Genomic DNA, 72,089 nt, shown 5'->3' with positions numbered 1-72,089 from the left:
AGTGTATCACGTTTCATTTTAATAGTCGTTATCTAGCAATTGATCTAAAACTAATATCGCGCTAACTGTGTTTAAAGTCCACTATCAGGGTGTAAATTTAGTGAAGCAATTATTGCGCGCTCATTTCCATAACTCCGCCTATCAGCTGATCACATCGGAGACCAATCTGACCATCCTCCCCCCGCCCTCTACTCCCCCACCACCTGCTGCGTACTGATTAGTACCACTAACCGTTATGAGAACAACTCATTAATTAATTATCGCTGCTTCGTGTACATTGCTTGTGTACACTAAACAATGCACACTTATTACTCGGTTAATAATAGGTTGTACATGGCATATGCTCGAGGGGAATGTTAGTCTAATGTTATTTTTGATTTTGCGTAAGATCCTGTGAGTTCGAGTTACGTTTGGATTATTCATTATACTCGTTAGGTTAGTAAGTTAGCGTGCCAAGAAAACGTAACAGTCCAGATATTTTTTTTTGTTTCAATAAATACATTTTACTTTTCTACAGAAGTAAGTTCATAAGTCGAAAGCGTCGGAGGCGGGCGTGAGGCGATAAATGTACCAAACTTCAAATGCCCGCTCGTTTCTTCGCGTCGCCGCTCGTTACTCATCTCAATGTGGTCTCCCCCTCCTTTTTACTTCCCCCTTCCCCGAGATAGGAATCTTGACCGTTCACCTGACCTGACCCATACATGTGAAGATACCGGAATGTCAGATTGCCTGAAGATTAAAATCATGCTTTACTAGATTTTATAATCGAGTAAAATAGTTTATATCGATATGACATTCAATTTCAAGAATTTTAAGCGTTAAGTTATACATAAAACTTATTTGTTGGGATGGAGATGATGTTGTCAAGAACATACCTGAAATCATGGTCTTGATGAACACAGGAACATAGGAATTAACATCAATTTCCTTTTTGAATAATTTCTAAGCCATAATGTTTAATACCACTGGTTAAAGCAGTATCGAAATATATTTCAAGTATTTCACGCAGCTGTTGTGCACATTATATAAAGGCCCGACGAATAAAAGATGGAAGAGGTAAGAGGAGGGAACTGAAGTAATGAACGCATTCAGAATACCTCACTTTTGACTAAAAGCATATTCATATGAAAACTTAAATCTACCTGCTCTATGTGATGCGCCTCTCTGCGTTTACATTAGAAGCTACTTTAATAGATGCACTTTATATAATATCAACGTACTTTTTCCACAAATATGTAAAATGATAAATACAAATGCATCAAAACCTTATCTGCTCTTAAACCATACACATACTGAGATATACTCCATTTCTATAAATATATATTCAGCCCGTAAATATAACACCGTGGTGTAATGGCGTTGCGGCATGTCGGTAATATGGGAGGAATTAAAAATCACTACCATCCATTTACATTTGCGTCATCGCAGTTCCTGAGCGCGCCATCATCGGCCCTTGAGCGGCACAAATTGTCGTTGAAAAACGATTTTAGTATCATGCGACTGTAACTCTTATCACCAGCTCATAAGGCTTAAATCTTCTTGGGCCGCACTCGGGTAATAGCCACGCACTGATTGTGTGCATGTTAACTTTGATGACACTTGAAGATAATCGCTCCTGCTAAATGATATATCGTGATATTTTATCAGCTCAAACTGCAAAGTGATTCAGTCGAGGTGCATCATGCGAGGGAAGTCCAATAAATAGCGATAAGGCGTGGTAATGCATTTGTTGTCGTCGTGTCGCAACGTGTTCTTAGAAATGTATAAAATTTAGTTCGCGATCTAAAAATATATCTAGGCTTAAATTTTTTTTCGACGGAGCTGGCAAATCAAGATTTGAGAACAATATGAGGGGCTCATGCTCCTACTGCATGTTATAACAATGAGGTGTGTTCATGTCCGAAATTAAAGTAGAAGGAGTGGTACTGGGAAGCTCCCGCATAGAGGTGAAAACAGTACTTACAGAAAACCAAGTCGGGGCCGCAAACGTTGTCCCGGAGTGAAGTACCGTCTTGCCTTGCAGAGCACACCAAGCGTCTTAGAAGCTTATATAGCCGTACCTTCCAAATGACCGCGACCACCCAATCAAAGGCTTTCAGTATATCCAAACTTACCGCCAGCGCCTCGCCCTTGGACTCAATTGCCTCTGTCCACCTATGTGTTAGGTAAACGAGAAGATGAGAAGATCACCAGCAGAGCGACCTCGGCGAAAGCTGTAGTGACGAAGGGCACATTAAGACCGGAGCCAACTCAGGAGCACAAGTACGCAGCACAATTGGGATGATGCGCGCTCAGATTATGGATGTCCAAGGAAAATAAAGCTTTGCAGATAGCAAATTGCCGGTATATAACTTCAGACATCGTAGTATCACACCACAATAATGTCGGTGGTACCTATCCTTGGTCATCCATAGTGGAGTTCGACGGAAAGAGACAGCCTAGAAGATCGGCCTTCTCTTTAGGTAGTATGTATGTAAGTATGGGCCAGCGAGATATCCTCCCTGTGCAGTGCTGGAATGGAGGTCTGACAGAAATTCCCTTGGACAGCTTTAGCCACTTCTGCCCCGGCTTGAAAGCATTCTCGTTTACTACGCAAGGCCGCCTTGCAAGAACGCCTAAACCAAGGCTGGGACTTGCCACCGACCGGCACCGCAGAGAATGGAACAAAAAGTTCCATACCCTGCAGGACCACCTCGGCGACAGAGTCAGCGACGGCATCTGGAGAACCCGACGAAAATCAATGGTCCAATAGGATGCAAAAAAAGACCGCATCCCATCCCAATATGCTGACTTGTAGTGCCACACGAAGCGAGGTCGTAGGGGCCGCGTAATAGGCACAATGATTCGGACCCTGCTACGATGACTGATTTTGTGAATGCCCGCTCTTAAGTTATCCATATCAACAATTTAGTACATTGTATATTAATTTCCTATTTTATTGGCGTTAAGCGACTAAACTTTGTCCTTCAAAACTAGATGCTCTACGAAAACTCAGATAAACGCAGTCGAGAAATAAAATCTGAATAATTAACTAGAAGTTATCTCAAGAAAAATCGCACAACAAAATCTAAATGAAGAGATAAAACAAAGGCTCGACTCGCGTGAAGTGTGAGGCGCGGGGTGAGGGGGGAGGCCTTACTCTAATTTATTCCTCTGTTGGATAATATGAAAACAAGTTGAGTGGGGAAATTTAAATTACGGTGCGCAATAAATTGTTGCAAAGCAGAAAGTCGGAGGAAAATAAATCGCGACTACTGCGCTCAGCTCACAACATAGTTTTACTCCACGTTTGTTGGTCTCTAAACTCCTTCTAATTAGTCACTACAAAGACTAAGACTTTAGATGGTAGCTAAATGTTCGGATTTGAATGTAACAAAAATCTATCTATCCTGTAAAGGCTGTATTACTTTTGTCCGGTTAACAATTATTACTCTCAGAATAAGCGTAATTTACTAATAACGTAGACCGAATGGCGCGTTCACTGGCATGAAAAATGATGAGAACAAAAAATTACTTCTCTTAACTTTTGGTCACCACAGCCTTTATGCAACGTTCCCGTAACTGTAAATGTTTGATATTCATGATTATGTCTACATTAACCATGTATATGTGATATCGATAGGGTTATGTCTCTTCTTTAAAATCTATTTTTTAATTCCTTCTTTAATGTTTTCATTTCTTTTATATTTTTATTTGAATGTAAACAAAATATTGTAAATCTATTTTAAAAGAGTAAGTGTGTAGTTTCTTGCCCATTCTTCTCCACACGAAACTACCTTAAACTTATGCAATGACACCAGTTATTCGTAATAAGGGTTTCTATTAGATTACCATTAATATTCACGGTCAACTACATGAAAGGAAAAGTGCTTCGGCTAAAAACTAAATCTTATTTGTCTCTGCTCCTGAGACTATTACTACCTTTCTCAATGAAGTTTTTACCTAACAAACGAAAGAACATTGATTTAGGAGGTGAGAATCATGTTCGGGTTCAAAGCGAGTGGAAGGCGCGGGGCGAATCGTATTTATTGCACCGCTTTGACGCAATATCCAAATATTTGTTAGCCGAAGTCACGCTATCATGAGCTAATAAATGTATTATAATACATCACAGCCATGGATGTATCTAAATGTCATTCATCCATGAGAGCCGTTTAACGAAAATAGCGCGAACGAAAATTCACCGGCCTCGATACTCGAACAACCCTTCTCATTTTGATGCGAATCGCTCTTTTTCTAAATTACTTTATTAAAACGAAACGTGTTCTCCAATAATTGGGTCCCACCGCGTTGTGGCGACAATTTACTGTTTTTATTAACCGAATTTTAATTAATTCGGGACGCTGTGATTTAGAGACACGATAGCGGTACTTCGCAGAAATTAAATTTGTAAAATTTGACATTTTGTAATTAATAATAACGATCAGTCAACGCAACATGTGGAAGCGGTTGTTTAAGTACGACGAGGAACCGTCCCGGAATTGCCGAATCGTATAACGAGGATTGTACTCCGAACGATAACGGCGTTACGGTCCGCGGTGTCCCCAATATCATGAGCCCCGTCATAGTTTTATTATTATCTACTTGCTGACCGAAGTCCGCCCTCGATAGCACGAGAGCCGCTTTGTGTTCATATTAAGTTTCATTCGTATTTAGTTTTAAAACTTTGTGCTATAATAATTGCAATGTAATAATAAATTAATAAAATAAAAAAGCCTTTTTATTTCTTGCAAATGAACAAAGTAAACTTAATACTATTTTTACACATATATTTTTAAGAAAGTAAATTACACAATTATTATTAATTTTTTTTTTTCCTAATTTTTGTAGCTATTTCCCAATTATTATTTTGCAAGAACCCTTCCGCAGGTGTAGGCCTCCTCCAGGGATCTCCAGGTATATCGATTCTGGGTGAGCTGCATCCAGCTCGAGCCAGCCGTTTGAGCTATGTCGTCCGCCCGTAAGCTTTAGACCATAGTTTAGGGCATCAGTAGCTTTAGTAATGCTTCTTATTTTTGAGTGTCTTATTTTATTAATTTTTCTAATGTTAAGCATGCTCCGTTCTAGACCCCTTTGACAAGTTTTGAATTGTTCGATAAAGAATTTCTTTATCGACCGATATTGCCTTTTCTATACTGTGTGTCATTAACATTGTCTTTGTGAGGTTCATCTCTAGACCTATCTTCTTGCTAGCCGCATTTAATGATTGAATCATGGCTTGTAATTGTGAGCTTGATTCGGATACAAGCGCTAAGTCATCAGCAAAGCGCAGGTGACTCAGGTATTTACCGTTAATATTAAGGCCGCTTGTGCCCCAGTCTAGATTTCTTATTATCGACTCTAGGATGGCAATAAACAGCATAGGTGATGTCGGGTCGCCTTGTCTCACTCCTCTTTTTAATGTAATAATATATATTATAAAACAAATGAACTTACTCCCATGATATAATTTTAGGCATAACTCTCAGTACATGCAGACGAAGTTCCGGGCACCTAGCAATAATCATAATGGTTCGATATCAGTTTATTTTGGGTCGCAGAGCCATCGCAATGAGTGAGTGTGTTCGATATATCTCGAAATGTTTTCCAATTTTGTTTTCGTGCCGCAGAGTTGGGACTCTCAGTCTCTAACCCTCTATGTGTAGACAAGCACAAGTGTTGTGTCAGCGTTCTGCTGTTTGTTTAGGTCAGACATGAGCACATGAGATAATGTAGACCAGGTGCACTGACCCCTCTCTCAGTTATAGCTCTCGTAAATGTGACTGCAAGTCGAAATCCAGATAAGGAGCAAACCGTAATTGATTATTAATGCCGCTCTGAGTAGTCAACTCACAGGAACCTTATAAAACGACTCCGCTGCACTCATATATCTTCATAAATTAGCACTCTTCATTAAATAATGCACTGCTTTCTGCATTTCTTAGGCTTCCCAGCAGTATATGCACAATATATGTATGTATAACATTATTAAGCTTCGGTAGGTAGTTGTAAAATATCTTAACAATTACTTTTTGTGTAAATTTTATTAGCATTTTGATTAAACGTTGTTTTGATTTTGTTCAACAATGTTACACAAAATAGAAATCGATAAATGTATTATACCCCTTACTTACTTAGACTTGGCAAACGTGAATACAGCATTACCATATCTAAATAACGTGCGCTATCTTCTCAACGGCTTGTGGACATACTTCTGCCATTACGGTAATGTCAAGCCCATCACAGGTCTGACATTTCTCATACAATAGCTGTATAGCATTATTGCAATTGGTAGTCTATTCACGTCTGCGAAACATCGATATATCAGAGGTGATTAAACTTTATAAAATTTATGTATTTAATCAGATCAAGTTACATGTAGCGGGTTATAATATCGTCGGTAAAGCGCTGAGATAGCGGATAGTGTAACCCAGATCTGAAATCGAGTTCGAACCACACGACGGGGAGCTTCCAATCTCTTTGTGAGTTGTACTAAAACTCCGATAAGTTATAACAACTCGCTATGACACAGAGATGATTGCGATGTGCTCCCCAGTACTGCGGAATTATTGTAGTTCACGTTCACTGTTCAACAAAACACATACAGTGCCCCCATTTAATATTTCTTGATTAATTTTAATAACTCGATGTTTTAGTGCTTTAAAGCTGATGTGCTACAAATATAAAGTACCTACTCCGTAGACCTTTCGCTAAAACGAATTAAGAAGTTTCATTTACCATATAATGACTTAATGTGATCAAAAAAATTTCACGACAACAGTTGTATAACGTAAATTGAGCTTACTTAGCCTCCGAAGCCGAGAAAAGAGTGTTCCACGTCTTTAAAGGCCGGCAACGCAATAATATTTTTCACAAGCCATAAAGAGAAAATTTTATTTATTTAATAAATGCTTATGAAAGTTGAACATGGTTTATCTTACGGATGATAGCAGTCAAAGGATAACAGAGCGGAATAAAATAAGTCAACGAAGTCGCTGAAATAAGGATCAGTGTTTTTTGACATCCGACGGCCAAGTTTTCCTAGGTTATTGGTTAAAAAAAACTACTATTACATACACATGCTAACCGGCTAATAAAATTTAATGTAAATAAAATAGAATTAAAAATTGTACGTTGTTCACCTCAACGTCAGTCCGTTCCTTGAATTAGCCTTTAATCTGCTTGTAAGTTCTGCCAAATTTCATCTAACAATTTGAAGTGTCAAAGTAATTCTAAACATTGTTTAAAATTAATTAACGTTTTACAGACCAATTCAGTTTGTTTCGGACGTATGTTAATACAGTTAAATTTTTTAAAAAGCTCCCGTACATTCGAACCTTAATTAAATGGCCGGCGCCGGCGCCTTCATTGAACTTCGCTGCGAAAGCTCAATTAAAATGTTTCGATAATCAACTCAGCCTGGAATTACGTATTAGTATACAGTTTATACTAAATTGATTTACTTACCGAATGAACGCATAATATTAGGTTGGGGAAAAAGTCTTTTCGCATTATAGTATGTATGAACTTGTAATAAAATCTCTTTGGCTATACTATATGTATCTGGCTGGTTTTGTTATCAAGGAAAGTTGAGATTTTAAAGAAGATAATTCCAAAATCAAATTAGGATAATGACTGTTTTTTATTTATTTTTCGTACCGTCAAGATGAGTGAATCGAATGAAGAAATTCGATACATTTTAAAATTTTACTACAAAAAAGGTCAAAATGCAACACAAGCCGCGAATTTTTTTTGCGATGTTTATGGACCTAGTGCAGTGTCTGTGAGAGTAGCACAAATTTGGTTTAAGCGTTTTCAATCCGGAAATTTTGATGTCAAAGATCCAAGTCGCTCTGGTCGCCCTATGACAGATAAAATGGATGCAATTTTTGAAAAAGTGGAGCAAGATCGGCATATCAGTAGTTACGACGTAGCTGAAGAACGGGGAATTGACCACAAAACAGTTTTGGCGCATTTGAAAAAAACTGGGTACACAAAAAAGCTCAATACTTGGGTACCTCACCACCTCACTGTAAGAAACCTAATGAACTGTGTACTCATTTTTGATTCTTTATTACGACTTAATGAAACCGAATCATTTTTGAAGAAGCTGATAACTGATGATGAAAAGTGGATCACGTACGACAAGAACGTGCGAAAAAGGTCGTGGTCAAAGGCCGGTCAGGCTTCACAGACTGTGGCGAAACCCGGGATAACTCGCAACAAGGTGATGCTGTGTGTGTGGTGGGATTGGAAGGGCATTATTCATTATGAGCTGTTACCACCAGGCAGGACCATCGATTCTGAACTCTACTGCTAACAACTGATGAGATTAAAGCAAGAAGTTGAGCAAAGCGGCCGGAATTAATCACCAGAAGGGGTGTGGTTTTTCATCATGATACCGCTAGACCTCACACATCTTTGACCACTCAGCAAAAATTAAGAGAGCTTGGCTGGGAGGTGATAATGCATCCGACGTATAGTCCTGACCTTGCACCTTCAGATTTCCACCTGTTTCAGTCTCTTCAGAATTCTTTAGGCAGTGTCAGGTTATCATCACGAGAGGACTGCCAAAACCAATTATCGCGGTATTTTGATCAGAAGCCCCAAAATATCTATAGCAATGGGATCATGTCCCTACCTAAATAATGGCAAAAAGTTATCGAACAAAATGGTACCTACATACTTTAGTTAAATGTAAATAAACTATATTAAAAAATGTTTTGAATTTTCTTAAAAAATGCGAAGAAACTTTTTCCCCAACCTATTATATTTCCCTTGCTCCTTATATTGGTTTCGTATTACACAACTTTTATTTTTGTAAATGTTATAGCGGTGTGTTGTCTAAAGATTGTGACAGCGTCTTGTGTAAATGGAAAATGTTTCTCGCCGTAAGGAGATTTCGTGCGCGGCTTATCGACGATATAAATCAGCCAATGTGCCGATCTATGTCTGAATGACACACATGTATGTACGTTTTATACGCTTACCATAATTTGGATTGTTGATAAGTATGTATTTTATGCACAGTCTCCACTATAAATAACATCTTCTTTTTACCTCCGCCAGCTGATTAATTATAAAAAAAAAGGTTTATTCGCTTGAAAAAAGAACAATTAAAGTAATTAGAGAGAGTGCTAATTGACTACCCAGAACCACTATTTATGTTAACAAGTAACAGTAGGCATGTCTCGCCCCAGCCCCTAACGCCTAGCGCCGCTGCAATGAAACACAGTCTAATATGATAATACTGAAGATTATCTATTAGATTACATAAATATTTTTTATTTATTAATAATAATAAAGCCACTTTAATTACATTCTATAAAAATTACAAATCAGGTGGGTGTCAGTTTTGTTACTATACACTTAGTCTACGTTACTTATTTCCATTAGTTCGTGTCCTGCTGCAAAGGCCTTTTCCTGAAATTTTCATTTGAATCTGTTATAATATGCTTCCCCCATCCATTGGACCCCAGAAACCTAATTATGTCAGCCAATTAAAATTTTGTGGTATTCCTACGTTTCTTTTCCTTGAACGTCCTTTCCAGCGAGTGACTTCAGCGGTCCTTCTTTGGTCTGTAGACCTTTCAATATTTTTCATTTCATTGTAGCTGTTAGGCTATAGTTTCCTTTTGAAACTTATGTATGAATATAATACTACACTTATTTATTTAACTATATTACAAATTAACATATTAGCCTGGCATCAGGGGGCAGCAATATTATTTAATCTGTTTGAGACGTAACGGTTAACACCTAGCCAAGTTAACGTTGCGAGGTAAGGTCTAAGGAATAAGGTCGAGCCTCGCCCGACGTCGGGTAGGCTGATGGTCGAGGGTATCTAAGTAGGATGTCAGTAGAAGTGGTTTAATTAAAGTTACAGTTAAGTTCCAGTTAAAGTTAAGTTCCAATAGCGAACTTTAGAATGATGCAATTCGTTAAATATTTGCACTTGGAAGGTAGGGTATAAAAATCTCTGCAGGCTGCCAGCACGGGTCTACCCTTACGTAGTAACAGCAGCAACTTACTGTGCAATTAATTGTGTAATCCCTATTATGGACGTTGGCCTGCAAGAAAGGATACAAAAGAATGGGATTTGTGCTTCGAAGGGCAACAACGTTCACTAATATTAAGACCATCGCAAGCTTGTACAACGCATTATACGTTAATCATTATTAGTCCATTGAAAAGTTACATTTGGGGTTGCGTTTTTTAGAGGACGCAATTTTATTTATGGAACATGTAGGGGGGGGTCAATACAAGCTTAACTCCAAGTTTGTGGGGTTGGCGTGCTTGTCCCCCGGCCGCCATCTTGGATAAAGGGGTCCAAAAACCACGTTTTTGGCTATATCTCCTAAACTATCCATCGTACATAAAACTTGTAAAGACACATTTTGTAGCAAATCGCTGTGTCTACGATTATGTCTATGTAACTTTTTATCATAAATCCAAAATTCAAAAAGTTATACTTAACGGTTAATGTAATAACGTAATAAGTATGTTATAGTGTAACTCGTCTGTTAGAGCTCCGCATAAAGCTAAATACGTATATTATCTACTACCTTATATTAGAGCGTATAGAGAATACCTTTAAACACGCGACGACAGCTGTAACTTTCCGCCTCCCGTCTTGTCCAAGTGTAGTAAGTGTAGTCCCAATCAAGTTATATCATAGAGGAAAAAAATATCGTCTCAATGAATACTGCATTGTTTCTGAATTTCAGAGCGACAATAGTTGTTATTTAGTGCAAAAAGCGACGCCGAGATAATTTGTTTGTGTCCGATATTTGTGAAACAAACTACACTTTGTTTATTTTACATTCAGTTTAAAAAAACGATTTAGAACTTTGGGACGTATTTTATTTTAATAACCTAATAAATTACCGAAACGCAGTCATAAAGTATTAGAGAATAATTCCAGGGGTGAAAAACAGTGTAACTGGCAAATAGTAGGTACACCGATACGAGGGGTGTTCAATAAGTAGTAACAATGCGATTCATTCTGCTCGGAAAGAAAATGATAGATATGGCATAGGCCGGACAGCAATCAAATCTTTTTTGTCTTTTAAAAATAGATGTCATTTGTCGTGTCTTGTTGGATCATGTTCTTAAAAATGGATAAAATTGAAGTTCGCGAGGTAATACAATATCTCTGCTTGAAATTTTGTATTATAGTTGCTCGTAAATGAATACTTGATACCAACATTACGTGTTCATGCTCCTCCATATTCTACGTTTGCGCTAGGTGTGCTGAGTTCAAGCGAGGAAGTACTTCCGTTAACCAAGACCCCCGCACAGAGGACGCCTAAATCGGTAGTGACTGAACAACGTGTTTGGGTTTGTTACATCAAGCTCTTGAGCTTTTTTTATTCTTCTATTATGTTACCCAGTGTTTCCCAGTGACTATGAAACGAAAAAACAGTCCATGACTTGGAAGAGACCGTCGTCTCTAACTCCGATACGGCAATTCCACCCGCCGGGAAGGTCATGGGTTGTTTTTTCTGTGCCAGCCAATCGACTTTGTACGTAGGATAACAAAGTTGCGTGAGGAAATACGCAAGCAAGGGCGTGGCAAGATCACTAGGGATGTTTTGTTTCGTCCTAGGACCTAGCTTTTAGTGATTTCTAACTATTTCCGCGGTTAAAGGAACATCTAAAAGCTGATAAATTTAAAGATGATAACGCAGTATATCACTTATATTAATACGAACAGGAAGATGTTTTTTAAAAGGTTTAGCTTTAGAAAAAAAAATATATTAAATTAACATTTAATACAAGTTACAATTGTAATCGTCATAATCATTTTCACTTTTTATTGGACAAAGTCCCCCTAGTGTGTGTGATTTATATTAAACATTTATATGAAAATATTATTGTATCTTATATCTAATAGATAATCGAATTATTGAGTTGCCTAAACTTGTTATACTTAAACATTTAATAACATTTGTAACGTTGCAACCCTGGTTGCAGTCAGATTTGCAGTTTATTTCTTATTGCGTTTCAGGTGAAAAAGAGAATCAAAAGTAATAAACATTGTAATACAAATAAATCTGTCTCAGTTTAACTTATTTTTAATGCTATAAATCCTATTCACCACCACGGCACTTCGAATAAGTGCTGCTCCCCCAAAGTATAGTCATGGCGAATCCAAGCCCAAGGGTGCGGACGAGGCGCGGCCCACTGAGTATCCTCGAAGCGGTAGTCTAGGTACTCGTAGGGTAAGCGGCCCATGTAGGCCAGGTAAAGGAAGTCTAACACGAAGTGGCAGTCCAGTACTGTATAATAAAGGTTGATTGTAGGCTCGCGGAGCCGCATGGATACCGTGAGCATGCCCACCAGCCCGTCGTAACGCTTGTCATAGCCGTCGTGAGTGCGAAATAGCGTACTACCAGAATCCATGCCATGCTTTGCCCACTGGTGGCCCTCGATGCAGATGAACCAGCCCCACTCCTTTTTCGCACACGGCCCGTATTCTTCTGTACGGACAAAGTATTTGTGAAAAGGCGTGGGCACGCGGTTGTAGTTCCACATGAACTGGTAACCCACGCAGTATTGAATCTCTTTTCGCTCGTGTCCTCGAATAGGTGACGGTGATGCCTGTTGTGACCAGCTCGACGATGCGCGTGGGCAAATACGCGTAGTGCTCCTCCATAGGTACCACCCGTACACATTATAGGTAGACGCCAGCACGGCAAGGTCAAACGTCACCGGTAGCGGGTGAGAACGGTTTACATTCTCTGGACGTTGAAACTGTATGTGTTGGCAAAAATAAGACTGGTTAACTAATATATTCACATTTTATACGGTATAATCTAATCATTATAATTAAAATGTCTTAAAAAACATCGGTATAGTCACCTCTGGGTGGTAGTGAATCCGCGCGATTGACATGTAGAAGGAGCTGTTATCAACATATATGTTATGGTCGTACCACACGCCTAGTATATTTTCGAGCGAACGCTGGCCCCTGTGCCCACGCAGCACTAGCTCCACGGAAGAAGCCGTCGTCAAGAAATGGCGTGTCGTGATGACGGCGCACGCGGCGAGCGGCGTCAAACGCTTGTATACTGTGCAGCACGTGCAACCCATTTGGTCTGCATAATCCTGAAACCGAAACTTTTAATTATGTACTTAAAAGAGATAATTAAATATTAGTTGACTTCGAGATTACCCAGGATGGAAGAAAGCCGACTTTCTTGCGGTGCGGCGATAAGCGGTAGGGACGATTTCTCTCGCGCATATGCAGCTTATACGCTACCCAGAGAGGCTCTTCGGCGCGATAATCGGGCGTATCTTGCTGTGGATCCGGAATTTGCTGGCCATCATCTAGCAGGGGCGACATCGTGGTTTGGGTCAACCACCAATGTTGATGGATCTTCTCGATGGGTGGCATGGTGGGTTGGGTCGCTACCCACGCCGCCCACGTCGCCCACCAGACTGCCCATCGGGTGCATCTGCAATTTTTGTTATAATTGATGGTTGAGTTAAGAAGAGCATTATTTCATTCATCAGTCTAATGATGACCTATTATTAAAACTTCAAACCCATTAGTGATATTGGAATGGCTATCGCTACGCGGACTCAGTATTATTATTAAATCATTCTAACAACTCTATACATAATAATAATATATTTGACAATAATTGTACAAAATCAGCCAGCATTAAACATGACTTATAAGCCTTACCCAAAAGACATAGTCCGTAAGATTTCGGCTGCTGTATGCTTCAGAATATTCTTAGCATCCTGTCCTGAAACGGAACAAACGCACGCAGGTTCTAGCAATCGTCACGTGTACCCCGGAAACTTCTTTCTACTACTTTAATATTTGCATAAAAGTCACTCTATCTATTAACTGAATAATTAAAATAATTTAAAAAATCTCAATTCACTTTCCACAAACAAGTTCACGACCATGTAGACGAGAACATTGCGGTCAAACTCAATATCTCGAAAGTCAGTTGCAAATACGAGAAACACGAAAAGAATCTTACAATATTATGAAATTGTTCTCGATCTTTGTAGGAATTGTTTTCTTCAACATCCGGGCTTGACTTAGGTATGCTAGGCATATCTCGAAGGATCAAATGAAATTTGTTAAGGTACTGATTGCTTGAATTAGTATCATAACGCGGCAGCTGCTAATTAGGCGCACGTGACGCCTTTCGGTGATACCTCGCCATTAGAGAGCACACTAATCGCTCAAACTATAACAAGATAATGACGGACTCCTATTACCAAATAACATATTAAAATTAAATTCTCTGAGCTGCTGTAGTTATAATTAAGTTAGTCAGTGCTTTGCGAAGGGTAATGTATCAGAAACTATAAAAAATATACCCACAAAACTTATGATGGCATTTCATAGTAGTTTACGTCAAACGCCACGGCCAGCCTTTGTTTTGCCAGTAGAAGAAATTGGGTAAACTTTGAGTTGTATTAAGTGAAAACGGCTCAAGAGGTTAAAAAATTTGGAAGGAAAGAGAATCGACCTTTGGCTACGCGCTTAGTTTGCGGCTTTCGACTCGGGAAATTTCGTTTAGTTTCCGATTTATGAAAAGTGAAAAGTAAATAAATCTATTCTTTGGTATTCTAAATAGAAAATAAGAGAAATAACAAAATCTTGTCAATAATTTTTATTTATGAAACAATTACAAAGCTTGAAAATAAATAGATTTAATTTTATAATAAATAACGTTTTTAATCCATAAGTAGGCATTTAGGTAGACTAAAATCACTAAAAGGATTTAAGGAAAGGAAACACCAAAAACCGAAAATTCATTAACTCAAAATGATGTCTGTTCAATCAATATTGTTTTTGAAGTTATACTTCTTTTGGCGCGTTAGGGGAAAATATTGAGAGTAAATTTTTATGATACGCGCGCACACCGGCCCAAAATACATTATAGTACGACATTTAGTTAGTATCGTTTTTTCTACAAACGTAGAATTTTTTTTAAATTTTAGAATTTTAATCTTGTTACGCCAAAGAAGTATAACTTCTAATGCGTGTACAGTACACATACGGTTTTTTTTTTTTTTTTTGAAAAAAAATTTGGAAATCAAAGTGAGAAGTAATAATTATATCCGTATAATTTATTTTTTTATACTAAAAATGGATTTCAATATTAATGGTAAATAATTCTTAAAATCTTTTAGTCATTATTTTTAAAAAATTTCTTTGCTTCGACTGCGTCGCGTAGTGACTTCCATTCACAGCTTTGACGTCGCTCGGAACACACTCTCGAGGAACATGTCGAGTTGAGCGAAGTTTTTTATGGAATTAATATAATAATTAAGACATTAAGGCTTATTGTGATTGATGAATTATTTAACATAATTTTATATTTTATTTATTTGTATAGAAACCATAAACAAAATTATCGTTGTATCGTTCGGTCTTGCGATTCCAATACGTTTCAGTTTATAGGAGGTCATGGTACGAAAAATACGATTAAATTAAGGAACCTAAACTCATAAGCATCTCAACTGGATCTTTTTAAGAAAGTTCAAGGTAGGCCCCAAGTTGTCGACGAATTACTGTTGCTAATGTATTCATATATAGGTAAGCGCCACCTCTCATTATTGGGTTATACAAGCGAGGCAATAATATACAGATTTGAACCGCTTCGGGTTGTGATTTGCTTTTGTTTTGTGGGAGCGTTACAAGAGCGCGCCACTTACCACATATCAAAATAATTAATTCAATGAATTGGGGGTAGTTTTATGAGATAAAGTGTCTTTTCATTGAAGTGTTACTCCCTGTAGTCTCATATATTCATGGTCTATATCTGATGTACGTCAACACCAAAATAATAATAAATAAAGTTCTCTACAACGATTAAACTTTTTTAGAACTTTTAAACTTATATACTATGTGTTATAAACCAGGTATGTGAACTGCTTTTGGAGAAATTCAAATTATGATGGAGGAAGTGAAACTTTTGACATAAATTGATAAAGATGGTTTCACTACTAGTTTGCGTTCATACGAGGAGTAGGCACTAGGCACGCGTCCGTCCACGAATAGCTCTGCGCCGGTTTTAGCGTGCCTTTACTATTTTGAGCTCGCTATTTCGGGAATAGTATGCGGATTGCTGATAGCTTTTTTATTTTGTTTTCTTTTATGATTGAATTTATTCTTACAGATCGGAATTTATGAACTAGTTAAAGTGATTTTTTTAGAAGCAAGATACTGGTCGCTAGTATTTTCTTAAGTATACTTTTATTGAACATTGCCCAAGCGCAGACATTGCTTACGCGATTCAGGCGTGAACTAAAAAAAACACCACTGAGCTCATAGCTCACTTAACAAATGCTAACAAAGTTAAGATGTGCTTTTAATAAAATAAATTAGTTTTGAACATTGCCTTGTCTTGTTTATTTCCACCCAAGACACGTAAGTAGTCCAGACTCCTTCGAGTTCTTATTATCATGGTGAGCCAAAGATGGTCTGACAGCTTCCAAAAGAATGAAAGATCAAATCCCACCCGTAGTGGAATCTTGGTATAGACATCATTTTGACTATTAATGGTTACGGTTAAAACTTACAACCCCAAGGATAGGGTTTTTAGCTTCACCCACATAATAATTTTAATAAAATTTGTCAGTTTTAACACTACATTGATCAAATGTAGACGTCTCTCACACATAAACAGAACTTTCAGACCACTGGCTGGCAAGGCTTTAGAGTCCATTTACAATAACCTTAAGAGTTTAGGGACACGTAATCGAATTTAATTGTATTTTTTGTAGTTTATGTTAATCAAGATATTTAATCCTAAAAAGAATACATTGACCGCTTATGATATGAGATTACATTTAAGCTTAAAAACAACAAGAGATTATTAAGATTTATGTGGTTCTAAAAATGGTTGATATCGCAATTTAAAGAAAATATGTTTCATTCATACATGTATTATTTACATCGTAGATATGTACAATATTTACAAACAACTTTATCACAAATGTTCGTCACGAACCGATAGCAATAAGCGTGCCTATCGTAACGATTTTGAGAAGCGCGACGAGCGACGGAGCGGAACTGAGGCGTGGCTCGGGCTCATCTCGCTGCATCTCCATCTCACCGTCTGTAACATTTAGCCAAATATTTGAAATGTTTGCATTCGTCCTACTATAATAATGCAGAACGATAATTAATGAACATACCTATAATATCATCGTCTCGATCGTCCCCCTCCCGACGATAGAGGCGCAGCGAGATCGTCGCGCAGTCGGCGGGTGCAGCGCACACGTACCGACCCGCATCCTTCGCCACTAACGCCGCCAGAGTCAGCCGCGACTCTAGGCGAGTCTCCCACCGTTCTGTCTCTAAAGAGATGCCGCCTCTTGCACTCTGCACTCAATCGAAAATGATTATAAAAAAATATATTAACTGACCATACTAATGAACACTTAGATATGGTATACCTGTGGATTGAGAGCTTCGCCATTATGCTCCCAATGCAACGTGAGCGGGGGTAGGGCAGCGAGAGCGGCGGCAGGAATCGCCGCCAGGGCGGCAGAAGGCTCGTAGCGTGCCTCACACGATAGTATCGCCGAGCCGCCCAACACCGCCCGCTGCACTGAGCCGCTCAGCACCGACACGGATACCACTGGCAGGTCCCATTCTGCAACAAAGAGACGTCTCACTTTCACCTTTCAGATGATTCCTATAATGATAAACAAATTAACGCAAGTGACACAAACCGATAACAGTGAGGTTGAAGAAGAGACTCATTTTAGGCTCAGTGTTAATTTGACACTCGTAACGGCCAGAATCGCTGGCTCGGAGCACTTCTATCCGCAGTGAGTGGACGGTGCCCCGTGGATCTTCTTGAGAGGCTGCAGCGCAGGAAACGCGAGTATCGGCCGTAAAGACAGCGCCGGCGTGTGTAAGGATCTGTAGATCGCTCGATCGCACCCACGAAACCTATGATTATTGAATGTTCCGTTTTTTTACTTTTCACTATACTTTAGCACTCCAGACTATCTAGTCGAAGGAAATATACGATAGGAAATTTAAAACTGTAAGGGTAAAGAATTTGATCGAGTAAATCAATTGTACTGAAGTCAATTACATAAATCCTTCAGAGCCACTTACAGTCAATAATTTAGATAATCTATATAATCTATTAATTTATTGCTGCGGGAAAGGATTAAGTATATAATGGAATACAAGGCTATGGTTAGTAGAAATATTAAAAATCGCAATTTCTTTACAGACTGACACAAATCGTTATTGTTTCTAAATTATAGAAATTCGACTTTAGCGGGAGAATGAAGGAAGAAGGTCCAGATTTTTTGCAAACAAAAAAACTAGCAACCAACCAATAGTAAACCACGTACTTTGTGAATAACATAGGTATATAATATATTACCCAAACAAGTTCTTACTTTGCAAGTCTGACTACCAGGAAATAGAAGACTATTTCCTGGTAGTCAGAGAAGTAAGTAAGTCAGAGAAGAAACGGTCGAATGCAAACATTTTTTTACGAATGCTGCCTTATATTACTAACGATGAGAGAGATATGATTAAGCTTAATAATACCTATAGATGTCCTTAGGTTGTAATTACTTTTAGATCAGGTTATAACACACTACTGTACTCACAGCGCGATCGGCAAGCCGCAGAACGCGACAGTGAAGTTCCACGCTACCTCCGGCGCTCGCCACTACCGTCGTCTGCTGCGAGCTGTCGAAAGCCGGCCCCGATCTGCCGCCGCCATCTGTAATTTAAGCACACTCAAACACTTTTTTTGAGTCCTAAGTTTGCCTTGCCATTACCAAATATAGCGTGCGCAACAAGTACGGTACGCACTGGTACGCATGCGTCGAACTAACAGAGGTCGTCGATTCTTGTAACACAATAGCAGCACTTTCAAGTCACCACCCGCAGCTTCGGATGTAACAAGAGCTGTGATGCGGGTCTTAGGTTGCTAAAACTTTTAAATTTTTGGTGAAATATAAACCCTAAATATCCAAACTAGTAGAGTCAGGCGTGGAATTTCGCTTTTTTGTGTTCGTCGTATTATTCATATATTGTTATGCAAATTTCATTAAACGCTGCTTTCGTTTAAATAATGTCAACTAACAAAACGAATAAGGGTGTGTAATAAGATTTTAACGCATGGGCTCGGTAATTTATAAAGGGGACACAGTGAATGTAGTAATAAAATCAAATCAATATCTGAAATGAAACATTAAACTTCTAAGAAAAACCTAGGAAAGGGGTGAAGGTCACGTCACCGTGTGCGTAGACCTACGAAAGGCCCGGCCTGTGGCGATGTAAACAACTTTGCTTCCAGCAGCTCTAAAAAGATTAAAGGAATCCATTAAAACTGTTTACCCTCTACCGTGGCGCCGCACGCGCGCCTGATTATTTACTGTGAGAAATAAGTTATGGCCCATGATTAATATTTCATGAATATCTTCTTTCGTGACGAGTTTAATATACACACTACACTCCACGCAAGAGAGTAAGAAAAAACTACGGCAAGATGTTATCTTAGGATTGGACGAATAATAAAATAAACGCAACAGCTTGTTGGATACTCGTTGATTATTGTAATATCCACATTCCATACACCGAAAAGTGATGATGACATCGGGTGGAGAGACAAGACGCGAACAAAGCGTACATCAATCAAAGCGTCAGCCGTCAATTGTCATTCGCCGCGCGGTGTTTGTTTACTCTTTGTATTGACGTCGTGCATTAAGGCCGCGACGAGTCGACGAGGTACTAAACGGTGTTTTAGCTTTAAGAGATGGACTGGTGACAAATCGTTTAAAACGGCGAGCTCTTGTAAGAGGCGGCGGTATTTATCGGTCGGGTCGCCGGATGAAGCGACCATCTGGTGCTGACTCACGCGCTCAGGAACTACACTTCGCGATCCGCAATAAAAATATTTCTTCTCTTATAATGACATTCCCCACTCGCGTGCCAAATGATTTCATTTGGGCGGATATATCTATTTTTGCGAAGAAATCGAACGGAAGCTCGCCGTGAATGCCGTTCCCCCTCGCCCCCGACCCCTACTCTCGTTCGTAGCGGCACGTGTCTCGACCAGAATAGAAATTAACCTTCTCGATACGTACTATATTGACTCTCTCACTAAAATGTCACACCCGCCCTTTCAAAATAACTGATTTATTTAGAGATATAAATATACCACATTGAGAAACCACAAATTGAACGGCTAGTTACAGCATCTATATCGCAATTTTGCGAAAATATATTAAACTATTTTAAACATAATATACACTATTGTCGGTAGCCACAATGTAGGACCAAAAGTTTATTATGAGTATAAGTAAAAGAAGTTTAGTAAATGGTGAGATTATATAATTTTGTCATTGCAATATTTTTATTATGATGTTTCGTATACGATATTATAGCTAGGGGCTAATAATAGAACTAATAATAATACAATACATTTTTTTTTCTCTTCGATAGCACAACCAATTGGTTTTCGTTAATCAAAATTATTACGAAAAACATATTACGGATTTATCTCCACAACGTGCTTATAAAAATAATATAGCTATAAGAAAGTGCATGTATCACTACCTCAGACTCTGAGCTCGATCGTCGTTTAGAGCCTGGGCCTCGTTCGATACAATATTATGATGAAATCATTAGCAGTATTTCTCTGGCGCCAGCAAATGTTTGCGAGCTCTGAACGCAGAGAGATTTCGAGATAATATTATTCGTAATATGGACCGCGAGGTTGACGCTCGCCACTCGCCATGCGCACATAAATAGCGGCAACACGTGACATCCGCGGGGCTCACGTCCATCATTGTAGCATTTCTATGAGTTGAATAGTAGACATACCCTTAGATGATACTCTTCTTTAATAAAATCCCAGAGGCTCTTTTATCTCTGCCTTTTAATAAATTTAAGAAATGTATGTTTTTTAAGCCGGCTCTTTCTCTCGGCCTCCACCCTTTGCCGATGAGTAGGGATGTCTACCTATTCAATTTTAATGACGAGGAATAAGTGATACCTGTATCTTATGTTCCATAATAAACATATTTTATTTTATATTTTTTTATTGATCTCATCTTAGAGGCTCCGACCCACAGAAAGGTGAGAAGGACAACAACACCACATAATATTATAATCATTTTAAATTATACAAAACCCTTTTCAACTACAAAATCTGTTTCGTGTAAGACAATAGTAATAATATGTAAGATAGTTCGTTACTCGTTCGATACCCATAGTTAGCATGAAAGTAAGCAATAATATAAAAGTTAAATGATGAAGCACTAACCGGCAGGCTGCGACAAGGCGGCCATTAACAGCGCTATCCACAGCAACATCGCAGTCCGGTGAGCTGATCACCTGCAACAAAAAGGCCTATTACTCTCGCATACGTATTGCTACAAATTAAAATACTCCAATAGATATAGTTATTGAGATATTGGTTAGGTATTAAGGCTATGCGCTCTCAGAAACTCAGCGCCAGTCCGATCATAAAGATAACTGTATATTTATGTTTAAACATTATTTAATACTCTCAAGTTGTGGGAAAAATCGTCGACGTTATCAGCAGCGTCGACCCCACATGTTTATTGAGTCACGTGGTGCGAGGTGTTCATAATGTGGCGACCACAACTTATAGAATTGTGACACACACAAAATGTAATTAACTTACTGTAATTTGTAAGTGAGATAAACAAAGTTCATTAATTGCAATTTGCAATTATATTTTCAAAATCCACTACACTACTGACACATTAAAAGACAGTATTTAAATGGAATTAAGCATTTGAATAACAACGATAAACTAAATTTAGCCTAAAGTTAGGACGGAAATCACGATTTCCAAATAGCTTTCATCATTATACGGTTCAGTTTAGTGACTGCTGTATTGGTGTACTGAAGTACATGCTCTCACGCTCGTAACATTGTTTATGCAATAAATCTCTGAAATCTCCTTTGCCAAGTAATAGGTAGGCATTCTGCCTTCAATCGTAATGTTTAACGCGGGATGTACAATATGAATCCACACGAATGTTATAAAGAGAAAAAACTTGATTATTTGCTATTGTATATGCTAAATCTACTGGACCGATTTGAAAGTAATTTAACCATTCCTACATTATATCTGATAAACAAAGGCTATAAGAACATTTAAAAAAACTAAGTAGATGTAATTGTTATAATAAATCACTTCGGCTACAACAGTTCCTGTAAATTTATTTTTGAAATTATTCAATCGTACGATTCATAAGTTTAACAAATATCAAAATTCTTAAATTTTAAGATACCACGACCTTAGTCATTGATGGTTTCATTTACAACACAGAATAAATGCGACAAATCACGCATTTTTCTCTGTTGACTGGGCTTTAAAACCTCAATTTACCAAGGAAGACGACGACTAAGACCTACGACCGAATTACCCGATTTGAACCGCCGAGATTGATCATTCGAGGTTAAAGAGCAGTAGGAGACCAGGCCGCACGTCTTGGTTAAAGAATCTTTGCTAATAGTTTGGTTACATCGCCAAGTCATTGTTCAGACGCGCATCCTAAATTAAAGTCTGAAAAATTGTTTACCCTCTTTGTATAATTTGCCTGCCTGTAAACAAAAAAGTACGCTATGGCATACAGTAAAACAACTATAAGTAAGCGATCTAGCTTATAGCTTTTTAAATATAAATAAATATTTATTTACATTATATATAGTATATATATAACCCATGAATTATGATCAAATAAAAACAATCTCCATGCGAAAAAGTTAAATACACTAAGGGACTCGCTTGGTGGGTACCTACTTAAAAACCTAAACTCCCCCTACACCCTAAACCTTTACCTAAAGCTCCTAAAGTGCTCATAAGCATGTTAGTATAGGAAGCAAAAGACCACGACTGAGTTGATGCCTCATGGCAGACTAATCTAGTTCAATGTCAACGCTCGGCTTCAAATTCAAATTCAAAAATCATTTATTCACGTAGGTAACACAATGTACACTTGTGATACATCATTAAAGAAATACATATTAATGCTTCTAATTTTACATTTACTGCCAGTTCTCAAATCAAGGGCGTAGAACGGAAGAGAAGAACTGGCAATAAACTCTCCGCCACTCTTTTTAATCGCCATATTTTTTTTTACACAACGTTTTAATTAATAATAATAACATAAATTAAAAACAAAGACTTGTCCCCTATCAGCAGGAGGCATGGTGAAATAGGAGCACGCACTTACATTCTAGTGGGAACAACACGCAAACACATAGTCGAAATAATTAACATCACCGCATACACGAATTCAAGTACGACCAGTCACCACAAGTAGCACCCGTTCACGAGTATGACGCATGGCCAGCCATCGGCCCCCTCGCCATATTTTAGGGAGAGAGACAACCCGACGCATGGACGCCGCCACAAGCAATGACATTTAACTGACTTCTTGTGTTATTGGACGTTATCTCTATTAGATATCGTATTAGGGTGGCCTGGAAGAGATCGCTTAGTAGCGATAACGCCGCCGATCTTTTTTTGAATTTTTTAAATTAAGCAATGCAGCTAAACAGAATTTACTTGATTGGAATAGTTAAATATATTTCACAGCTTTTTCTAACTTCGGTATATGCTTTAGCTACAAACACTTACCTTACATGTTATGAACAATTGCGTAAGGTTGACACTTAGAGCAATAATAAAACGTCACATGAATTACACGTATATATAAATTTTACACTTTTAAATTCACGCTTAGTGCCGTTAACATGAGCGAAGTATGAATACCAATATGATTCTGTGATCAGCACGCGTCCGAAACAAATCAACTCTCGCGACTGAGTACTGACGCCGCGCCGTATTCCCTAATCCCGGGCCCGAGCGAAACAGGGAATCCGGCGCATTGTTCCCTGGTACGGGACACGTGCACAGAACTCAATGTAAACATCACCACGAGGGTGGTCGGCACGCTACAGGACGTGAACAAAATTAATTTATTCATTTATTTAATTTAAATATTCTCTCAAAGTCAAAGTCAAATCGTTTATTTCAATTAGACCATCTAAAATGGCACTTTTGAACGTCAAAAAAAAAAATATAAAGATGATTCTAGTTGCCCCTTCCAAAAGGTAGTTTCGTGTGGAGAAGAATGGGCAAGAAACTCCACACTTACTCTTTTAAAATAGGTTTACAATATTTTGTTACATTTGTTAAATAATTATATGTGAAGACAATGTACTCTTAGAATAAACTACTATACTAAAAAAGTTAGTATACATGTTCCTCACATATTTACAAATATCGAAACCGTAGAATATTAACATTAAAGAGTAATAAAAATATTAAAAAAACACAACAAAACAGTGTGTGAGATACAAAAAAATAATAATAATAATAATTACATTTGTAGCATTAAAGCAAAAAATCAGCAACCAATTTGATTTTGTCCAGGCTATAGAGCCAATCGTCAATTATTTTTTATTTTTTATTTTAATCATAGGATTGTCCTATGGAGCAGGACCAGCATGTTTCCAAGCATTCTTATCTTGAATATAATCATCTAATTTGTAATATGCTTGTTTACAAAGTGTACTTTTAATAAAACATTTAAATTTTCGTTCATTTAGTTTTAAAATGTCACAAGGTATTTTATAGTAACATTTCACACAGTACCCCATAAATGAATTTTGAACTTTGGCTAATCTGAAAGATGGTTGAGCTATTTTATCTTTATTTCTAGTACTAAAATTATGTCTTTCATTTATTTTACTAAAAAGACTCTCGTTAGTAAGTACACTTCCTAATGAACAAATACGTATAGTTATAGTTATGTGAGTTAGTTAGTTTAGTAGTATATAATATATATTCTCAAACTCGTAATTCTTACAGGTATTACTTTCTCGAAACGGCTTTCTATCGGCCTCTACCCAATTCGGTAGAGCCTTATTTCTCTGTTCTAAGTTTGACAGAAAGAGTTAGATTTAATTTTAGATTGTATTGCATTATTTTATGTAAAACGATTTGTGTGCAATTATATTAATTAATTAATAAGTTCACATTTTCTAAATAGTTCTTAAACTAATGTTATTATTTTATGCAAACAGTAGCTATTTCTATATGATTCTTCCTTACTTTATAATAAAATGTAAAAAAGTTTTGTAGATTTATTTTTAATAATATTTATTATGTAAACTCTTTAAGTAGAAAACTGTTTGGCGAAAATAGAAGAGAAAAATTTACGCCTGATGTAAAAGATGACACAAAATGTTCATAAACATCGCTCTTTCAAACATGTACTAAACAACACAACCTGCACGCGAAAGTCTCCCTAATACTTTTTAAAATTGGGTGATTGAATTGTTCTCGCTTTAGCAGATAATATGTAGGTACCCACTCCACTAATGCAATACCTAATGCCACCATAAAATATATTAAAACAAAAATAATCTGTATGTATATTATTATTCTATATTAAACATTTTTTTTATTAAATACGTATGAAACGTCACGTGTGTGTAAGCTAATGTCATTCCCATACAAATTCGTTAAGCGATAGTGGGTTGTCGAAAGGATTTATTCTCAAGTCAATGGGTAACGTTGCCTCACTTACCTACCCGGCATCGTTCACACTATGACCTCGAAATGTATTATATATACTTATATTTCATATACCTACGTTTTTTTATCTTCCCAACAGCAGGAAGTCTATCTACGTCACACTGTGGCTGACGATCCGTATAGGATGGAGTGTGGGTTGAGGCAGGGTGGGTTGACTTCTCCCATACTTTTTAACTTGTATGTAAATGAGCTGATAGAGGAGTTAACCGGCACCAGAATTGGCTTTAACATAGATGTCATTAACCTTTACAATTTAAGCCATGCTGATGACATGGTCTTGCTTAGCGCTTCTGTCTGCGGGTTAAGAAAATTATTAGCTATTTGTGAAAAATATGCTGCATCCCATGGTCTTATCTATAATGCCAAGAAAAGCCAAGTGATGGTGTTCGAGTCAGGGATGAGGAGACTACAAAATGTGTCGACGGTTACTATTAACAACTGTGTTTTACAGCGAGTTAGTAAGTTTAAATACCTTGGGCACGTCCTACTCCTCGACCTCAAAGATAATGGCGATATAGAGAGAGAACGAAGAGCGTTGTCGGTGAGAGCAAATATGCTGGCTCGTAGGATTGTACGTTGTTGTCATGACGTAAAAGTCACATTATTCAGAGCATATTGCACTAGCTTCTACACGTGCAGCCTATGGGCCAGTTTCACTCGACAAACATACAACTCGCTTCGGGTGCAGTATAATAACGCATTTAGGGTGTTGCTGGGGTTGCCGCGCTTCTGCACCGCATTAGGAATGTTTGCAGAGGCGCGGGTGGATTGCTTTTTCGCCACTATGCGAAAGCGGTGCGCGTCTTTGGTACGCCGGGTGCGGGGCAGCTCCACCATCATCTTACGGATGATAGTCGAGAGAATGGAGTGCCCCTATTTACGACATTGCTCTGACATCTCCGCAGGACTTTGTACCTAATAGTTTTTGTTTAACCACTTTTTTCTTATTTTTACTAATTCTACTAACATAAATCTTAAGAAACTATTGTTACTAACTTACTATAATCAATCAATGGACTGTATTTGTCTGATGAATAAAATTATTATTATTACAAGTTATATGTTTAAATTAAAATTTAATATATATTGCATTTAGGTACACATTTTGCTAGTAATGAGATCGCAGTAACAGGTGAAGAATCCATGGACTTCGTCGTACATTTGTAAAAACCTCTTCAAAAGAAGAAGCTACACCTGGATCCGATTTTATTAATTTTCCTTTAACTTTTAACATATAATCGGTCCGTTGTTTTACCTGATTCTTCGTTTATTATTTTCGAAGTAGCTCTACTTTATCCATGCTATTTTTTATTTTTGAGCTAAAATATTGTGACTGCAATTTTGCAATCTTTTTTGAATTATTTGAATACAACCTAACATAAACCCTAAATATGATATAATATCATGGATAAATTAAAAAAAAGGGTGCGTGTACTTATGTTCGCGCGAAAGAAGTTATACTTCTTTGGCTTTATTTTTTTTAATATTAAATAATTAATAATAAATATTTAACGTTAATAATTTAATAATATTTACTATATTATTCAATTATTAATTAATAATAATAATAATTTATTATTTTATTATATTATTCATTCAATTTAATAACTAGGTGTGTTTCATAACCTTTTAACTAAGTAACAATAGGTCTTTGTGAAAAAGCATTGCTAAATTTCTTTGAAAAAATAATTAAAACTCCTTTATTTGTTTAAAAGGTACTACAGAGGTCATTATGGTCATTCAAAATTCTTGGCATAGCTGCTAACTTCACGCATATTCTATTTCTTTATATTGTTTTTCTATTTCTATACTTGTAGATTGTCTTATTCCCATCTCGCTCGCGCACGCTCGGCGCTCGGCTGGATTAAAAAGAATTCGTTAGTGAGCAATTTCATACTGATAATTTTGTGTCACGGTGCGCGCGCATCGTAAAATTTCACTCTCATCAATTTTTCATAACGCGCCTAAAGAAGTATAACTTCAAAAAATAAGGTAACAAAAGTTAAAGAAACACTGTTTCAATGAAATCGTATAATATATTTTAATAAAAAAAGGCCGCGGTGAGGCATCAGGCGGACAGGTCCCCGTGGTCGAAGAGGTCTTGGTCGTAGAGGGCGGCTCTCACCGTTCGTCCGGCGAAATAGCGGCCCTCCAGGGCGGAGGCCGCCGCGCTCGCCTGCTCCGGCTCCGCGAACTCCACGAAGATCTTGACGTGCGCGTGCGCCGGGTCGTCGTCTTCGCTCTGGCGCTCGTTGTAGATGACGAGCCGTCGCACCTGGCCCCACTTGCCGCACTCGTCACGGATCTCGTGGTGCAGCGCCTCGTCCACGTCTCGAGGCGACACCATGTTGCGCAGAAGCAGCGTGCGGGAGACGCGGCGACGCATCAGGCGCTGCATCACGAGGTGGCGCGCCGACTGCCCCGAGATCGACAGCGACTCCTGCTGCTGCAGCGTGTCCGGCGACGTGTCGAGCAGCTTGCGCTGCAGCGCCGCCTGCGCGCCGCCGTCCTCGCTTTCGGCGGATGCGGTTTCGGCGCGAGGCGGCGCCGGCGGAATCACCACGCCGGGCGGGGGGATCGCGGCGGCCGGCGGCGGGACCGCGGGCAGCGCAGCGGGCAACGCGACGGGAACGGTCACGGGCAGCGCCACCGGCATCGCGGCCGGCAGCGTCACGGGTAGAGAGACGGGCAGCGCCGCGGCGAGCGTCGGCAGCGCGGCGGCCGGGGGCACGCCGAGCGCGTTGAGCTTGGTGAGGCCGAGCGCCACGGCGTTGCTGGCGACGGCGTCCATCGCCTGGATTTTGGCCGTAGCGGCGGCGGCGGCGACGGCGGCGGCCGTGGGCATGGCGGAGGCGGCGGGCGGGCCCAGCAGGGCGTTGGGCGGGGTGATGGCGCGGCCCACGCGAAGGTACTGCCCGCCGAGGTCGAACAGGTTCATAGACGCGATGGCCTCGAGCGCGGCGGGCAGCGACGCGTACTCGATGAAGCCGTAGCCCTTGTGCTTGTGCGCGGAGGCCCCGTAGGCGAGCTTGCAGTACGTGATGGGCCCGAAGGCCTCGAACACGTTTTTGATGTCGTCCTCGCTCAGCTCGGGATGCACGGACGCCACGTAGATGCGGTTGTACTGCTTCGCCTCTTCTTGAATCTCGTCGATCACGGCCTGGGCCTGCGGCATGTTCGAAGGCCGGCCGACCACCTTTATGTTCCTGTGGACGGAGCTCGTGTACGGTCTAACGTAAAGGGCTCTCGAGTCATCGGTCGTGTCGAAGGCCCGTCGCGAGACGCACGGTTCGTTATACGCTACCTGCCACCGAGCATGACGCCGTTCATCTGCTCCAGGCTGAGCTGCGCCGCCTCGGGAATCTCGTACTCGACGAAGGCGAACCCCTTGTGCTTCTGGGTCACGGGGTCCCACGACATGTTGATGGACTTAATCGGGCCGAAAGGCAGGAACGCCTGCCGGATGGTGTCCTCCTTCAGTTCGAACGAAATCGAACCCACGTACACCCTGCGGACGGGTTAACCGTTGAGACTCGTCGGATTCACTGATCTCGTTTTCGCGATCCGAGATCGCTCTCAGATCTTTTCAGCTTTACGACTCACAGACTCTACCCGATCGGGGAATCTCGATATATCGCTCTCATCATCGGGCGAGGTGTGAGAATGATGAAAAGAGGCAAGGAAAGGCACGAACCTGCACATGAGCGCGAGTGCCTGTTGACGCTGCACTTGCGTACGCTGCGATGCCATCTGCTGCTGCTGGTGCGCCAACGTCTGCTTCATGAGTACCATTTTGATACTCTGCTCCATGGCGTACTTCTTGGCGCGCGCGACGGCATCGGCCTGGTCGGCATTGAGACGAGGCAACTGCCCCCCGAGAACCGCGGGCAGGGCCGCGCCCCGCGCCGCCGGCCCCGCCGCCACCTCACCCCGCTGCTGCAGCTCGTACACGGCACCGGGCAGGTACCCGAGCGTGCTCTGTGAGATCACATGAATCTTCAAACTAATTTAATATGTGGACCCTACTAACACTCTTATGCTTCAAGGTTGCCTTACGGGCGGATTAACGGAAATATATCATTGTTAGCATAAAAAAGTACTGAGATGACATTTGATCCAACAGAAGCAAATCACCAGTTTCCAAAAATAAAATTGCACAAAAGAATGCTCATTTTAATTGTAAAGCTGAAGACAATATATATAGTTAATAAGAAAAGAGTTTGGTTCAAGCACTTTGTGGTTCGTCTTTAAGACGGCAGCAGATTGTTCAAGCACTTTGTGGCACTGTATTTAAATCTTTCTTTAAAAGAAGCTGTGTGACTTATTAGCTTACATACATGCCATAGATATGAGCTAGTTCATAGCTCACTTATCTATAGCTTGTTATGGAGAAAACATCAAAAAGTATACACAAAAAAAGATATCTATCACCTTCATACTAAAAATTTAAATCACTGTTCTTTATATAACAGCATAATTATAATTTTACCAAAATAAAAGTGAGAAACATAGAAAAAAAAATTAAAATGTATTCATTGTTTAATGAATAATTATATTGTGCATGGACACACTTGGATAAATAAATAAATAAATAAAATAAATAAATCCTTTATTTGCCATGATAGTGGTACAAAATAAAATAAAAACAACAACAAGAAAAGTCCGCACAATCAGCCATACAACAACAGGCATGCAAATGTCATAATAAGAAGTCATTTATGAGTAATTGTTAAACTTATATTCTAAATACTCGGTTACGCTGTAAAAGCACCTTGACTTTAAAAATCTAATCACCTTCCTCTTGAAAACATTACATGGCAGTGATCTATAATTTTTAGGAAGGTGATTAAATATTCTCACAGCCATGGCGTAACAATTCTTCGAGTATAGCGCGGTGCAACATGCAGGCACCCGCAGCCATGTTGGATCCCTCGGTATATAAAAGCAAGTTTCTTTGTAAGTTTCTTGACAGTCATAACTGCTTCATAGATATACAGACTTGGTACTGTCAGAATACAATAGATAACAAGAAACTCTGACAAATTTTATTACAAGTGATAAGGAGTAGTGCAATACCACAACTACTAGACAATACTCTATCATGTGTTTTTAATTTATTTAGTGAAAGGGATTAAAATAGTAACCCTGGCAGTTGTGTTTATTATAAATTACTACACAAAGAACCTCAACTAAAATAATATTAGATATATTATAGATAAAAGGTTGTCATCACATTTCAGGTAAATTAATCCATTCAATTTCTTCATTTCTACTCCCCCAAAACATACTTTTATATCCTCTCAAATCAGAGCATACATATTCATAACAGCTACCAGTTAATGAATCGCCCAAGCCTTGTAATCTGTTGTCTTAGTAATCAGGATTTAAAAGAATAAATCTCATGAAATATCATGTGGGTGTACCCAACGGTCAATACTTAGCTTTCCCTTTACAATATCGGTTTTAAAGCCAAATCAACATACACTTCCTGTGTCTGTTGATTTTCATTGTTCCTCAATAAAAATTAGAGTTCAATATAAACTAAAAATATAAAGAGGCCTTTAAATTCCTGTAAATAATAAATAACTTCAAAAATAAAACATTTTATAAATTGAATTTGAATTGCCATTTTTCTTGTACATACAGGCTGTCCTCCCATCACATTTGGGACTGTCTTTATTTAGAGAGGGACTGTCCTGATTACAAATATAGTCTTCTAGACTTTTAGAAAACATTTATCGACATATTAACATATTATATTACAAAAGGCCTAGTGCTTCCTGGTAATGAATTGATAACATGTGGCGTAGAGCATAGTAATTTTTAAGTTAGTCAAAGAAAATGATAAAATATACAAATTACAAATAAAACCTTATGAATAGCCCACGTATCTTGTTCTAAGGCACGTTGAACTACATAACCCTTTATTTAATTATAAATTACTTCTACTTACCATGAATTCCATGATTTTAACGGGAGCCCTCAAAATTTTAAAAACTTCATATATCGTGTAAACGCATTACGCCAACAGTTCATATTGTTACATACTACGTTAGTTCAGACATATTACGTTTATGATGTCCTATTTTGTTAGAATTTTGCCTGTGAGATCAACAAAATATGATATAACAATCACATTTAAAACTTTTGCACCTAAGTCTAACATAAACGATAAATCTATTTAAATTAGTAATTATAGTCGTATTTCTAATTAGACGAAGCCAACTGACAGTAGCTAATGTCACTTTGTATAATAATGTTGCCATATTTAAAGTAATAGTGATGCGTTCTGTTCTTGTTCAATCAGATGAATGAACAATGAGTGTGAATAGTTAATCATTTCAAACAATAAAAGAATATTATTTCTATTTCAAAATTGTATAAAAGTGCTCTGACATAAGTAAGGTACTAGTACTATGTAACTACAATCAATTTTTTGACGTCTTATTACATACAAAGCGCGGCGCGGCGACTATTGCCATCACCGATCATTAATTCAGGGGTTTTTACTTTGTCACAACACTATTTTTATTTCATTAAAAACTGACAACACCGTAAACGTCAGTTGACTTCGTCCAATTAAAAATATGACTATAGTATATAATATGTATATATTATAATGTATTTTTTTTTGTACTCTATATCTATGGTATGGTATGTAGCTGACAAAGAAAGCTCACAGGGGGTCTAGCCAAGATGGCTTAATAGTAGTGTATGTAGAAACTCGAAAACTAAATTTGTATGAAAATGACAGCTCGTGTTGACAGTCGGTAGCCTAGGCCCTAAAGGCGTGAGTCGGGATACAATAAGCGACGCCATGACAGTGCTACGAAAAGACACACATAAATGTAAATCGATAATGTAAATCGGCCTTAAAGGCTAGCACGTATTATAAAAAATCTTATACTTGACGCTGGCTAATGCACGAACCATGCCAGAGACATAAAAAAAACGCTTACGCTATTCGGTTAGCTTATTAGGTAGCCAACGGCTAAGATCTAAATGCCAATTAATATTTCGGCTGTGTAGAAAAAGGCGTTTCTCTGCCATGTTTTAGCGTAATCTCAAAAGCTGCTGTTTGCAATAATTCAGTACACAGTATAGGTCGGTTATCGAAAGCTGGCGGGTTCATAGTACTCACTAATGCAATTTCACATACAGTATGTTACAAAATATGCCATGCTATACATTTTAGTCCACTCTGGTTTTAGTAAGGTTGGGTGGGTTGTAAATAAATAAAAATGTGTCAAATACATATAAATATTAGGTGCATACGAGGGTGGATCCAAAAGTTCTAAGCCAGACTAAGAACGTGAAAGAGTAGTTCGTGTAAATAAATTTTCATGTTTCGACATAAGCTCCATCTAGCTCAACACACTTCACTTTTACTTCACTAACTATTCTTTCAGTATTGAGAAACCCCAGTCGCATCTGATGTCAAATTAAATATAACATTTTTTCATTAAACTGTTTTTATTAAGATGCTTAAAATAATTAAAAACATTGTGCACCATTTCACGAGATTGCCCTGGTAATGTTTGAAAAAATATCAACATATATAAAATAATAATAATATAAAACAGTAAAGATCAACATAAACAGTAGCAAAAGAAAAACAATAACTGTCTCTTTTATACTCATAAGCATGAGAGAGACGGACAGTCTTTTCGTGATGTATTTGTGATTGTATTTCAGTTTGACATCACGTCTCGCGCTTATTGATTATTCATAGACACTACACAAGCACAAAGTGTAAATGTGTTGAAGCCGCCAGCTTTACTACTTTACCTATACAACTATTACTATCGCCATCTTTAATGGCTACTGTTTTAAAAACATGTCATATTTTTGATATTTTGGACGTTCTAACGAAAAGGTCTTTTTTAAACGTTTTCGTATAAAAAATTTTTTTAACTTCTTTGTTGTAAACTTTATACCATTTAATATTGCTTATAATCACAAAGTAAAATGATATAACAATTTTATTTGTACATTTCAGATGAGAAAGCAGTTACTAATGAACATAATTAGAAGTTCTAAATATATTTTATTGTAATTATATTAGAAGCTAATGATATAATATTAATTTAAATTTATCAAATAAAGTGGATTTATACTTGATGAACTTTGGAAATATAAAATCTAGGAAACAATACTAAGTAATGGTAAGCAGATATTTACTTAAATTATTTATTACTAAGTTACTATACTAGCGAAGTTAATCATAATATTGTTAATAAATGAGAAGTTTGAATTCAAGTCCCTTGGGAATTACTGACATTGTTTGGTTATTAAAAATTTTAATTGACAATAGGCAGCAAAGTGACAAATTACATATATATATTTAACTTTTGAATGAAGTAAAGAGTTTTAATATTAAAGTTACCTGTTGAATAAACCTAGAAGAGATCTTACAGTTTAGTTAGTCAGTATTCTATTTTATCAAAGTACCTACTAATTAAAATATTTACTTTTCAGAAAAAGAAAACCTAATAAGACAACTAAAAGTATTAACAGAAACCACAAATGGACAAGTTTTATTTAAGTCTTAGCTTTTAATTAATTTAAGTGTTATATTAAGTACCTGAAAATTAATTTGACAATGAGGGATGAAGCATTTTATGAATAATGTAAAAAAGTAAGAGGAGTGGAGTGGAACATTACCTTAATAACAGGAAACAGTAACTGTAACTATGTTCTTCCACATTTAATCGTAATAAGTTCAGCAGTTTGAATGTTAATAAGATATTTATTATAAACAAACTACATTTGTAGATTTTGGGAAGAATTATATCTTTAATAACTATTATTAATTACAATTGTTGTGTTGAGGACGATTTTTTTACTCCCCCAGGGCAGTAAAAAAATCGTGATTGTTTGTATTCATAGTAATTGTATGAATTCATCACATCATGTAACGTTAGGTTTTATGAATTGAACAATTTTTTGTATATAACAGCACACAAACAAGATATTGATATTGTTGCCAATTAACACTTACATTTATTAGTTCATTATCTATATACATGAATACATCTACATTAACGTAATAGTGCATTTAATTTGGTGCACCTGTGTGTGTTCAGTAGTAATATCTGTATTGTATAATAAGTTGTTACAAAGGTTTATTTATATATTTATACTATGCAACATGTTAAGGAAGGTAGTCAACAGAGGTGCCTTATTTTAATAAAAAATAACAAAGACAAACATTTTTATTTTACTACCTGTTTGTTTGATATTCCTAACTATTAGTAGGTACAGGTCATTCATATATGCATTACCTGTAGCAATAATCTGGTAAAATAAACGAATATTGTGAATCACTTAAATGGCTTTTCCTACTAAAGAAGACATAGGTCAATTACCAAAAATAACTCTGTAATAAAAAATACATAACATACTATTTTTATTCAATTCTTACTTAAACATATTTTGCATATTAACTAGTAGCAAATCACTGATCTAAACAAAAGTTAATTGACATAAATATTAACTTAAAATCAGCATCAAACTTAATTTATATCTGTTGGAGCACCAATATCAAATCAATAGTTGATTAAGGGTTATAGTTTCATACCAGACTCCACTCACTCGAACGCTATGCCAGCCTCCGCTCGTGAGGATTCCGCGTGACAAGTTTCACGGAATGACTGGCAGCGCTCGAGATGAGACGGGATATCGGTCCGTCTCTCTCTCGTTATACCTGCGATCGCACTCGTGAGGTTTTGGTGTGACACAAGTTTCTGTGACACAAGTTCCGACTAAAACGATTTTAAAGACGTTATCACGTCAAAAAGTTCTTTAAGATGATTTGTAGCACAGCTGTCCTCTTGTACATCTTGCCTTTGTGGCACAAAGGCCTCCTCCAGCTGTTTCCAGTGCTTTCTATCCCTGGCAAGTATTTGCCACAGAGGACCAGTGGCTTTTTTAAAGTCATCAGCCCACCGCGCCCATGGTCTTCCTCTCTTTCGCTTGGTGTTGTAGCGAGGTGTCTAGTGTGACTTTTGTTGACCATTTTGCTCTCTGGCCTCTGAGCAGGTGGCCTGTCCATCTCCATTTAAGCCTTTTGGCTCTGGTCATTGCATCTTCCCAGTTGGGGATCCTTCGGAGATCTACAGCTCTTTTCCTATCATTCCGTGTGTAACCTAGTATGCTCCTTTGAAGTATGGACTTCTCTGGCAAGTCACAAGCACTTGACTTGTGACTTGCTTAGTGGTCCTAGTTTCGCAGCCGTACGTAAGAATAGGTAAGATGCAGGTGTTGAAGATGCTCCTTTTGATCCTTAGTGAGTACTCTTTATTCTTTAGGATGTGTTTTAATGACCAGAATCATTTCCAGGCATTTGAGGTTCTTCTCTCTATTACCTGCTGGGCTTATTCTGTCATGGAGATGAGTTGTCCCAAGTATATTATGTAGGTTGTCACATTTTTTTTTTTTTTTGGTTTTTTCATATATTATTTTTTAATCAGCATAAATGTTCGGAGAAATGGCGGTTTATTCGTTTTAATTTTTTTTTAAACACAGTCGACAGCCTTATGAAACCTAACATTCTAGAAGCTTTATTGACTATTGCATTATAATGGGGTATGAACGATAAATTACTATCTAGTATTACTCCTAAATCCTTAATTTCATGGACCTGGAGTAGTAGTACTCCGTCGACAGTGTAATTAGAGGGGACTGGTAATTTCTTTTTATAATATATATATATATTTTTTTTATAGAAAGTAATTCTATATAATATCTAAAGAGCTCCAAGAAAATTATTACGCTAATACGAAAAGTGAGTTACAGAATCGCAAGGCTGTATAGGGGGCATACCGTGAGCTTTCTTCAAAGAATCTTTCTTAAAAATTTCTTAAAGGAATTTAGGTTCCTAAATTCAATATCATGTTTTCGTCCTCCTCCTATAAACTGAAACTTATTGGCGTCGAAAGACCGAAGGAAATTACGATAGATTTATTTGTGGTTTCTATTGCTTTGCTTCGACTGAAGTTTGTATAATAATAAATAAAATCTAAAAACTATTTTAATAATTCATCAATCACAATATAATTAACATAATATGTACGTTATAATTATATATTTTAGTTCTATAATTATTTAATTAAAAAATATTATGTTTATTATAGAAGGTTAATTTTGTATCAAGTATACTAGATGGCGCTAGATGTTAAGTAAAACGCGATAACGTTAAACGGCAAACACAACATAAGAAGTCTATGCTTGTATATTATGTCTTCGACAAGGTTAGGTTAGGTTTTTTTTTTTTTTTTTATTTTTTTTTTTTTTTTTTTTTTTTTTTTTGCACCTAATAGGCCTACCTTCCCCGGCTACTTTATCGCCAGGGGTGTTGACTAAGCTAAACTTCCGTCATTTCTATCATCCTTCCTCATAATAATAGACAACAACTTTAATTTTTATTAGGGTTTTACACGTTACAATATCACAGTTACAGTTTTTTATTTTCAGTCTTATTTCTATTTCCTTTTTCTATTTATTTCTTTTCGTTTAAACATTCTAATCACGAGACGTAGCCCGCGACGCGGGCGGCTTTTACTTCTCCGTGAGTATCCTCATAATACCCATTAGCAAGTGGGCGCCGGCCGCCTCGCGGTCCCCGCCCCGGCCTTACTTCCATTGAACTTTGCGGTGCGTTTAGTTATTTTAAGGCAGAAATCCTCCAGATGCGATCTGTTACAGGCTAGCATGTCAGTTAGTCCCTGAAGACTAAGCGACATGCCTGTCAAGTGTTCCAGGTCGCACCTGGAGGAGGCAAAAATGGGGCACTCTATCAAAAGGTGTGGGATGGTTTGTTCCACCCCACTCTCACACTCACAGTCAGATTTGTCTTTGATTTTAAACCGGTACAGGTATTCGGCAAAAGGCCCATGACCTGTAAGGACTTGTGTCATCTCTGGACTAAATCTTTTTTCCCTTACTAGCTTGTGTGCCGCTGTGACGTTTGTAAGGAACAGTTTTGTGGTTCCTCCTGACATTCCTTCTTTGTACCGCCGGTCCCATTCCTCAATTGTCTTCCTTCTAATCTCTTTCCTTATGTATGATAGCGGGTACTCTACGTGAGCTGCTCTGACCTTCGAGGTCTCCGCCGCGGCTCTCGCAAGTTCGTCCGCCCTCTCATTCCCCTCCGTGCCGACGTGCGCTTTCACCCAGTGGAGTCTTATGTTTTGGCCCTTTTTTCGGCTCTCCACCAGGTGTCTGCGGATCTCGACTACTCGGGGGTTTCGAGAGCGTCCGCCCGCAATCGCCTCGAGTGAAGACCGTGAGTCGCTGCAGATATTCACGTCAGTACCCGCTGTCATCGCCTCCCTTACTGCACCAACGAGAGCTGCCAGCTCTGCTTGGTATACGGTGCAGTAAGGGGCCATCTTTATCTTCTTCCATTTCTTTTCACTTCCACTCTCCCATTTGGACCAGGCGGCACCTACTCCTTTCTTCGTCTTGCTCCCGTCCGTGTAGATTGCCGTTTTGTTGTCATTTTCTATTTGGCCAGGGTCATTGGTGATGGCGAAGCTAATATCCGGTTTTTCCGCGGGATGGGGTTGTTCTAACGCAGGTACGGCTTGCTCAATCCGGTCTCCTTCGCGTATGAACGGAGACGACCCCCTTCTGGCCTCAAACATCGCGGCGGCTTCTTCCACCCTGAGGTCGAGGGGCAGTATCCCCGCCAATAGCGTCGCGGAATTTAGCGATGCCGTCCTGTACGTCTTCGCTATTTTTTGTGCGAAAGCCCTCTGCACCGTCTCCAGTTTCTTCCTTGTGCACAGTTTCTTAACTGTCGGTGCCCAGGCTGCCGACGCGTATGTTACTATCGGCTCTATGACGGCTTGGTATACCTGGTGAACCATGTCTCCCGTCATTCCCCATTCCAGCTTCGCCATTCTAGCTACTTTTTTGTGTATGTCAGCCGCCTTTCTCGTGACATTTTGCACATGCTTGTTAAACGTTAGCCCTTCATCTATAGTCAACCCCAGTAATTTAATTTCCTTTTCTAATGCTATTTCCTGTCCATTCATTCTTATTCTTGGGGTATCGAACTTCAACCTTCGCGTCAGGACCATCGCTTTGGTTTTTTGTGGCGCGAAGTTGAGCTTGTTCTCGATACCCCACTTCCTCACATACTCGAGGGCAACGTTTGCTCGGTTTTCGATGGAGTGCGTGTCCATTCCGCTGAACATCAGCACAACATCGTCTGCGAAAGCTTGTGCATATGTCCCATCCTCTTCTAGTTCGACCAGTAGTGGGTCGAGCAAGATGTTCCAGAAGGTGGGGCCGCTAATCGAGCCCTGAATGCATCCCTTTTCAGGTCGCCTCACATGCTCTCTGTTTGCGTAGCGGACCACCACCCTCCTGCCTTTAAAGTAGTCTTCCACTACCAGCCTTAGTTGCTTGGGACAGTCCTTCTTTGCTAGTTGGTACTTGATCGCTGGCCACCATGCGTTGTCGAAAGCCCCCTCGATATCTAGCGACACCATCAGCACTATTTCCTTGTTATTTATGTGGCTCCTCGCTTTTGTCAAGATATCGTAGAGGGCATCCTCCGTGCTTTTCCCTGGCATGAATCCATACTCCTAGTAATCCTCCTTTCCTGGCTTCCTCAGTACCACTATCGTGCAGGTTAGGTTAGGTTAGGTTAGGTTAGGTTAGGTTTTTTTTTTTTTTTTTTTTTTTTTTTTTTTTTTTTTATTGCTAGTGGGCCTACCTCCCCGGCGACTTACGCCCCGGGGCCGAGGAAGCTAAGCTATAATTAAGTTTTTCAGTACAAGTGTTTTATTTAGAAAATACAATTATTTGGTTTGGACATGGGTAGGGTGGTTGAGGGTTGTTTTTGCTATATGATACAATTTCCTTCCCTCAACCACCCGATTAGAGTCCGCGTCTTATAAACTAATTTCTTATAACTAATTATACAAAGTTTTATTAATATTTTAGAAGGGTAATTATGGTAAAAAAAAATATAAAAGTAACTTTAATAAGTCTATTTGTTTACAATTTTGATTAAGTTACGTTAAAGTTACTAAGCTAATTACAAAAATCTTAGATGTTAGGGTATTATGAGCTAATACATTTCTTTGTTGTTACATTTATGTTACATTATATTATGATGGATGAATACAGTGATAAAATGAAATATAAACTAAAATCTGAATATAAGGATCTTATGGTTAACGTATTAATGTAAGGTTGTTTTTAAATTGACAATTATTATATAAGTTTAATTCCATATATTATGAACATTATACTCTGTAATAACAACAATGCTTTAGTGTATGCAAGAGGAGAATATTGTACATTTCAAGTAAATGCTTATAATATTGTAATGGTAAAAAAAATTAAACTATTTCTTTGTTGTTAGATTGATATTAAATATATTATGATGGATGAATACAATGCTAAAGTAAAATATAAAGTAAAATCTAAATATAGAGGTCTTATGATTAACTTAATGTTAGGTTGTTTTAAAAATTAACAATTATTGTATAGATTTAAGTTCACATATTATGAGCATTATACTCTGTAATAACAATACTTTAATGTATGCAAGAAGAGAATATTGTACATGTAAATTAAAGGTTTATGATATGGCAATGGTAAAAATAACAAAATAACGATTGAATTGGGGTGGATTACGAGCCTGTTATTTGTGGGTTGTTGTATTCTTTGATGGCATCTATAATCTTAGTGACCATGCTTAGAAGGGATTCTATGGTTTGGGGTTTGTTGTCGATTAGGGAGTAGGGATTGTGGGAATTTCTGTTTTTCTGTAAGTGACTGTATCTAAGGCGTTCGAAGCGTGGGCATTCCTCTATTAAGTGTTGGAGTGTTTGTGTAGTGTTTGTGTCGCAGGGGCAAGTGTCGTTGTCTGTGATGTGGAAGCGTTTTAGGTGATCTTTAGCGAAGGAATGCCCAGTGAGTAACTGTGTGATTTGAAATGTAGTGGGATATAGTTTAATAAATGTGTTGATATTGTTGATGCTTTGTAAAAGATCTTTCGTGTGTTTTGCTGTGGATTCTTCATTGAACCGCTTGTCCCATAGTCTGGCGGTTTCTTGTTTGGCCCGCTGTTTGATATATGCCATCGGGCATTGTGTGTAGAAGTATTTGAGATGGGAGTTTGCGGCTGATTTGGCCGCCTCGTCGGCCGCCTCGTTGCCAGCTATACCGGCGTGACCTTTTACCCAGTTGAACTTTATGTTTATGTGTGGATTATTTGTTATGTTTTTATGTATGTCAGTGACTATGTTGTGTGTATTGTTTGATTGGCCGATCGCTTGTAGCGCTGCCATCGAATCAGAATTAATTATATATGTGTGTATGTTTTTGTTTTGTTGTTTGAGTGAGTGTGCGATGGCCCAGTCGCTGGCTCCCTTTATAGCAATCAGTTCGGCTTGGAACACCGTGCATGTTGGGTGTAGCTTCCGCTTCCATTTGTGTATTATTTGAGTGTTGTTAGGAGAGTAAGCAACGTAGGCGGCTCCTGTTTGCCCCGCCTCTTGCTTGCTCCCGTCTGTGTATATGTTAATGGTGTTGTCTGCCGTGTGTTGGTCGAGGTTGTTTTTATATGTTCTGTATTTGATAAGTGGTCTGGAAGCGGGGTGTAAGAGCTCGGTGAATAGTGTTGGTCGTTCAACTGGGATGTCATCCGGTATGTGTTTGCTTGCTCCCTTAATACGTGCCACCTCGATCTCGCAGGACTCGAGGACCTTAAGATCTAAGGGAACGAATCCCGCGAGAGCGACGGCCGCATTAGTGGAAACGTTTTTGAACGCTCTGGTGACTCGCAGAGCGAATCCCCTTTGCGTCTTTAGTAGTAATTTCCTATTATATTTTTTATTTGCCGCGTGACCCCAGATCGAGGCACCGTAAGTTATTATTGGCTCAATTACCATTTGGTAAATGAGTCTTATGTTTTCTGGGTGTGGTCCCCATGTAGGTCGTGTAAAGAGGGTGAGTTTATTAAATATGTGTGTGGCTTTAGTGGTAATATATGTGATGTGATGTTTGAAAGTGAGTTTGTTATCTAATATGATTCCTAAATATTTTATTTTATGTGTAAACTGTAGTAAGGTGTTATCAAAGTATATTTTACAGGTTTGCGCTGGATTAGAGAAGGCTATGAGCTGCGTCTTGTCGGGTCCGAAGTGGAGTTTGACCCCTTCGCCCCATTCTTTAACAATGTTCAGTGCATGGTTAGTTTGAAGCTCTAGTTCCTTGATGTCTTTGTGTGTGATCAATAGAATGACATCGTCCGCGAACGCTTGGATGTTGCACCCTGGTGGGAGTGTTGTGTTTAATAAAGTGTTGAGTATGATGTTCCAGAGAATCGGACCACATGCCGACCCCTGGATACATCCCTTTTGTGTATTGCGTGTTGTGCTTGTATTGCCCATATGGAGTGTTACTGATCTGTTGGTGAGATAATTTTGTATTAATTTGTATATATTGAGCGGGCACTTGACTAACCGTAATCCGCTCAATACCGCCGGCCACCAAGCGTTATCGAAGGCGGCTTTGATATCGAGGGATACGGCTATGGTGTGTTGTTTGTGTTGTTTTGCGTTTTGTATAATATCTAAAGTGTTCTGTACGGCGTGTATAGTGCTTGTTTGTTCGGTGAAGCCGAATTGTGCTCGGTTCAGTAGCTTAAGCTTGTGCGCATTATAAGTGAGGCGTTTGGTAAATAGTTTCTCCAGTACTTTTCCGAACACAGGGATTAGCCCTATGGGTCTGAATGAGCTAAGATTGGTATAGTCAGGTTTATTGGGTTTTGGTATAACCTTGACTATCGCCTCTTTCCACATGGTTGGGAAGTGTGAAAGTTGTAGGCAGCGATTCATTATGTTGGTTATTAGTTCGGGGTAATTTTGGGCAAAGACCAGGCAGATGTCACTAGTGAGGTGGTCCTTGCCTGGGGCTTTGGTGTGTCGGATGGATTCGATCGCTGAGATTATTTCAGAAGAGGTGAACGGAGGGTCATCCTCTGTGTCGGGTAGTAGACTGGAGTTGTTGCGCATGTTCGTGTGTCTTACGTCCGTGTCAGGGGCGTCGTCGGGGTAAAAATGTGTGAGTAGTGCCTGTGATGTCTCCTCCTCATTGCGTGTGAATTTGTTGTTTACCTTAAGGGTACGGGGTTGAATGGAGTTGTTGGATTTGAGTAATCTGTTAGTTACAGACCAGACGTCTTCTGCGCCTTGTGCGTTGCAGAATAGCCTGAAATGGTCTGTAGATGTTTTCCTAAGTGTCTGTGTGTATACGAGTTTTGTTTCGTAATACGTGTTTAATAGGTCTGTAGGAGGCGTACGCTTATGTTTTGAGTGTGTGTGTATTTCATGGTGTAGGCTGATACATTGTTTTTTCAGGTGTTCTAGTCTTTCACTCCACCAGGGTGCTTGTGGCTTTCTCAGTCCTGTTTTAACTGCGAAAGATTCCAGGCAAGCGTCGTTTATTGTGTCGGTGAGGGATAGAACAAACTCGTCTAACTGTTGTGCTGATAGTGAAAATATATTTGTTTTGAGCGTGTGTTGTTGAGTTATTAATGTGTGGAGTGTTTCTTTGAAAGTGTGCCAATTTGCCTTGCTGGTGTTGTATTTAAATGTGCTATTGTTTGTGGCGTGTGGTATAGGATCCGTTTGACAATCCAATACGAATCCTATAGGATTGTGTTGTGTAGATGGGAACAAGCGCTGTTTGACTCCCCATTTGTGTATGTGGTGATATGTGTGTATGGATGAGAGTGTGAGGTCGATAATAGAGGACCTCTCCGTTCCATGTGTAATTGTTTGGAAAGTGGGTGTGTTACCTGTGTTGTTTATGTAGAGATCGTTGGAGTTTAATGTGTCTATTAATTGTTGTCCCCGTGGGTTATTACGGGGGCTGCCCCAGAGTTGGTGCCACGCGTTAAAGTCGCCGCCAATTACGATGTTTGAGTTAGTGTATGTTTTTGTGAATGTGTCTAGTATGTCTAGGGTGTTATTGGTGTCGGTTTTCGGTTCAACGTAAACCGACGCAATGTATAGAGTTTTTGTTTTAGTGGGTATAGCAATAACTACTATATTCCCTGTGGTGTATTGAGATATGATGTGTGCGTTGATGTCTGTGCGGGTTATAATGCAGGCTTTCGTTGTGTCCGCCGAATCGGACTGAAACACGCGGAGGCCTGCAATATTTTTAACTGTGTTTTTGTATGTGTAGGGTTCGGATATGATGGCGATGTCGAGTTTATTTGTGATGAAGTGGTGTTTTAGTTCTTGTGTAGCGTTGCGAGACCGGTCAAGGTTCGCCTGTATGAATTTAATATTTTTGTGCATGTTTAGATGTAATTAACTTTGGCCTCAACGCGGGCACGCATAGCTTTAACTTTGGGGCAGTTCTCGGAGTCGGCGCGGTGTTGTGTGTCGGTGTTTGTTTTATATTGGGCATTATGCTCATTGCAATTGGCACACTTGTGTGTTTGCACCTTGCACTCTGCTGTGTGATGGTGCGCAGAGCACTTGGCGCATGTTGGTTTGGTTGCAGGGCAGCGGCTCTTGGTATGGCCGAAGTTTAGGCAGTTTTGACACTGCCTAAACGGTGAAAAATTGCTGCAATGGACGCGCTGCATCCCTATGTTTACCCTGCCTAGGTCGGCAAATGCCTTCCAGGCAGAGGGCGTGGTGTTGAGTACTGCATTATATAGGGTTGCGTTCCTATTTTGGGCTATAAATTTAATGCTAAATGTGTGTTCGGTGAGGGTTGGGTTCTGATCTTTTATGGTTTTTTCTAATTCAATTTCGGGTGTTATTTTCTTTATACCTTTGAGGATGATCATTGGATCAATCCGTTTCTCTTCTTGTGTTTTGATGTTGATGTTTTTTTGTAGCTGTGTAACTGTATGCTTTTTATGCTCGTCTTTTTCAAAGACGAGTTTGATTTTATTTTTGGAGAGCGGAGTTACCTTTAGCGGGGCGTATCCGCCCTGTCGGAAGTTCACTGTTTTAGTTATTTGCGCAATTATCTGCTCCGCTGTATTGAGACCCTCTCCGGACACTACGACAGAAGGGCCTGCAGGGGGTTTGGGGGTGGCGGCGGCATTGGCGTAAGATTGATAGATCCTATGCGGGTCCTCCGCCCCTGGCATTAACCCCGTCGGTGCGGGTTTAGGACATGCCTTTAGGACCCTGGTGTGTTCCTGCAGGGCCTTATTAGATTGCTCGAGTAACCGAGAGTGGGCCTCGAGTTTGTGTAGTAGTTGTTGCTGTGTGTCGTTAGATGGTGCAGTTGTGGTATCAGTGGCCTGTGGTGTTGGTGGTTTAGGAGGGGAAGGGGTGGAAGGGTCGAGCATGGCGATGACTCCAAAGAGGCCGTTTGTTGCCTCAGTGATCGTGGTTTTGAGATCACCCTTTAGGTTGCGGGAGGCTAATACTGCGTCCAAGCCTTTCTTTCTATAGTCTCTCGCCATCTCTATGTATGTGGACTCCGCAGGGGGAGCTGAGCGGGTGAAAGACGGGCTCAGAGTGTCCACTAGGGACCGCCTGGCGGCTGCTGTGGTCATGTGAGGTGACGGAATGTCCGATTTGGATGATTTGGGAGGGGTTCTGGGTAACATGTCTGCAGAGGGGGGTGAGGGGGGGCTAAAATGTGGACGGGTGTATACACCTCTTTGAGCTGAGTTGTTTGATACCCAACTCGAGGGGGTGGGGGTGAGGGGGAAGATTTTGTTGCAATGGGGGGGAAAAACCTGTTTTGTGGGGTGGAGGGGGGTTTGCGAAAGGAACAGTATACGCTATCAAATAGAACTCGCCGAGCCGGTTTAAATGAGCCCAAGCTCGACGGGTTTAGGATGAAAATTTGAGAATATTGAAAATTTCTAAATATGGGGCTGGTAATCCACCCTACCTTATATTTAGGAGCAGGATTGCTCAGCAGCTGTTGCTCGTAGGGCAGAGGTGCTTGTAGTTTTCAGACTGCCCCCGGAGAGGACAAGCCTTTGGTGTTGGTGCTGGAGCTGTTCCAGCTGGTCACCAGACAATCTGGTCTCCAGCTCGGTGAATGGGAAATTCTTGTTGATGAAATGTAAGATGTCTGTTGATGTTTTTTACGGGCTATCCGGTGAATGTAAATTTAGAATTTTAGGTGTTGTGGATCCTGTGGATATCCTCGTTTCCAAGCTGTTTCTGACCGTTACTTCCTGGCTATGATTCCGATTCTTACAAACTTGGTGTCAGTAGCTTTGTAATTATTAGCTTGTCTGTGGTATATATAGTGAGGTGTTGTGCATTTGAGTTTGGGGCTGATTCGCACCCAAAAACCGGTTTTCCCTCAGTTCGAGGGGATATTTCAGATCGGATTTTCTTGTTATAAATATCAAACGATTCCTCTTGGTCTAGCGGATCTAATAGACACGTTAAATGAACTATAACTTATGGGGCACTGGCAGGAGGGGCAAAACCCTTATTTTTGACGTTATTTGGCTCTAAAAAGTTGGTTCTTGGGCCCAAAATTATAAACTGGGTATCGGACGATAGCCCTCAATTAGGACTATCTTTGAAAGCTATAAAAACACTATGTCACTGATTTAGATAAAAAGTTATTGACCTTTTTCCGGTGTTTTGTCCATGGAATCCTTGGTTGTGGACCCTTATCAACCAAAATTAGGTCGAAATGACCGCCTTAATTCACTCTATTACACTACACCACAAAAACAATTTTTGAAGAACTAAAAGTATTTTTAAAAGACAAAAAACCAAAAAATTTACTGTTTTTTATGAAAATAAAATATTAAACTAAAACTTTTAAAACTGATTTTAACACCATTAGATAGATCGCAGAAGCGCGCATCTACTAATATATAACACTTTACAGAAAACGTAAGAAAAACCACTGTTATTATTTTTGCAAACTTTTTTGAGGCGCGGAGCGACGTGAGTTCGACCGTTTCGGGTGGCGTTTGGACGCGGACGGTTAGGTTTTTTTTTTTTTTTTTTTTTTTTTTTTTTTTTTTTTTTTTTTTTAAATTGTTAGTAGGCCTACCATCCCCGGCGACTAACGCCCCGGGGCCGAGGAAGCTAAGCTAAATACTGCTTGAAGTCTTTTTTAAAGTAAAACAAATATATACAGTGGTTGTGGATTAGGTGGTTGAGGGTTGGTTTTGCTATTTGATACAATTCTTTTCCCTCAACCACCTGAACAGAGTCCACGTCTTAAAACTAGTAATTATATAAAAAAAGTGAAAGTGAAATATTAACAGGTTATTTTGTGCTTAAATAAGTAGGTTGATACAATAAAATTTTTAACAACAAAGTAGTAGATAAAAGTGGTTATATAATTATTAAAGTAACAGTTATGTTTATTATTATATAGGTATTAGGAATTAAACGCGGGTAGGTTGTTGAGGGTCGGTTCTGCTATTAGATACAATAACCTTCCCTCAGCCGCCCAATTTAAGTCCGCTTCCTAATACCTACATTAAACATAACACAAACAAAATTTAGAGCTAAAGTAAAATAAAAATGTAAAAATACACACTGGAATGAATAAGACAGTTGTTATAAAATTAAGTTTAAACAGATAGGCTTTAATAATGAGCCTGTAAATGACTGTACTGGTGTTTAGGAGTTGGACACGGGTAGGTTGTTGAGGGTCGGTTCTGCTATTAGATACAATAACCTTCCCTCAGTCGCCCAATTTAAGTCCGCTTCCTAACACCAATATTAAACATATCACCGACAAAATTTAGAATTAAAGTAAAAAATAAAAATGTAAAAATACACAATGGAATGGAATAAAACAGTTGTTATAAGATTAAGTTTAAACAGATAGGCTTTAATAATGTGCCTGTAAATGACCATGATGGTGTTTGGAGTTGGACACGGGTAGGTTGTTGAGGGTCGGTTCTGCTATTAGATACAATAACCTTCCCTCAGCCGCCCAATTTAAGTCCGCTTCCTAACACCAACACTAAACATAACACAAACAAAATTTGGAGTTAAAGTAAAATAAAAATGTAAAAATACACAATGGAATGGAATAAAACAGTTGTTATAAAATTGAGTTTAAACTGATAGGCTTTAATAATGTGCCTGTAAATGACTGTGCTGGTGTTTGGAGTTGGACACGGGTAGGTTGTTGAGGGTCGGTTCTGCTATTAGATACAATAACCTTCCCTCAGCCGCCCAATTTAAGTCCGCTTCCTAACACCAACATTAAAAATAACACAAACAAAATTTGGAGTTAAAGAAAAATAAAAATGTAAAAATATACAGTGGAATGGAATAAAACAGTTGTTATAAAATTAAGTTTAAACAGATAGGCTTTAATAGTGTGCCTGTAAATGACTATGTTGGTGTTTGGAGTTGGACACGGGTAGGTTGTTGAGGGTCGGTTCTGCTATTAGATACAATAACCTTCCCTCAGCCGCCCAATTTAAGTCCGCTTCCTAATACCTACATTAAACATAACACAAACAAAATTTAGAGCTAAAGTAAAATAAAAATGTAAAAATACACACTGGAATGAATAAGACAGTTGTTATAAAATTAAGTTTAAACAGATAGGCTTTAATAATGAGCCTGTAAATGACTGTACTGGTGTTTAGGAGTTGGACACGGGTAGGTTGTTGAGGGTCGGTTCTGCTATTAGATACAATAACCTTCCCTCAGTCGCCCAATTTAAGTCCGCTTCCTAACACCAATATTAAACATATCACCGACAAAATTTAGAATTAAAGTAAAAAATAAAAATGTAAAAATACACAATGGAATGGAATAAAACAGTTGTTATAAGATTAAGTTTAAACAGATAGGCTTTAATAATGTGCCTGTAAATGACCATGATGGTGTTTGGAGTTGGACACGGGTAGGTTGTTGAGGGTCGGTTCTGCTATTAGATACAATAACCTTCCCTCAGCCGCCCAATTTAAGTCCGCTTCCTAACACCAACACTAAACATAACACAAACAAAATTTGGAGTTAAAGTAAAATAAAAATGTAAAAATACACAATGGAATGGAATAAAACAGTTGTTATAAAATTGAGTTTAAACTGATAGGCTTTAATAATGTGCCTGTAAATGACTGTGCTGGTGTTTGGAGTTGGACACGGGTAGGTTGTTGAGGGTCGGTTCTGCTATTAGATACAATAACCTTCCCTCAGCCGCCCAATTTAAGTCCGCTTCCTAACACCAACATTAAAAATAACACAAACAAAATTTGGAGTTAAAGAAAAATAAAAATGTAAAAATATACAGTGGAATGGAATAAAACAGTTGTTATAAAATTAAGTTTAAACAGATAGGCTTTAATAGTGTGCCTGTAAATGACTATGTTGGTGTTTGGAGTTGGACACGGGTAGGTTGTTGAGGGTCGGCTCTGCTATTAGATACAATAACCGACCCTCAGCCGTCCGGTTTAAGCCCGCTTCTTAACACCAACACAATATAATATAATATTACAAAGAAAAATTTTTCAATATTAAACATAGAAAAGTTTAGCATTTACTTATGCAGTTAATATAACGCTAAATTTAAACAAGGGTGAGCCGTGATTAATTGTGCTTATAATTATGCAGGCGTTTAGAGTTGGACACGGGTGGGTTGTTGAGGGTCGGCTCTGCTATTAGATACAATAGCCGACCCTCAGCCGTCCGGTTTAAGCCCGCTTCTTAACACCAACACAATATAATATAATATTACAAAGAAAAATTTTTCAATATTAAACATAGAAAAGTTTAGCATTTACTTATGCAGTTAATATAACGCTAAATTTAAACAAGGGTGAGCCGTGATTAATTGTGCTTATAATTATGCAGGCGTTTAGAGTTGGACACGGGTGGGTTGTTGAGGGTCGGCTCTGCTATTTGATACAATAACCGACCCTCAGCCGTCCGGTTTAAGCCCGCTTCTTAACACCAACACAATATAATGTTACAAAGAAAAAATTTTCAATATTAAACATAGAAAGTTTTACATTTACACATACAGTTGATACAAGGTTAAACTCAAACAGGGATAATCTATAGTGAATTGTGTTTGTATATATTAAACCTAGTAATAGGATAATCCGTAACTAGTTACACAAACGAGATTACAAATGAAGTGAAGTAGAGTTAAAATTATAGTTAAACAAGAATACACAATGAAATGGTATTAAACTTATAGTATATAAAAAAAAAAAAAAAGATATATAGAAATGGGATCAATATAATTAATTATGTTTAGTACAGATGATATTTACACAGTAAAGTGGGATTAGAATTTCCTATTTAATGAAAAATAGTAGGAATAAATTTGTGATTAAAGTTTAACATCAGTTAGTGGTAGTTAGTAATTGAATCGAAGTTAAGTTAAATATTAAATGTTGGGTATTATAATTGTAAAAAGAGTAAAAGGTAATATATGAATAGAAGTAACTTTATACATTTTGTACGGGTGAGGGTGGATTACTTGCAGATTAATTATTAAGTGTGAGTATAAGATATGAAATATCTTTGTTAGCTTTGATAGAGCACACGAGGTTTGGGAAGGGTTGTGTTGTTTAATAAGGGGTAGGGATTGTGGTTGTTTTCGTGTTTTAGTGTAGGTAACCTAGAGGAGGTGCAGCGTGTAAAGGTCGTTGAAAATTTTGTCGTTTTCGATTTTAAAGGAGGTTTTGTATAGGTAGACAAATGCTCCAGTGCGAGTGCTGCGCGTTGAGGTCGCGATTAATGTGAGTGTTTAATTCAGTGTGTAATTGTGTTGTTTAATGTGAAATTAGTGTTTTGTGCATGTTTTAAATGTAGTTAATTTTTGCCTCAACGCGGGCACGCATAGCTGTGACTTTGGGGCATTTGTCTGAGTCGGCGCGGTGTAGAGTGCCGGTGTTGGTGTTGAATTGTTTGTTATGTTCTGCGCAATTGGTGCAATTGTGTACTTCGGCCTTGCACTCCGCTGTAGGATGGTGAGCGGAGCACTTGGCGCATGTGGGTGTGGTGTTGGGGCAGCGGCTCTTTGTGTGTCCGAAATTTAGGCAGTTTTGACACTGCCTAAATGGTGAGAAGTTGTCACTATGGACCCGCTGCATCCCTATGTTAACTCTGCCTAGGTCGGCGAACGCCTTCCAGGCAGAGGGTGTTGTGTTTAGAACCGCGTTGTACAGTGTAGTGTTTCTGTTGTTAGCAATGAATTTTATAGTAAATGTGTGATTAGCTAGTGTGATGTTTTGGTCTTTTATTGTTTTAGTAAGTTCGAATTCGGGAATTGTTTTCTTTATGCCTTTTAGTATAATCATTGGGTCTAAGCGCTTTTCCTCTTGAGTGTTTATTTTTGTGTTATTTTGTAGTCGTGTAAGTGTGTGTAGTTTGTGCTCTTCTCTTTCGAAAACGAGTTTAATTTTGTGTTTTGAAAGCGGGGTGACCTTTAAAGGGGCGTATCCGCCCTCTCTGAAATTAACGGTTCTACTGATTTGTGTCAGTATCTGTTCTGTTGTGTCGAGACCCTCTCCGGACACGATGATGGAAGGCCCTGCAGGGGGTTTGGGCGTGGCGGCGGCCTTAGCGTAGGATTGATGAATATTACGCGGGCCCGCCGACACTGGTTGTATCTCCGACGGCGCGGGTTTAGGGGATTCCTTTAGAACCCTGGTGTGTTCCTGCAAGGCCTTATTCGATTCATCGAGTAGTCGAGAGTGAGCCTCGAGTTTTTGTATTAGTTGTGTGGTGTGTATTTGTGTGTCGGTTGGCGGTGTAGTCGTTGGAGGTGTAATCGTGGCTTTGGTTGCCTGTGGTATGTGCGGTGCGGGGGTGGGAGGGTTGGGGCGGGTGGTAGGTGAGGGGTCAATGAGGCCGACTACTCCGAAGAGGCCTTCGATTGCCTCTGTGATTGCAGTTTTTAGTTCCCTTTTTAAGTTGCGGGAGTCAGCGAGAGCTTGTAAGCCTGTCTGCCTATATTCTTTGGCCATTTCCATGTGAGCCGACTCGGATGGGCATTTATCGCGAGTGAAGGCTGGGCTCAACATCTCTACCAAGGTCCGTCTTGCTGGAGTTGAGGACGTAGAGGGAGTAGAGGCTTTGTTTGTTGGTTTGGGTGGAGTTCGGGGTAACATTTTGCTGGTGGAGGGTGAGGGGGGTCGAGGGGGGGCTGAAATGTGGACAGGTGTATTCACCTCTTCGAGCTGAGTCGTTTGATACCCAACTCGAGGGGGTGGGGGTGGGGGGGGAAGATTTTGTCAGGGTGGGGGGTAAAAACCTGTATTGTGGGGTGGAGGGGGGTTTTTGAGGGGAACACTGTACACTATCAAATAGAGCTCGCCGAGCCGGTTAAAATAAGCCCAAGCTCGACGGGTTTAGGATAAAAATTTGGGAATGTTAAAAATTTTCAAATATGGGGCTGGTGATCCACCCTACCTGATTTTACTATGAAGGATCGCTTGCTTGATAATCTTCGGAGGGTGCTGGTGTTGGGTATTTTCTGGAAGCCCTCGTCGAGGACTTTCCAGTGGAGATGGAGTTTGAGCTGTTCCAGCTGGTCGCCTGGTGACTTGGTGTCCAGTTGGGCAGGTGTAAATGTGTGCTTTCAGATTTGTTGTTGGTCCGATGGAGTCTTGTGCGGGCTATAAGATGGTGGTGGTTTCCGATTTTTGAAAGGTCGGGATCCCCTGGAAACCCTGGATTCCAGGCTATTTCTGATCGTAGCTCCTATGTTGTTGGGCGAATGTTACCGATCCTGGTGTCAATCGATTGCTAATTTTTTGTTCTCTGTCTTCGTGATAATTTTGTGTTTGTGGTGTAATGTTTGGGGGTGGTTCACACCCAAAAACCAGTTTTCTTCAGGTTTGAAGGGATATTTATTATTGGATTTTTATAAAAGTTATGTCAGATGATAGCCCTTCGTCTAGCGAATCTTTGAGATGTATTCACTTGTTTGTGTGTTTGTATCTAGTGGGGCTACAAGCTAGGAAGAAAATTCCAGTTGTTTTTTCTCCCTTAAAAATCTGTTTCTTATCCAAAAATTTTGAACTTCATATCAAACGATAGGTCTTGAAAAGGGCTATCTAATGCACTTATAAAATTGTATTGTCACAGATCTTATTCAAAAGTTATTTACCTTTTAGCGGTTTTTTGGCTCTAAAATCCTCAGTTTTGAGTCCTTAGACTCAAATTTTATGTCGAAATGTAGAGCGTAATTTGCTCTACAACACTGAACTGCACTATGAATTTTTAAGTTGTAAACACTATTTTTAAAGTTCAAAAAACAGAAAATTTAAATGTTTTTTGAATAAATAAAATATAAAACGTAAACTTAGAAAACTGAATTTAAAAGATAGATCGCGATAGCGCGCATGCATCTAACGATATGTAACACTTCACTTATATCTCACGAAATACCACTTTTTTGAATTTTTTAGACTTTTTCAAGGCGCGGAGCGACGTGGATTCGACCGTTTCGGGTGGCGTTTGGACGCGGACTTGGACGGTTAGGTTAGGTTAGGTTAGGTTAGGTTAGGTTAGGTTAGGTTAGGTTTTTTTTTTTTTTTTTTTTTTTTTTTTTTTTTTTTTTTTTTTTTTAATTGTTAGTAGGCCTACCATCCCCGGCGACTAACGCCCCGGGGCCGAGGAAGCTAAGCTAAAGTACAGCTTGAAGTCTTTATTGATGTAAAAACAAATATATACATTGGGCGTGAATTAGGTGGTTGAGGGTTGGTTTTGCTATTTGATACAATTCTTTTCCCTCAACCACCTTAACAGAGTCCGCGTCTTAAAACTAGTAATTATATAAAGTGAAAGTAAACATTTTTATAAATTATTTGTACTTAAGTAAGTAGGTTATTACAAAAAAATGTTTTACTATTAGACTAAATAAATTGTGTTTATAATTATTCCAGTATTAAGAATTGAACGCGGGTCGGTTGATGAGGGTTGGTTCTGCTATTAGATACAATAACCTTCCCTCAGCCGCCCAATTTAAGTCCGCTTCTTAATACCAGCACATATTGAACAAAGAAAACAGTTTAATCTATACATCATCGTTGGGCAATGCAAAACTTAATTTAAGCAGAGATATGCTTTAGTAATTGCGCTTATAAATAGCTATGCAGGTGTTAGAGTAGGACACGGGTAGGTTGTTGAGGGTCGGTTCTGCTATTAGATACAATAACCGACCCTCAGCCGCCCGGTTTAAGCCCGCTACTTAACACAACATTTAGTATTACACAAAGAAAAGTTTAACATTATTAAACATAAAGAATAAAGAAAAAATAAAAGTTTTACATTTACTTTTACAGTTGATACAAAGCTAAATTTGAACAAAGATGAATTATGATTAATTGCGCTTATAATTATGCAAGTGTTTAGCGTTGGACACGGGAAGGTTGTTGAGGGCCGGATCTGCTATTAGATACAATAACCGACCCTCAGCCGCCCGGTTTAAGCCCGCTACTTAACACCAGCATTTAGTATTACACAAAGAAAAGTTTAACATTATTAAACATAAAGAAAAAATAAAAAGTTTTACATTTACTTTTACAGTTGATACAAAGCTAAATTTGAACAAAGATGAATTATGATTAATTGCGCTTATAATTATGCAGGTGTTTAGCGTAGGACACGGGAAGGTTGTTGAGGGCCGGATCTGCTATTAGATACAATAACCGACCCTCAGCCGCCCGGTTTAAGCCCGCTACTTAACACCAACATTTAGTATTACACAAAGAAAAGTTTAACATTATTAAACATAAAGAATAAAGAAAAAATAAAAAGTTTGACATTTACTTTTACAGTTGATACAAAGCTAAATTTAAACAAAGATGAATTATGATTAATTGCGCTTATAATTATGCAAGTGTTTAGCGTTGGACACGGGAAGGTTGTTGAGGGCCGGATCTGCTATTAGATACAATAACCGACCCTCAGCCGCCCGGTTTAAGTCCGCTACTTGTCACCAACATTAATATTACACAGAGAAAAGTTTTATATTTTTAGGCATAAGAAAGTTCTACATTTACCCATACCGTTGATATAATGCTAAATTTAAGCAAGGATGAGCTATAATTAATTGGGCTGATAATTATGCAGGTGTTTAGAGTTGGACACGGGTAGGTTGTTGAGGGTCGATTCTGCTATAGGATACAATAACCGACCCTCAGCCTCCCAGTTTAAGCCCTCTTCTTAACACAAGCCTTTAATATTACACAGAAAAGTTTTACATTATTAAACATAGGAAAGTTTTTTATATTTACAGTTAATACAAGGTTAAATTTAATCAGAGATAAGCTATAGTGAATTGTGCATGTATATATTAAACCTAGTAGTGAAATAAACCGTAACTAGTTACAGATCGAGACTAAAATGATCTGTAACTAGTTATACAAATGGTATTAGTCGTACAGTGAAATAGAGTTGAGATTATAGTAAAATAAAAATATACAATGGAATAGAATTGAACTTATAGTAAAATTAGAATCGAGTCAATTTGTTTAGTACAAATGGTATTAATGCAGTAAAGTAGGAATTAAATTTATTGTTTAATGAAAAATAAAATGAATACAATTGAGATTATAGTCTAACATAGGTTAGTAGTAGTTGATAATTGAATCGAAGTTAAATAGTATAGTTAAGATAGTGGGTATTATAGTTGTAAAAAGTGTAAAAGGTAATAGATGAATAGAGGTAACTTTATACATTTTTGTATTTTTGTAGGGGTGAGGGTGGATTATTTGCAAATTAATTATTGATTGAGAATGTAAAATATAAAATATCATTGTAAGCTTTGATAGAGCACACAAGGTTGGGAAGGGTTGTGTTGTTTAATGAGGGGTAAGGATTGTGGATGTTTTTGTGTTTTTGTGTGGATAGGTGCCCTAGAGGAGGTGCAGCGTGTAAAGGTCGTCGTGAATTTAATCGTTTTTAGTTTGTAAGAGGTTTTGTGTAGGCAGACAAATGCCCCAGTGAAAGTGCTGCGCGTTGAGGTCGCTGTTAATGTAAGTGTTTGATTCAGAGTGTAATTGTGTTGTTTAATGTGAAATTAGTGTTTTGTGTATGTTTTAGATGTAGTTAATTTTTGCCTCAACGCGGGCACGCATGGCTGTAACTTTGGGGCATTTGTCTGAGTCGGCGCGGTGTAGAGTGCCGGTGTTGGTGTTGAATTGTTTGTTATGTTCGGCGCAATTGGTGCAGTTGTGTACTTCAGCCTTGCACTCCGCTGTAGGATGGTGAGCGGAGCACTTGGCGCATGTGGGTGTGGTATTGGGGCAGCGGCTCTTTGTGTGTCCGAAATTTAGGCAGTTTTGACACTGCCTAAATGGTGAGAAGTTGTCACTATGGACCCGCTGCATCCCTATGTTAACTCTGCCTAGGTCGGCGAACGCCTTCCAGGCAGAGGGTGTTGTGTTTAGAACCGCGTTGTACAGTGTAGTGTTTCTGTTGTTAGCAATGAATTTTATAGTGAATGTGTGATTAGCTAGTGTGATGTTTTGGTCTTTTATTGTTTTAGTGAGTTCAAACTCGGGAATTGTTTTCTTTATGCCTTTTAGTATAATCATTGGGTCTAAGCGCTTTTCCTCTTGAGTGTTTATTTTTGTGTTATTTTGTAGTCGTGTAAGTGTGTGTAGTTTGTGCTCTTCTCTTTCGAAAACGAGTTTAATTTTGTGTTTTGAAAGCGGGGTGACCTTTAAAGGGGCGTATCCGCCCTCTCTGAAATTAACGGTTCTACTGATTTGTGTCAGTATCTGTTCTGTTGTGTCGAGACCCTCTCCGGACACGATGATGGAAGGCCCTGCAGGGGGTTTGGGCGTGGCGGCGGCCTTAGCGTAGGATTGATGAGTCTTATGCGGGTCCGCCGACACTGGTTGTATCTCCGGCGGCGCGGGTTTAGGGGATGCCTTAATAACCCTGGTGTGTTCCTGCAAGGCCTTATTCGATTCATCGAGTAACCGAGAGTGGGCCTCGAGTTTGTCTAACAGTTGTTGTTGTGTGGTGTCTTTAGTTGGTGTAACTGTTGTATTGGTGGCCTGTGTCGTGAGGGGTTTGGGAGGGGAGGGGGTGGAGGGGTCGAGCATGGCGATGACTCCAAAGAGGCCGTTTATTGCCTCTGTGATCGAGGTTTTGAGATCACCCTTTAGGTTGCGGGAGGCTGCTACTGCGTCCAAGCCTTTCTTTCTATAGTCTCTCGCCATCTCTATGTATGTAGACTCCGCAGGGGGAGCTGAACGGGCGAAGGACGGGTTCAGGGTGTCCACTAGGGACCGCCTGGCAGCTGCTGTGGTCGTGTGAGGTGACAGAATGTCGGATTTGGATGATTTGGGAGGGGTTCTGGGTAACATGTCTGCGAAGGGGGGTGAGGGGGGGCTGAAATATGGACAGGTGTGTTCACCTCTTCAAGCTGAGTCGTTTGATACCCAACTCGAGGGGGTGGGGGTGGGGGGGAAGATTTTGTCGCGGTGGGGGGAAAAAACCTATATTGTGGGGTGGAGGGGGGTTTGTGAGAGGAACAGGTTAGGTTAGGTTAGGTTAGGTTAGGTTAGGTTAGGTTAGGTTAGGTTAGGTTAGGTTAGGTTAGGTTAGGTTAGGTTAGGTTAGGTTAGGTTAGGTTAGGTTAGGTTAGGTTAGGTTAGGTTAGGTTAGGTTAGGTTAGGTTAGGTTAGGTTAGGTTAGGTTAGGTTAGGTTAGGTTAGGTTAGGTTAGGTTAGGTTAGGTTAGGTTAGGTTAGGTTAGGTTAGGTTAGGTTAGGTTAGGTTAGGTTAGGTTAGGTTAGGTTAGGTTAGGTTAGGTTAGGTTAGGTTAGGTTAGGTTAGGTTAGGTTAGGTTAGGTTAGGTTAGGTTAGGTTAGGTTAGGTTAGGTTAGGTTAGGTTAGGTTAGGTTAGGTTAGGTTAGGTTAGGTTAGGTTAGGTTAGGTTAGGTTAGGTTAGGTTAGGTTAGGTTAGGTTAGGTTAGGTTAGGTTAGGTTAGGTTAGGTTAGGTTAGGTTAGGTTAGGTTAGGTTAGGTTAGGTTAGGTTAGGTTAGGTTAGGTTAGGTTAGGTTAGGTTAGGTTAGGTTAGGTTAGGTTAGGTTAGGTTAGGTTAGGTTAGGTTAGGTTAGGTTAGGTTAGGTTAGGTTAGGTTAGGTTAGGTTAGGTTAGGTTAGGTTAGTTTTTTTTTTTTTTTTTTTTTTTTTTTAATGCCCCTGCCTACTTGGCCTACCTCCCCGGCAGCGACTGCTCCGGGGCCGTGGAGCTGCGAACCCACCCCTCGACATTTGCCTATCAAGGACCTTTTTAGCTTTATTTATTCATCAAAAAATTACATTCATTTACATTTGTTATTCTTACATATTATTCATTTTACATTCTGTTTCTTACATGGTTGTCTTATACATTATGTTTACTTAACATTTATTTTTCTTAGTTTACATTATTTTAATTCTTAAATTTCTAATTCACTTATTCATAGATTTACAATCGTTCTATGGTTACATATTAATTAGTCTAACATGTTTTTCATTTTACATATTGTTTATTGCATATTAGTCTTGTACATTGTTCTTACTCAACATTTATACTTCTTAGCTTATTCTATTTTAATTATTAAATTTCCAATACACTTGTTGATAGATTTACATTCATTTTAAGGCTTACATTTTAGTTATTTTAACATGTTTTACATTTTTCATTTTGTTTCTTACATATTAGTTTTATACATTATTTTATTTAACATATTATAGTTACTGGTTTACATTATTTTAATTCTTAAGTTTCTAATTGCTTTTTCCATAGATTTATATTCGTTCTATGGGTTACATATTAATTATTCTAACATGTTATTTTACATTTTGTTTCTTGCGTATTACTCTTATACATAATTTTACTCAACATTTACTTCTTAGTCTACTTTATTTTAATTCTTAAGATTCTAAATAGTTCGCTTACTCATAGATTTACATTCAATCTATGGTTTACATAATACTTGTTTTAACATGTTTTTTATTTTACATTTTGTCTCTTACATGTTAGTTTGAACATTATTTTTCTTAACATTTATACTTGTTAGTTTACTTTATTTTATTTATTAGTTTTTAATTCTCTTATATTGCGTTTTTGATTTACTTCACATGAAGCTATTCGTTAGTGATTTTATACATTACTTACTTAGGGCTTTGCGTTTGTTGGTTTACTTTATTTTAATTCTTACTTTTTCTAACGCTTATATTCATGTTTTTATTTTTAATTTATGTATATGTTAATAGTTTGTGCACATTATAATTTTACGTTTATTTCAGAGTTTACTTTTGATAATACTTCTGTTTAATTACTTATTATATATTAATTATTAATATTATACTTATTAAGTATTAATTACATATTCTGAGTACAGTGTTTTTAGATTTTTGTTGTATCCTTACTATTATTTTGTTTGTCAATAGTTTGGGCGCCATTAAATCGTCTCGTCCGATCCAGAATCCGCTCACAAAAGTTTTCCAAGGCCAATCTGTGCCCCGCAAGGATGTCGGGCAGCACATTACGCGCTATCCGCATTCCCGCGGTCTGCTCCAGATTGTGTCTTTGTATGGTGAATATGGGGCACTCTGTTAGGAGATGCTCCACCGTTTGTAACGCGTTTTCGTCGCATTCACATGCGGGACTTGGTTTTATTTTAAAACGGTGGAGGTATTCCGCGAAGGCTCCATGCCCTGTTAATATTTGAGTCATTATAGGATTAAATCCTTTGGATCTTACAATTCTGTACGCGGTCTCCGGGTCGGGCAAGAACATCCTAGTTGTCGCCCCGGTTGTTTCATTGGACTGTTTCGTGATCCATTTTTGCACCGTGTTTTCGCGTATTAACTTTTTAACATATGATATAGGGCAGCGGTCGTAGACCGGTTTCTGCTTTGCGCCTGTGGCTTCTTTGGCCAACTGGTCCGCTCTTTCGTTCCCCCTCCTCCCCGCGTGTGCTTTAACCCAGAAAAGTTTGATGTTCTTTTCTGAGTGTTGGATAAGAAGTTCGCGAATCTCGGTGACAAGGGGATCGAAAGAGCGTCCCCCCACAACCGCATCCAACGCAGACCTTGAGTCACTGTAAATGAGGACCTCAGTTTCCTTCCGCTGCACCGCTAGTTGCGCCGCTCTTTTTAACGCCATCAGCTCTGCTTGGTACACAGTGCAAAAATGTGCCAGATGCAGCTTTTGGCTCTTTATTTCAATGTCTCCTTTCCAAAGGGAGATCGCAGCACCCACCCCTTCTTCCGTCTTGCTACCATCCGTATATATTTGTAGACTACTACCGTTTATTGTAAGTTCTTCATTGGACAGGATAACATATTCCAATGCTGCCGTTGCCGGATGGGAAGTTTTGCAGAAAGGTGTTTTTATTTCCACCTCGGCTCCTTTCAGGTGCTCGCAGGCCGTGTATCCCTTTTTAATTTCATATAAGGATTTGTTTTCGTGTGCTCTTAGGTCTAGGGGGAGCAAACCTGACAGCAATCTGAGGGAGCTGAGTGGAGTTGTTCTGTATGCCCTACATATTTTGATGGCAAAGCTTCTCTGTACCGTATCTAGTTTTTTAATAATGTATGCCTTATTCGCCGCGTCTGCCCATGCATTAGCCGCGTAGAGGACAATGGGCTCGACTACAGCCGTATATATTATTTTAATAATTTCCGGACTGAGTCCCCAGCTCACCCTAGCTGCCTTGGATACCTGTTTGTAGAGGCCGATGGCTTTATTGCAAGCTGCGTTAATATGTTCGCTAAAGGTGATCTTATGGTCTATTGTCAAGCCCAATATCTTCACGCTGTTCGACATATGTATTAGTGTGCCGTCCATGTTGAGTCGTGGTGTGTCATATTTAAGTTTATTTGTCATGAGCATCGCCTTGGTTTTTGCGGGGGCGAATCTTAATTTGTTTTTGTGTCCCCACTCGCAAATCTGCGTGAGTGCGTCGTTTGCTAATTTTTCTGTTTCTAGCGCCGTGTTGGACTCGAACAGGAGGACCACGTCATCCGCGAAGGCCTGCGCATACACTCCGGCTCTCTCTAATGTTTGTAGCAGTGGGTCCAACAGCAGGTTCCACAGGGTGGGTCCGCTGATGGATCCTTGTACGCAGCCTTTGTTTGTTGGTCTGGCCGCTACGGCTCCTCCGTAGACGACGCGGACCTCCCTGTCGCCGAGATAGTTGCGTACTAGTAGTGCCAGGTTTGGTGGACAACGCTCTTCAGTAAGTCTCACACAAATGGCCGGCCACCAGGCGTTATCAAAGGCACCCTCTATGTCCAGTGATATTAGTGTTATTAATTTTTTATTACTTAGGCCTAATTTGATTTTTCTCATAAGGGTATAGAGGGCGTCCTCGGTACCACGCTGTGGCATGAATCCATATTGCTTGAGGGAGAGACGGGGGATCAGGTGCCAGTTGAGTCTTTTTACCATCATTTTTTCTATTATTTTGCCCAGTACTGGTAAAAGTCCGATTGGTCGGTATGATTTAGGTTGATTATAGTCATCTTTTCCTGGTTTTTTGAGGACAATTACTGTGGCCTTTTTCCAGATACTGGGGAAGTATCCCAGGTCGAGGCATCTATTCGCCAGTGCCAGGAAAACGTCTGGGTCCGCAAAAATTGCTTCGCCACAGATGTCTGACGTTAATCCATCACCTCCAGGGGCCTTTTTGGGGTTAAAACTCTTGGCACACTCCGCTAGTTCTTTGGGCGTAAAAGGCGGGTCATGGTTGTTATCATGACTCGATTCTTCTATTCTTGCGGCTTTTATCCGCATTTCTGTGTGCCAGAGAGTCTCTCGTGCGCTCGTATCTTCCGGGAAAAAGGTTTCCGCCAGGTACTGCGCCGAGTCCTGGTAGGAGAGTGTCACACCGTCCTTAACAAGTTGTTGATCAATTTGTTTTACGTTCGTTTTCCTGATTACCCTGTAGATGCCATCCCACAGGCTTTCTCCATCTTGCTTTTCGCAGAAGCTCTTCCAACTTTCCAGTTTATTCTTATTTACTGCTTCCAGGTATTCCTGCTTCGCCTTGCTGTATCGCTCTATAACAGTAGGTCGGCGGATAGCAGAGCAGTATCTGATTTTCCTCCTCATTTTTAGGACGTTTTTCTTCATTTGAACTAGCTCTTCTGTCCACCAGGGGGGGGTTGTGTGTTTCCTCTGTACTTTAATTTTTGGAATGTGTGTGTCGCAAGTGTCTGTGATTAACTGTGTGTATTGTACTATAGTGTTTTCTAGAAGTGTAGTGGAGTTTAGGGTGTTGATGTTATGTGATGTGAGTTGGTGTTCAGAAAGCAACTGTTTGAATTTCGCACGAAAGTGGGTCCAATTTGCTTTCCGAACATTGTATACTCTAGTAGATCTCGCGTGTCCATCATCCATTTTGATCTGTGAGGTGATCTCAAACTGGATGGCATTATGATCTGAACTGGTCACACTCTGGTCCACCCTCCAGTTTACAATGAGACCGAGGAGGTCAGGTGTGGCTACAGTGACGTCGACGCAGCTAGTGTATAATGTATTTCCTCTATTAGTGTTAAATGTTGGTGTCCCGCCCTGGTTTAATATTTCTAGTCCGGCGCTGTGGAAAGTCGTTTCTGCTTCTTCCCCCCTCTCATTCGTTATTCTGTCCCCCCACCAGACGTTCCTCGCGTTTATGTCACCTCCTACTATCGTTCTTCGACCTAATTTTTCGATGGCTTGTTTTAATGTCTGGAGGTGCGGACTTAGGGGGTTCGGATACGGTTCGAAGTATATCGAGACTAGATTAAGCTTTCCTTTTTCTGTGTCTATAGATATGGCAATCATATTCGGGCTGGATATCTCGGGGTGTTGTGTGATATGTATGTTGTTGTCTAGTATGACAATCGCCGCTTTGATATGATTGCCAGATCCAGTATGTTGATATACTCTAGTACCCGTGTAGTTCTTCATACTTCGAACCGCTCCGATGTAAGGCTCTTGTACAAGCAAGATGGAGATGCCCTGTTTCTTGGCCTCGAAGATTAGCTCTTCCGTGACAACTGCTGATCTTTGTACATTCGCTTGCATTACTTTGATTTTGCTTGGGAGAACTTTAGCAGTATTGTACTGACCTTCTAGCCAGCACATCCCACTTTCTACGCACTGGGCATTCAGGGCTAAACGCACTGTGGTCTGCGTTGTTAATTCCTTCTCTTCTGCAATTTGCGCATTCAGGTGTCTTTTCTTTATTTGGGCAGTCAGCCCTCAGGTGCTCCCCTGTGCATTGGGAGCAGGTTAGTTTTTCAGTTTGGCAGTGCTTCCTCGTGTGACCGTATCCGAGACATTTAGAGCACTGTACAAGGGGGGACCGATCCTCTACCCAAACCCTCTGGAGGTCAATGTGTACCTTCTCCGCCCGGGTCAGCGCTTTCCACATCCCCGGGGAGACCTGCACGATGACGTGGCACTCGTGCGTATTTCTAGCGTTTTGGCGGTGCTTTTCCGTCATCACCCAGTCCTCCCCGGTAAGGTTTCCGGTCGTTGTCTTATTTTGGGTTTGGAGGGCTTTCTTGATATCATCAATGGTGTTATACTTTAATAAGTCTTTAAATCTCACCAGAGGATTTTTGTTGTTGAGTTCCTTTACCGTAAGACCATTATCTTCATGCGTTATCCTTTCCCTGACCCTTTTCCGTTCTTCTTCAGTACCGCAACCGATGACCACTTTCCCTCCCTTTATCTTTTGGAGCTTTTCAATTTTGTATCCGTGGTCTTTTGCCTTAAGGGAGCACCTAATTTTCTGGACTGTGTCCTCTGCCGCCTCGGTCTCCTCTCCGGGCTCGACAATCAGAGAATACAGTCCGGTCCGGTCCGGTCGGTCATTGATTGCGGTTCTGGCACAGTCATTCCTCGGCTCGGTTCTCGCAACTGCTGCTACTTCTGCATAGCTGCGGATTTCCCCCAGCTTTGCCATGATTCTGTCCTCACTTTCTGTGACCGTTTTCTCAAAGCTTTCCTGCCTTCTCGAGTTGTTTTCCATCAGTTCCTCCATCCTTCTGATTTTTTCCTCTAGCTTGTCTGTTTTGTCAGGTTTCGCTTCATTCGTGATTTCATCTTTCCTATCTTTCCCGTGGAGCTCTCCGTCTCGCACCAACTCATACAACCTTTTAACCGCGACCGATACTGCGGTTTTTATATCACCCTTTAGATTCCTCGCAGCGTTAAGTTGTGCGAGCGCACTTTGTTGTAACGCCGCTGCCTCCGTTATACGGGATCTATATACTTTGTTTACTATTTTCCTACTCTCTTCTGTTTGTGATAAGATGGTCGCCTTTTCCCCCATACTTGTTTGCGCTTCGTTAACCGGGGTCAGGGCAGGCTCTCGTGCGGAGGGCAATTCTGCCTCGGTTTCTTTGTTCGTTACGCTCGTGGATGGCGATGGCTTGTTTTTAGTTGGGGTTCTGAGGCCAAACATGTCTTCGTTTGTGTGAATTTTATTTGTTTACAGTTTATAATTGAGAAGGTGCAATGTAACGGTTACAGAGATATTTACTAAGATAAAGATGTTATTAAACGGATGAGATTTTATTTTTATTAATTCTTTTATGTAGATTAATGTGCACTAGAATTAGTTTTATCAAATGGTGCACAAACAGGTTATTAATAAGCAAGAAAGATACTTTTATAGGTATTATTACGATTTTTTCAGATATGTTGTTTAAAGAGGTTGTTATATAAATAATATTTAATTTAAATTAAGCACTTTGTGTATTTTAACGTGTTTTATAATAAGCTCTGTTTGATGGTTTGTATATGATAATATACTCCCTAATAGGTTCTAATAAGTCATATACAAACAAGTTGTTGACTAGCGCTAGACGATTTTTCGTATATGTTAGTTTTAGTGAAAGTTTACAATTTTTTTTTTTTTTTTTATAAGAGAAAATTTGTTGAAATATGAAATCTAACTTTATAAGTACTCTTTCTTATATCTATTTTAGTACTCGTTTGTGTGAATTTTATTTGTCTATAATTTATAGTTGAGAAGGTGTAGTGTTACAGTTACAGGGATGTTTACTAAGATAAATACGTTATTAAACAGATGAAATTTTATTTTTATTAATTCTTTTATGTAGGTTAATGTGCACTAGAATTAGTTTTATCAAGTGGTGCATAAACAGGTTATTAATAAGCAAGAAATATACTTTTATAGGTATTATTACAATTTTTATCAGATATGTTGTTTGGAGAGGTTGTTATATAAAAGATAATATTTAATTTAAATTAAGCACTTTGTGTATTTTAGTGTGTTTTATAATAAGCTCTGTTTGATGGTTTGTATATGATAATATACACCCTAATAGGTTCTAACAAGTCATATACCAATAAGTTGTTAACTAGCGCTAGACAATTTTTCGTATATGTTAATTTTAGTGAAAGTTTACAATTTTTTATAAGAGAAAATTTGTTGAAATATGAAATCTAACTTTATTAGTACTCTTTCTTATATCTATATTAGTACTCGTTTGTGTGAATTTTATTTGTCTACAATTTATAGTTGAGAAGGTATAATGTTACGGTTACAGGGATATTTACTAAGATAAATCTGTTATTAAACGGATGGAGTTTTATTTTTATTAATTCTTTTATGTAGATTAAAGTGCACTAGAATTAGTTTTATCAAGTGGTGCATAAACAGGTTATTAATAAGCGAGAAAGATACTTTTATAGGTATTATTACGATTTTTATCAAATATGTTGTTTAAAAAGGTTGTTATATAAAAGATATTATTTAATTTAAATTAAGCACTTTATGTATTTTAATGTGTTTTATAATAAGCTCTATTTGATGGTTTGTAAACAGATTATAGAAAAGAGTCAAAAACGAAGGAAAATTTTTTAAAGATATTAATTTAATTATTTTTGTTATGAAAATTATTTAAATTATGAAATTGACTTGTATTAATATATTAAATGAAAGCCCTTTGAACGGCGGTTCTAATGATGTATGGCATAAGATTCCGGCACGGCCGGTTAAAAGTTGATAAAAATTTAATAAAATTTATTTTTGTTAAGAAAATTATTTAAATTATGAAATTTACTTGTATTAATATATTAAATGAAAGCCCTTTGAACGGCGGTTCTAATGATGTATGGCATAAGGTTCTGGCACGGCCGGTTAAAAAGTTGATAAAAATTTAATAAAATTATTTTTGTTATGGAAATTATTTAAATTATGAAATTTACTTGTATTAATATATTAAATGAAAGCCCTTTGAACGGCGGTTCTAATGAAGTATGGCACAAGATTCTGGTACGGCCGGTTAAAAAGTTGATAAAGATTTAATAAACTTATTGTTGTTAAGAAAATTATTTAAATTGTGAAATTTACTTATTTTAATTATGTTTCTTATATGCTATTGTGCAGTAGGAAGTGCTGATTTCGAATATGTTAAAGGTTCCTCTCTGACCCTGCAGGGGCCAGGGTTATCACTAAAAGAGTCGCTGGACCTTCAGGTAGACCGGATCTTGCAGTGTCACCAGGTCAGTTACCCATAAAACTGCTTCACACAGAGTGAACGAAAATTTGCTTAGTTTTTCGATCAGACGCACCGTTTGGCCTCCAGGACGGTTACCAACTTAGGTGCGAATGGCGTCGCCGGCCCTTTTCCAGAAGAAAATTCAGAAAAATATGTAAATGTGCGTAGAAAATTGTGAAATTTTGCACGATGAATCTTGATTATGTCTGCTGTTTAATGGTGGTTTAAAAAAGGTATATCACAGATCTTGTTAAAAAGTTATAAGGTTGCAAAGTTATTTAAAATTTACCACTTTCTGCAAATAACAGTTATCTGGGGTCTGGTGGGTTTCCGGAAGGTGCACTATATATCAGATAAAAGCCCTTTGAACGGCGGTTCTAATGGTGTATCACACAAGATTGTAGCACTGTTGGTTAAAAAGTTGGCCACCACGTGGTGGCCACGTGTTTTATCTTTAAAAGTGTATAAAAAATATGAAACCTGTTTTGTAAAATCCAATATTTTGCACACACTTGCACACTAAAATTCCACTTCCAATGGTATAAGAAAATCACTGTGTCACCGATCTAGATTTGGAGTCGCACTCGAAATACTAAAAAAACTATAACCTAAAATAAGGTTATGTTAGTATTTTATATGGAAATTTTTCCAATTTTGCACTTATCACTTCGAGAGTGGTATCATTAGAATCACGATTTTAAGCTGATTACGAATATGTATAACACTTTTTAAAACACTTAAAAAATACTATTTTTATGATTTTTAAAGCGCGGAGCGAAACGTTTTGAGTGTTTACTCTTCGGCGGGGGGAGTGCGACGGTTGGTTAGGTTAGGTTAGGTTAGGTTAGGTTAGGTTAGGTTAGGTTAGGTTAGGTTAGGTTAGGTTAGGTTAGGTTAGGTTAGGTTAGGTTAGGTTAGGTTAGGTTAGGTTAGGTTAGGTTAGGTTAGGTTAGGTTAGGTTAGGTTAGGTTAGGTTAGGTTAGGTTAGGTTAGGTTAGGTTAGGTTAGGTTAGGTTAGGTTTTTTTTTTTTTTTTTTTTTTTTTTTTTTTTTTTTTTTTTTTTTTTTTATTGCTAGTGGGCCTACCTCCCCGGCGACTTACGCCCCGGGGCCGAGGAAGCTAATCTATAATTGAGTTTTTCAGTACAAGTGTTTTATTTAGAAAATACAATTATTTGGTTTGGACATGGGTAGGGTGGTTGAGGGTTGTTTTTGCTATTTGATACAATTTCCTTCCCTCAACCACCCGATTAGAGTCCGCGTCTTATAAACTAATTTCTTATAACTAATTATACAAAGTTTTATTAATATTTTAGAAGGGTAATTATGGTAAAAAATATAAAAGTGACTTTTATAAGTCAATTTGTTTACAATTTTGGTTAAGTTACGTTAAAGTTACTAAGCTAATTACAAAAATCTTAGGTGTTAGGGTATTATGAGCTAATACATTTCTTTGTTGTTACATTTATGTTACATTATATTATGATGGATGAATACAGTGATAAAATGAAATATAAACTAAAATCTGAATATAAGGGTCTTATGGTTAACGTATTAATGTAAGGTTGTTTTTTAAATTGACAATTATTATATAAGTTTAATTCCATATATTATGATCATTATACTCTGTAATAACAACAATGCTTTAATGTATGCAAGAGGAGAATATTGTACATTTCAAGTAAAGGCTTATAATATGGTAATGGTAAAAAATTACAAACTATTTCTTTGTTGTTAGATTGGTATTAAATATATTATGATGGATGAATACAGTGCTAAAGTAAAATATAAAGTAAAATCTAAATATAAAGGTCTTATGATTAACGTAATGTAAGGTTGTTTTAAAATTAACAATTGTTGTATAGGTTTAAGTTCACATATTATGAGCATTATACTCTGTGATAACAATACTTTAAGAATATTTTACATGTAAATTAAAGGCTAAATATGGCAATGGTAAAAATAACAAAATAACGATTGAGTTGGGGTGGATTACGAGCCTGTTATTTGTGGGTTATTGTAATCTTTGATGGCATCTATAATCTTAGCGACCATGCTTAGAAGGGATTCTATGGTTTGGGGTTTGTTGTCGATTAGGGAGTAGGGGTTGTGGGATTTTCTATTTTTCTGTAAGTGACTGTATCTAAGGCGTTCGAAGCGTGGGCATTCCTCTATTAAGTGTTGGAGTGTTTGTGTAGTGTTTGTGTCGCAAGGGCATGTGTCGTTGTCTGTGATGTGGAAGCGTTTTAGGTGATCTTTGGCGAAGGAATGCCCAGTGAGTAGCTGTGTGATTTGAAATGTAGTGGGATATAGTTTAATAAATGTGTTGATATTGTTGATGCTTTGTAAAAGGTGTTTAGTGTGTTTAGCTGTGGGTTCGTCGGTAAACCGTTTGTCCCACAGTCTGGCGGTATCTTGTTTGGCCCGCTGTTTGATGTATGCCATCGGGCATTGTGTGTAAAAGTATTTCGAATGGGAGTTTGCGGCTGATTTGGCCGCCTCATCGGCCGCCTCGTTGCCAGCTATACCGGCGTGACCTTTTACCCAGTTGAACTTAATGTTGATGTGTGAGTTGTTGGCAATATTTTTGTGTATGCTTGTGATTATGTTGTGTGTGTTGTTTGTTTGGCCGATCGCTTGTAGCGCGGCCATAGAATCGGAATTGATTGTGTACGAGTGTATGTTTTTGTTGTGTTGTTTAAGTGAATGTGCGATGGCCCAGTCGCTGGCTCCCTTTATAGCAACCAGTTCGGCTTGGAACACCGTACATGTTGGGTGTAGCTTCCGCTTCCATTTGTGTATGATTTGCGTGTTGTTTGGGGAGTAAGCAACGTAAGCGGCTCCTGTTTGCCCCGCCTCTTGCTTGCTCCCGTCTGTGTATATGTTAATTGTGTTGTTTGCCGTGTGTTTGTCGAGGTTGTTTTTGTGTGTTCTGTATTTGATGAGCGGTCTGGAAGCGGGGTGTAGGAGTTCGGTGAATAGTGTTGGTCGTTCAACTGGGATGTCATCCGGTATGTATTTGCTTACGCCTTTGATACGTGCCCCCTCGATCTCGCAGGACTCGAGGACCTTAAGATCTAAGGGAACGAACCCCGCAAGAGCGACGGCAGCATTGGTGGAGACGTTTTTAAAAGCTCTGGTAGTTCGCAGAGCGAACCCCCTTTGTGTCTTACTTAGCAATTTTTTGTTATATCTTTTGTTGGCCGCATGGCCCCAAATAGATGCGCCGTATGTAATTATTGGTTCTATGACCATTTTATAAATGAGCCTGATGTTTTCTGGGTGTGGTCCCCAAGTGGGTCGTGTAAATATTGTTAGTTTGTTAAAAATATGTGTTGCTTTGGCGGTTATATATGTGATGTGATGTTTGAAATTAAGTTTATTGTCCAAAATGATACCTAGATATTTGATTTTATGAGTGAACTGTAGTGGAGTGTGATTAAAGGTTATTTTGCACTTTTGTGCCTGTTTGGAAAAGGCGATCATTTGGGTTTTTTCGGGGCCGAACTGAAGTTTAACTCCGTCGCCCCATTCTTTTATTGCGTTTAATGTGATATTCGTTTTATGCTCGAGTGTATTGATGTCTGTATCTGTTATTACTAGTAGAACGTCGTCGGCGAAGGCTTGAATGTTGCACCCTGGTGGGAGTGGAGTGTTGAGTAGTGAGTTAAGGATAATGTTCCAGAGTATCGGACCGCAAGCCGACCCCTGGATGCATCCCTTTTGTGTAGTTCGTGTGGTGCGTGTGTTGCCCATTTGGTGTGTTACTGTTCTATCTGTTAGGTAGTTTTGTATTAGTTTGAATATGTTAAGTGGGCATTTTACCGCTCTTAATCCACTCAATACGGCCGGCCACCAAGCGTTGTCAAACGCGGCCTTGATATCGAGGGATACGGCTATTGTGTGTTGTTTGTTTTGTTTAGCGTTGCGTATGATATCGAGAGTTTTGTGTAAAGCGTGTGTTGTGCCAGTTTGTTCGGTGAAGCCGTATTGCGATCGGTTCAGTAATTTAAGTTTATGCGCGTTGTAGGTAAGGCGTTTAGTGAATAGCTTTTCCAACACTTTCCCGAACACAGGGATTAACCCTATGGGTCGGAAGGAGCTTAGGCTAGTGTAATCTAATTTGTTTGGTTTGGGGATAATTTTAACAATTGCCTCTTTCCAAGGGGTTGGAAAATGTGAGGTCTGTAAGCAGCGATTCATTAAGTTGGTGATTAATTCCGGGTAGTTACGGGCGAACACCAGGCAGATGTCGCTGGTGAGGTGATCATTGCCTGGTGCTTTGGTATGGCGGATGGAGTCTATTGCATATAGGATTTCAGATGTGGTGAAGGGAGGGTCGTCCTCCGTGTCGGGTAGTGAACTGGAATTACTGCGCATATGTGTGTGTCTGACGTCCGTATCCGGGACGTCGTCGGGATAAAAATGTGTAAGAAGTGCTTGTGATGTCTCCTCCTCGTTGCTTGTGTATTTGTTGTTTACCTTAAGGGTGCGGGGTTGAATAGAGTTGTTTGATTTAAGTAGTCTGTTAGTTATAGACCACACGTCTTCTGCACCTTGTGCGTTACAGAATAGTCTAAAGTGGTCTGTAGATGCTTTCCTTAGTGTTTGTGTGTATATGAGTTTTGTCTCGTGATACGTGTTTATTAGGTCTGTAGGAGGTGTACGCTTGTGTTTTGAGTGTGTGTTTATTTTGTGGTGTAGGCTAATGCATTTATTTTTCAGGTGTTCGAGGTTTTCATTCCACCAGGGTGCCTGAGGCTTTCTCAATCCTGCTTTGATTGCGAAAGATTCCAAGCAGGCGTTATTTATTGTGTCAGTGAGGGATAGAACAAACTCGTCTAACTGTTGTGGTGATAGTGTAGATATATTTGTTTTAAGCGTGTGTTTTTGAGTTATTAATGTGTGGAGTCTTTCTTTGAAAGTGTGCCAATTTGCCTTGCTGGTGTTGTATTTAAATGTGCTATTATTAGTGGCGTGTGGTATAGGATCCGTTTGGCAATCCAATACGAATCCTATAGGATTATGTTGTGTGGATGGAAATAGGCGCTGTTTTACCTCCCATTTGTGTATTTGGTGGTATGTATGTGTGGATGAGAGCGTGAGGTCGATGATAGATGACCTCTCCGTTCCGTGTGTTATTGTTTGGAAAGTGGGTGTGTTACCTGTGTTGTTTATGTAGAGATCGTTGGAGTTTAATGTGTCTATTAATTGTTGTCCCCGTGGGTTATTACGGGGGCTGCCCCAGAGTTGGTGCCACGCGTTAAAGTCGCCGCCAATTACGATGTTTGAGTTAGTGTATGTTTTTGTGAATGTGTCTAGTATGTCTAGGGTGTTGTTGGTGTCGGTTTTCGGTTCAACGTAAACCGACGCAATGTATAGAGTTTTTGTTTTAGTGGGTATAGCAATAACTACTATATTCCCTGTGGTGTATTGAGATATGATGTGTGCGTTGATGTCTGTGCGGGTTATAATGCAGGCTTTCGTTGTGTTCGCCGAATCGGACTGAAACACGCGGAGGCCTGCAATATTTTTAACTGTGTTATTGTATGTGTAGGGTTCGGATATGATGGCGATGTCGAGTTTATTTGTGATAAAGTGGTGTTTGAATTCTTGAGTGGCGTTGCGAGACCGGTCAAGGTTCGCCTGAATGAATTTAATGTTTTTGTGCATGTTTAGATGTAATTAACTTTGGCCTCAACGCGGGCACGCATAGCTTTAACTTTGGGGCAGTTTTCAGAGTCGGCGCGGTGTTGTGTGTCAGTGTTTGTTTTATATTGGGCATTATGCTCATCGCAATTGGCACACTTGTGTGTTTGCACCTTGCACTCTGTAGTGGGATGGTGAGCAGAGCACTTGGCGCATGTTGGTGTGGTTGCAGGGCAGCGGCTCTTTGTGTGGCCGAAGTTTAGGCAGTTTTGGCATTGCCTAAACGGCGAAAAGTTGCCACTGTGGACCCTCTGCATACCTATGTTGATTCTGCCTAGATCGGCAAACGCCTTCCAGGCAGCGGGTGTTGTGTTAAGCACCGCGTTATATAGTGTAGTGTTCCTGTTATTGGCTATG

General features: G+C 39.1%; 2 protein-coding genes and 1 long non-coding RNA gene across 5 annotated transcripts; 1 reads left to right on the top strand and 2 right to left on the bottom strand.

Moving 5' to 3' along the window:
• Positions 1-16,886: 16,886 nt before the first annotated feature.
• On the bottom strand, positions 16,887-23,929 carry LOC125050674 (protein amalgam-like). Of its 2 annotated transcripts, none has more exons than XM_047650666.1 (7): positions 23,621-23,929; positions 21,264-21,334; positions 18,598-18,713; positions 17,695-17,917; positions 17,416-17,615; positions 17,155-17,341; positions 16,887-17,075 (listed from the first exon to the last, which is right to left on the bottom strand). In XM_047650666.1, exons 2-7 carry the CDS (start codon positions 21,310-21,312, stop codon positions 16,960-16,962), a joined length of 891 nt encoding a protein of 296 aa, XP_047506622.1. In that variant the 5' UTR covers positions 21,313-21,334; positions 23,621-23,929; the 3' UTR covers positions 16,887-16,959. The 2 variants fall into 2 exon arrangements, with proteins under 2 accessions (XP_047506622.1, XP_047506621.1); XM_047650665.1 differs by having other exon boundaries at positions 23,616-23,928.
• Positions 23,930-27,600: 3,671 nt separating this feature from the next.
• Positions 27,601-31,829, bottom strand: LOC125050504 (poly(U)-binding-splicing factor half pint). Of its 2 annotated transcripts, none has more exons than XM_047650397.1 (4): positions 31,534-31,829; positions 29,275-29,558; positions 28,885-29,088; positions 27,601-28,798 (listed from the first exon to the last, which is right to left on the bottom strand). In XM_047650397.1, exons 1-4 carry the CDS (start codon positions 31,543-31,545, stop codon positions 27,649-27,651), a joined length of 1,650 nt encoding a protein of 549 aa, XP_047506353.1. In that variant the 5' UTR covers positions 31,546-31,829; the 3' UTR covers positions 27,601-27,648. The 2 variants fall into 2 exon arrangements, with proteins under 2 accessions (XP_047506353.1, XP_047506354.1); XM_047650398.1 differs by having other exon boundaries at positions 27,601-28,786.
• A 1,505-nt stretch (positions 31,830-33,334) lies between these two features.
• On the top strand, positions 33,335-34,806 carry LOC125050306. Its single transcript, XR_007117127.1, has 3 exons — positions 33,335-33,456; positions 33,580-33,745; positions 34,059-34,806. It is a non-coding gene; the product is annotated as an uncharacterized LOC125050306 (long non-coding RNA).
• The last annotated feature ends 37,283 nt before the right edge of the window (positions 34,807-72,089 follow it).

The sequence above is a fragment of the Pieris napi genome, chromosome 6 (assembly GCF_905475465.1).
Source record: "Pieris napi chromosome 6, ilPieNapi1.2, whole genome shotgun sequence".
Lineage (NCBI taxonomy): Eukaryota > Metazoa > Arthropoda > Insecta > Lepidoptera > Pieridae > Pieris > Pieris napi.
Note: the sequence above shows the minus strand (reverse complement) of the source record. Positions and strands in the feature narration are given on the sequence as shown.

Bases quoted from the DNA above. Each gene is read 5' to 3' on its own strand.
- LOC125050504 (XM_047650397.1), bottom strand. The intron at 29,089-29,274 runs GTTCGTGCCTTT...ACCCGTCCGCAG, and splicing joins GCACTCGCGCTCATGTGCAG to GGTGTACGTGGGTTCGATTT. The intron at 28,799-28,884 runs GTAGCGTATAAC...ACCGTACACGAG, and splicing joins GGCGTCATGCTCGGTGGCAG to CTCCGTCCACAGGAACATAA.
- LOC125050674 (XM_047650666.1), bottom strand. From the start codon at position 21,312: ATGTTGCTGTGGATAGCGCTGTTAATGGCCGCCTTGTCGCAGCCTGCC. The intron at 18,714-21,263 runs GTTAGTGCTTCA...CTTAAATTACAG, and splicing joins CGCCTTGTCGCAGCCTGCCG to ATGGCGGCGGCAGATCGGGG. The intron at 17,616-17,694 runs GTTTGTGTCACT...TCTTTGTTGCAG, and splicing joins CTTCAACCTCACTGTTATCG to AATGGGACCTGCCAGTGGTA.